This window comes from Electrona antarctica (genome assembly GCF_951216825.1).
Source record: "Electrona antarctica genome assembly, chromosome: 22".
Lineage (NCBI taxonomy): Eukaryota > Metazoa > Chordata > Actinopteri > Myctophiformes > Myctophidae > Electrona > Electrona antarctica.
In genome coordinates, this window is record NC_136805.1 from 36,591,606 (window position 1) to 36,663,694 (window position 72,089).

Sequence of the window (72,089 nt, forward strand, 5' to 3'; positions counted from 1 at the left end):
GAGGGAGCGTGCATTTCCCAAGGCTGATATGCTGCATATTACTGCTGAGAAATGCTGAGGTTGTTAGTTCAAACCTTAGCTGTAGTGAGCTATAAATATAAGTGTACATTTTGACAAAAAAAGTGTTTATATAAGCTCCAGTGGCGCAATCGGTTAGCGCGCGGTACTTATATGACAGTAACCTGCAGCTAGGCAATGCCGAGGTTGTGAGTTCGAGCCTCACCTGGAGCAGAGATGTTATGCCCAATCAAGTTGTCCTCAAAAGCAAGCACCTGGTCGTTGTAATTGGCTGAAATGCACAGAGGGAGCGTGTGTTTCCCAAGGCTGCCTGTTATGCTACATTTTACTGCTGAGGTTGTCAGTTCAAACCTCAGCTGTACAGAGCTAAAGTGTGTATGTAAGCTCCAGTGGCGCAATCGGTTAGCGCGCGTTACTTATGTGACAGTTACCTGCAACTAGGCAATGCCGAGGTTGTGAGTTCGAGCCTCACCTAGAGCAGAGATCTTATGCCCAATCAAGTTGTCCTCAAAAGCACAGATGAAATGCAGAGGGAGCGTGCATTTCCCAAGGTTGATATGCTGCATTTTACTGCTGAGAAATGCTGAGGTTGTTAGTTCAAACCTCAGCTCGTGAGCTATAAATATAAGTGTAAATATTGTCTATTATGGTAGTAAAGTGTATATCTAAGCTCCAGTGGCGCAATCGGTTAGCGCGCGGTAAGTATATGACAGTAACCTGCTAAGCAATGCCGAGGTTGTGAGTTCGAGCCTCACCTGGAACAGAGATCTTATGCACAATCAAGTTGTTCTCAAAAACATGCACCTTGTCGTTGTAATTGGCTGAAATGCACAGAGGGAGCGTGCGTTTCCCGAGGCTGCCTGTTATGCTACAATTTATTGCTGAGCAATGCTGAGGTTGTTAGTTCAAACCTCAGCTGTAGTGAGCTATAAATATAAGTGTAAATATTGACAATAGAAAGTTTGTATATAAGCTCCAGTGGCGCAATCGGTTAGCGCGCGGTACTTATATGACAGTAACCTGCCGCCAGGCAATGCCGAGGTTGTGAGTTCAAGCCTCACCTGGAGCAGAGATCCTATGCCCAATCAAGTTGTCCTCAAAATTACAGACGAAATGCACAGAGGGAGCGTGCGTTTCCCAAGGCTGCCTGTTATGCTACAATTTATTGCTGAGCAATGCTGAGGTTGTTAGTACAAACCTCAGCTGTAGTGAGCTATAAATATAAGTGTAAATATTGACAATAGAAAGTGTGTATATAAGCTCCAGTGGCGCAATCGGTTAGCGCGCGGTACTTATATGACAGTAACCTGCAGCTAGGCAATGCCGAGGTTGTTAGTTCGAGCCTCACCTGGAGCAGAGATCTTATGCCCAATCAAGTTGTCCTCAAAAGCACAGACGAAATGCACAGAGGGTACGTGCGTTTCCCAAGGCTGATATGCTGCATTTTACTGCTGAGATATGCTGAGGTTGTTAGTTCAAACCTCAGCTGTAGTGAGCTTTAAATATAAGTGTAAATTTTGACAATAGAAAGTGTTTATATAAGCTCCAGTGGCGCAATCGGTTAGCGCGCGGTACTTATATGACAGTAACCTGCAGCTAGGCAATGCCGAGGTTGTGAGTTCAAGCCTCACCTGGAGAAGTGATCTTATGCCCAATCAAGTTGTCCTCAAAAGCACAGATGAAATGCACAGAGGGAGCGTGCATTTCCCAAGGCTGATATGCTTCATTTTACTGCTGAGAAATGCTGAGGTTGTTAGTTCAAACCTCACTTGTAGTGAGCTATAACTATAAGTGTAAATTGTGTTTATTATGGTAGAAAAGTGTATATCTAAGCTCCAGTGGCGCAATCGGTTAGCGCTCGGTACTTATATGACAGTAACCTGCTAAGCAATGCCGAGGTTGTGAGTTCGAGCCTCACCTGGAGCAGAGATCTTATGCACAATCAAGTTGTTCTCAAAAACATGCACCTTGTCGTTGTAATTGGCTGAAATGCACAGAGGGAGCGTGCGTTTCCCAATGCTGATATGCTGCATTTTACTGCTGAGAAATGCTGAGGTTGTTAGTTCCAACCTCAGCTGTAGTTATAAATATAAGTGTAAATATTGTCTATTATGGTAGAAAAGTGTATATCTAAGCTCCAGTAGCGCAATCGGTTAGCGCGCGGTGCTTATATGACAGTAACCTGGTAAGCAATGCCGAGGTTGTGAGTTCGAGCCTCACCTGGAGCAGAGATCATATGCACACTCAAGTTGTTCTCAAAAACATGCACCTTGTCGTTGTAATTGGCTGAAATGCACAGAGGGAGCGTGCGTTTCCCAAGGCTGCCTGTTATGCTACAATTTATTGCTGAGCAATGCTGAGGTTGTTAGTTCAAACCTCAGCTGTAGTGAGCTATAAATATAAGTGTAAATATTGACAATAGAAAGTGTCTATATAAGCTCCAGTGGCGCAATCGGTTAGCGCGCGGTACTTATATGACAGTAACCTGCAGCTAGTCAATGCCGAGGTTGTGAGTTCGAGCCTCACCTGGAGCAGAGATCTTATGCCCAATCAAGTTGTCCTCAAAAGCACAGATGAAATGCACAGAGGGAGCTTGCATTTCCCAAGGCTGATATGCTGCATTTTACTGCTGAGAAATGCTGAGGTTTAGTTCAAACCTCAGCTGTAGTGAGCTATAAATATAAGTGTAAATATTGACAATAGAAAGTGTGTATATAAGCTCCAGTGGCGCAATCGGTTAGCACGCGGTACTTATAAGTCAGTAACCTGCAGCTAGGCAATGCTGCGGTTGTGAGTTCAAGCCTCACCTGGAGAAGAGATCTTATGCCCAATCAAGTTGTCCTCAAAAGCACAGATGAAATGCACAGAGGGAGCGTGCATTTCCCAAGGCTGATATGCTTCATTTTACTGCTGAGAAATGCTGAGGTTGTTAGTTCAAACCTCACTTGTAGTGAGCTATAACTATAAGTGTAAAATGTGTCTATTATGGTAGAAAAGTGTATATCTAAGCTCCAGTGGCGCAATCGTTTAGCGCGCGGTACTTATATGACAGTAGCCTGCTAAGCAATGCCGAGGTTGTGAGTTCGAGCCTCACCTGGAGAAGTGATCTAATGCCCAATCAAGTTGTCCTCAAAAGCACAGATGAAATGCACAGAGCGAGCGTGCATTTCCCAAGGCTGATATGCTTCATTTTACTGCTGAGAAATGCTGAGGTTGTTAGTTCAAACCTCACTTGTAGTGAGCTATAACTATAAGTGTAAATTTTGTCTATTATGGTAGAAAAGTGTATATCTAAGCTCCAGTGGCGCAATCGGTTAGCGCTCGGTACTTATATGACAGTAACCTGCTAAGCAATGCCGAGGTTGTGAGTCCGAGCCTCACCTGGAGCAGAGATCTTATGCACAATCAAGTTGTTCTCAAAAACATGCACCTTGTCGTTGTAATTGGCTGAAATGCACAGAGGGAGCGTGCGTTTCCCAAGGCTGCCTGTTATGCTACAATTTATTGCTGAGCAATGCTGAGGTTGTTAGTTCAAACCTCAGCTGTAGTGAGCTATAAATATAAGTGTAAATATTGACAATAGAAAGTGTGTATATAAGCTCCAGTGGCGCAATCGGTTAGCGCGCGGTACTTATATGACAGTAACCTGCAGCTAGGCCATGCCAAGGTTGTGAGTTCGAGCCTCACCTGGAGCAGAGATCTTATGCCCAATCAAGTTGTCCTCAAAAGCACAGATGAAATGCACAGAGGGAGCGTGCATTTCCCAAGGCTGATATGCTGCATTTTACTGCTGAGGTTTAGTTCAAACCTCAGCTGTAGTGAGCTATACATATAAGTGTAAATATTGACAATAGAAAGTGTGTATATAAGCTCCAGTGGCGCAATCGGTTAGCATGCGGTACTTATAAGTCAGTAACCTGCAGCTAGGCAATGCCGAGGTTGTGAGTTCGAGCCTCACCTGGAGCAGAGATCTTATGCCCAATCAAGTTGTCCTCAAAAGCACAGACGAAATGCACAGAGGGTACATGCGTTTCCCAAGGCTGATATGCTGCATTTTACTGCTGAGATATGCTGAGGTTGTTAGTTCAAACCTCAGCTGTAGTGAGCTTTAAATATAAGTGTACATTTTGACAATAGAAAGTGTTTATATAAGCTCCAGTGGCGCAATCGGTTATCGCGCGGTACTTATATGACAGTAACCTGCAGCTAGGCAATGCCGAGGTTGTGAGTTCAAGCCTCACCTAGAGAAGTGATCTTATGCCCAATCAAGTTGTCCTCAAAAGCACAGATGAAATGCACAGAGGGAGCGTGCATTTCCCAAGGCTGATATGCTTCATTTTACTGCTGAGAAATGCTGAGGTTGTTAGTTCAAACCTCACTTGTAGTGAGCTATTACTATAAGTGTAAATTGTGTTTATTATGGTAGAAAAGTGTATATCTAAGCTCCAGTGGCGCAATCGGTTAGCGCTCGGTACTTATATGACAGTAACCTGCTAAGCAATGCCGAGGTTGTGAGTTCGAGCCTCACCTGGAGCAGAGATCATATGCACACTCAAGTTGTTCTCAAAAACATGCACCTTGTCGTTGTAATTGGCTGAAATGCACAGAGGGAGCGTGCGTTTCCCAAGGCTGCCTGTTATGCTACAATTTATTGCTGAGCAATGCTGAGGTTGTTAGTTCAAACCTCAGCTGTAGTGAGCTATAAATATAAGTGTAAATATTGACAATAGAAAGTTTCTATATAAGCTCCCGTGGCGCAATCGGCTAGCGCGTGGTACTTATATGACAGTAACCTGCAGGTAGGCAATGCCGAGGTTGTGAGTTCGAGCCTCACCTGGAGCAGAGATCTTATGCCCAATCAAGTTGTCCTCAAAAGCACAGATGAAATGCACAGAGGGAGCTTGCATTTCCCAAGGCTGATATGCTGCATTTTACTGCTGAGAAATGCTGAGGTTTAGTTCAAACCTCAGCTGTAGTGAGCTATAAATATAAGTGTAAATATTGACAATAGAAAGTGTGTATATAAGCTCCAGTGGCGCAATCGGTTAGCACGCGGTACTTATAAGTCAGTAACCTGCAGCTAGGCAATGCTGCGGTTGTGAGTTCAAGCCTCACCTGGAGAAGAGATCTTATGCCCAATCAAGTTGTCCTCAAAAGCACAGATGAAATGCACAGAGGGAGCGTGCATTTCCCAAGGCTGATATGCTTCATTTTACTGCTGAGAAATGCTGAGGTTGTTAGTTCAAACCTCACTTGTAGTGAGCTATAACTATAAGTGTAAAATTTGTCTATTATGGTAGAAAAGTTCCCATCCCGTATCTCCTTGGATGGCCAGGGTTGGCGTGAATTTGTGTACCCCCAGGAAATATCGCATTGCTCTATTATGCACGGTCTCACTTTTGGGGTATTGTTTGAATCCCCACACTCCTGCTACATAATCCAGCACTGGACATACACAAGCCTGGTATAGTTTGGAGTAGGTAGAGAAACCAATATCCCTCAGGTTCTTGGTTTTAGCTATGACCCCCCCCTAGTGCTCTATTTGCTGATTCCATCAATACAGTTGTTCCTTTTATGAAATGCATATGCTCATCTAAATAAAAGCCCAAGTATTTATAGCATTGTGTATAATTTAACTTTGAGGCTCCAAAATGGAATTGAAAGTCACTAGTGTGCATGGCTGGAGCTTTAAAATGCATGATTTCAGTTTTTTTTTTCATTTATCAAAAGTCTCCATTTTATACACCAGTTGCTTGCACATGTCAGCATTCTTTGTAGGTCAGATTCTGTCTCTGCTATTAAAATAATATCATCTGCATACAATAGAATGCTGACCTGTTCGCTTCCACATTTGACACCACAATTAAGTGGTTTGATTTGATTGGCCAAATCATTAATAAATACAGCAAACAGGGTAGGGGACAAAGCGTCCCCCTGCTTCACCCCTGACGGAGTGGGAAACCAGTTGGTACAAGCATCATTTACCTTTACACAAGCTTGTGGTGCGCTGTACAATGACATAACTGCCTGATAAAACTTTCCATCCACCCCAGTTTTAATCAGTCTATAGGCAAGCAGATCTCTATTAACAAAATCAAAAGCTTTCTGGAAATCAATAAAACATGCATATGTTGATTTGTTTACCTTCAATCTATTTCTTACTATGGTACATACTGTGTAAATGTGATCTATACAAGCCCTGGCTTTACGGAAGCCATTCTGCACCTCTACTAGAAGATGTTCTTTCTCTAGGAATTCCATCAATCTCTCATTAAGTAAAGATGAGTACAGTTTATAAACTTTATAAACTGTTCCTAATATATGTTAACGACATGACTTCAGCTTGTGACTGCAACTTGTTCCTGTTCGCAGATGACTCGGCACTGCTGGTCTCGGACAGGGACAAACTGCAGGTTGAAAATGCCCTCAGCTCTGAACTCGGTAGAATCTGCACCTGGCTCGCTGATAACAAACTATCTTTACACCTGGGAAAAACTGAATCCATTCTCTTTGGATCTAATAGTAATCTCAGCAAGGCAAATGGCTTCTTGGTTAGAGTGGGTGACAATGTTATCACACGTAAAGATGAAATTACCTACCTAGGTTCCATCCTGGAGGCTAATCTTTCCGGTGATAAAATGGCCACCAACGTAATCAAAAAAGTCAACCAAAGAACAAGATTCCTTTACAGGATCTCCTCACTGGTCTACAAAAACACCTTGAAGACCTTAACAGGAGCCCTTGTACAAGGCTTCTTTGACTATGCATGCACCTCCTGGTACCACAGCACCTCAAAGGCCCTTAAAACTAGGCTCCAGACCTCCCAAAACAAACTGGTCAGGCTCCTACTTGGCCTCACCCCCCGAACCCACCTCACCCCTGCCCACTTTGACAGACTGGCATGGCTTAGGGTCGGCGACAGAGTACAGCATCTTGCAATGGGTCTGGTCCACAAGATTCGATACTCCACCAAGATACCCATGTACCTGTGTAGATACTTCCTTAATGTTAACGAAGTCCACACCCACAACACCAGAGGGAGTGCAACGAATCATGTTCAACCCAGATTCGGCACAAACAAGGGACTAAATTCTTTTCGCTCCTATGCCACCAAAATGTGGAACGCCCTACCAACAGTCATTAAGACATGCGAATCCCTTGACTCCTTCAAAACCGCTCTCAAAGGGCACCTACGGATGGCTGCAATTCGAAACTGGCCCCCGTAAAATCTGAATCCCCCCCCACCGCCCCCCCCTTTTTCCCCTCACTGTATATGTTTCTTTTCCCTTTTTACCTCCATTATGATGAATTCCTGTACTGTTCTTTGTCTATATAGAAATGTCTATTTGTACGTCTCTAAATGTTTTGATGAATTGAACATGGTGGACCCTGTTGTAAACAAGTGTAATGCTTAATTGGGTCGTCCACTCACAGTTAACAGCCTTTGTATTGAGTTTGTGCTTGAAATGTACTGTAATTCTGCAAACTGTTAATAAAATTTTCAATCAATCAAAAAACTTATATTTATAGCTCACTACAGCTGAGGTTTGAACTAACAACCTCAGCATTGCTCAGCAATAAATTGTAGCATAACAGGCAGCCTTGGGAAACGCACGCTCCCTCTGTGCATTTCAGCCAATAGGCCTATCTCACAGCCCGTTTTTCACGCCCACTTCCGGTAAATAGTGGTGACTTTAACATGGGCATTTACACGTTTTTTTCTCTGGAGAATCTAAGTACATTTTCTAATGTAAAAATGTGACAGACCAATATTATTATGAAGCAAACAAGATGGTAAATCAGGTCGAGCAGATAGAACAAACCTTACCTTGAGAAAACAAAAGTTGTAGACTTCTTAAATAACCTCTGTTAACATGTAGCGTCTATGGAGTGACGTCACGCTATCACCACTAACCCCGAAAGGGGGCGTATTTAGGGGGGCGGGGAAATTCTGTGAGATAGGCTTATTACAACGACCAGGTGCATGTTTTTGAGAACAACTTGAATGTGCATAAGATCTCTGCTCCAGGTGAGGCTCGAACTCACAACCTCGGCATTGCTTAGCAGGTTACTGTCATATAAGTACCGCGCGCTAACCGATTGCGCCACTGGAGCTTAGATATACGTCTCCGTGTGCTCCAAACAATTGAGAGAATAAAACGAAGATAAACAAAAACAAATCAAATTTACCTTTAAGTACTATCAAAAGTACTATCAACGCCAAGAGAAGCAAATATGAGTGAAGGAGGTGATAAGAAATCTCAACTCCGAAGTAGTAAAAAAGACGCGGCTCTAAACGAGATGTCGGTAATGGAGGAGCTGAAGAAACTCAATGAGAAAATGGATCAGACACGCTGCTCTCTGGAGAAGACATTTAAAATGGAACAAATGGGTTCCTCTCTGGAGAAACAGCTTGATGGTAAAATCAACGGTCTGCGTGACTATGGTTGAACTGGTAAAACAGAACCAAGCTGAGATGAGAGCAGAACTCCAGAGTAAGCAGCGTGAAATCCTAGCCAACGTGGATATGGAAATAGGGCACGTAACAGCGAGAATCGAACAAGTGGAAGCCAAGTTCAACAAGCAAGTTAAACGCGTTGAATTCGACCCCGATGTTTCCATCGTTATATCGGGTCTGCGGTTTGAAGAGGGAGAGGATCTCATGCTGAAAGTGAACATGCTGCTGCTTGACGGGATGAAGCTCGACCCGCTACCAGCGATTATGGCCGTAGAGCGGCTGACACCGAGAGGACGGGGCCCGGGCCTGATTAAGGTGGAACTGAACACAATTCAGGATAAAGTTGCCGTACTGAGAAAAAAAGGGGAGCTTAAGGACAACACGACGTATGGCAAGATCTACATTAGATCAGCCAAATCACACACTGATTGTCTGATCGATCTCAACTTCAGAACTCTGCTAGCGGAGATGCCAACGGGGAAGAACTTTTTCATTACTGGGAACGGCCGTGGTGAGACGAGACGTTGAACATGAACGTGAACATGCAGTACGCATCGGAGCCACAGACAGGGCCGTGACGTCAGAAGGAAATGTGGAGGAAACATGAGCCGTGTCTACGGCGACACAGAGTGATTCCAAAAATCTCTCTTTAATCCACTGGAATATAAACGGATGGACGGACAAGAACTGTGAGTTAAGAACTGTGATTTTAAACCACCTACAACCAGACATTATCTCATTAAATGAAACTCATCTAACGGGAGAGGCTTCTATTGTTTTGGACGGGTATGTCTGGTATTAGTAAGAGAAATCTATGAAAATCTGGGAACTAAATCGTTACCAAGAAATTTCTTCACCAATGTGTTTCTAAAGGTGTCTAATAACATGTACTAAAAGTTTGAAATTCAACTCCCGTGGGAAAGTTGAGTTATTAGCATAATATGTGACCATACCCATAACATCCTATATAAGGCAAAAAAGTCCAAATTTCATAATTCTTTAAGTAGCATGTGACATATGAAACTAGGGTGATTTCATGATTCTGAATCCATTCCAAGCATTAGTTTTGCACAAAAAACACTCCTTGGGCTAAATTAAGCCATATCCACTTGACCAAATGTGCTGACCTCATCACGTTTGTGTGGCCGTTTTCCTCCCAAGGAGTGTTTTTTGTGCAAAACTAATGCTTGGAATGGATTCAGAATCATGCAAACACCCTAGTTTCATATGTCACATGCTACTTAAAGAATGATGACATTTTGACTTTTTTGCCTTATATAGGATGTTATGGGTATGGTCACATATTATGCTAATAACTCAACTTTCCCACGGGAGTTGAATTTCAAACTTTTAGTACATGTTATTAGACACCTTTAGAAACACATTGGTGAAGACATTTCTTGGTAACGATTTAGTTCCCAGATTTTCATAGATTTCTCTTACTAATACCAGACATACCCGTCCAAAACAATAGAAGCCTCTCCCGTTAGATGAGTTTCATTTAATGAGATAATGTCTGGTTGTAGCCTGTAGGTGGTCACAGTTCTTAACTCACAGTTCTTGTCCGTCCATCCGTTTATATTCCAGTGGATTAAAGAGAGATTTTTGGAATCACTCTGTGTCGCCGTAGACACGGCTCATGTTTCCTCCTTCTGACGTCACGGCCCTGTCTGTGGCTCCGATGCGTACTGCATGTTCACGTTCATGTTCAACGTCTCGTCTCACCACTCGGCCGTTCCCAGTAATGAAAAAGTTCTTCCCCGTTGGCATCTCCGCTAGCAGAGTTCTGAAGTTGAGATCGATCAGACGTTCAGTGTGTGATTTGGCTGATCTAATGTAGATCTTGCCATACGTCGTGTTGTCCTTAAGCTCCCCTTTTTTTCTCAGTACGGCAACTTTATCCTGAATTGTGTTCAGTCCTCTCGGTGTCAGCCGCTCTACGGCCATAATCGCTGGTAGCGGGTCGAGCTTCATCCCGTCAAGCAGCAGCATGTTCACTTTCAGCATGAGATCCTCTCCCTCTTCAAACCGCAGACCCGATATAACGATGGAAACATCGGGGTCGAATTCAACGCTTCAATGCTTGTTGAACTTGGCTTCCACTTGTTCGATTCTCGCCGTTACGTGCCCTATTTCCATATCCACGTTGGCTAGGATTTCACGCTGCTTACTCTGGAGTTCTGCTCTCATCTCAGCTTGGTTCTGTTTTACCAGTTCAACCATAGTCACGCAGACCGTTGATTTTACCAGCTGTTTCTCCAGAGAGGAACCCATTTGTTCCATTTTAAATGTCTTCTCCAGAGAGCAGCGTGTCTGATCCATTTTCTCATTGAGTTTCTTCAGCTCCTCCATTACCGACATCTCGTTTAGAGCCGCGTCTTTTTTACTACTTCGGAGTTGAGATTTCTTATCACCTCCTTCACTCATATTTGCTTCTCTTGGCGTTGATAGTACTTTTGATAGTACTTAAAGGTCAATTTGATTTGTTTTTCTGTTTATCTTCGTTTTATTCTCTCAATTGTTTTGAGCACACGCAGACGTATATCTAAGCTCCAGTGGCGCAATCGGTTAGCGCGCGGTACTTATATGACAGTTACCTGCTAAGCAATGCCGAGGTTGTGAGTTCGAGCCTCACCTGGAGCAGAGATCTTATGCACATTCAAGTTGTTCTCAAAAACATGCACCTGGTCGTTGTAATTGGCTGAAATGCACAGAGGGAGCGTGCGTTTCCCAAGGCTGCCTGTTATGCTACAATTTATTGCTGAGCAATGCTGAGGTTGTTAGTTCAAACCTCAGCTGTAGTGAGCTATAAATATAAGTTTTTTGATTGATTGAAAATTTTATTAACAGTTTGCAGAATTACAGTACATTTCAAGCACAAACTCAATACAAAGGCTGTTAACTGTGAGTGGACGACGCAATTAAGCATTACACTTGTTTACAACAGGGTCCACCATGTTCAATTCATCAAAACATTTAGAGACGTACAAATAGACATTTCTATATAGACAAAGAACAGTACAGGAATTCATCATAATGGAGGTAAAAAGGGAAAAGAAACATATACAGTGAGGGGAAAAAGGGCGGTGGGGGGGGATTCAGTTTTTACGGGGGCCAGTTTCGAATTGCAGCCATCCGTAGGTGCCCTTTGAGAGCGGTTTTGAAGGAGTCAAGGGATTCGCATGTCTTAATGACTGTTGGTAGGGCGTTCCACATTTTGGTGGCATAGGAGCGAAAAGAATTTAGTCCCTTGTTTGTGCCGAATCTGGGTTGAACATGATTCGTTGCACTCCCTCTGGTGTTGTGGGTGTGGACTTCGTTAACATTAAGGAAGTATCTACACAGGTACATGGGTATCTTGGTGGAGTATCGAATCTTGTGGACCAGACCCATTGCAAGATGCTGTACTCTGTCGCCGACCCTAAGCCATGCCAGTCTGTCAAAGTGGGCAGGGGTGAGGTGGGTTCGGGGGGTGAGGCCAAGTAGGAGCCTGACCAGTTTGTTTTGGGAGGTCTGGAGCCTAGTTTTAAGGGCCTTTGAGGTGCTGTGGTACCAGGAGGTGCATGCATAGTCAAAGAAGCCTTGTACAAGGGCTCCTGTTAAGGTCTTCAAGGTGTTTTTGTCGACCAGTGAGGAGATCCTGTAAAGGAATCTTGTTCTTTGGTTGACTTTTTTGATTACGTTGGTGGCCATTTTATCACCGGAAAGATTAGCCTCCAGGATGGAACCTAGGTAGGTAATTTCATCTTTACGTGTGATAACATTGTCACCCACTCTAACCAAGAAGCCATTTGCCTTGCTGAGATTACTATTAGATCCAAAGAGAATGGATTCAGTTTTTCCCAGGTGTAAAGATAGTTTGTTATCAGCGAGCCAGGTGCAGATTCTACCGAGTTCAGAGCTGAGGGCATTTTCAACCTGCAGTTTGTCCCTGTCCGAGACCAGCAGTGCCGAGTCATCTGCGAACAGGAACAAGTTGCAGTCACAAGCTGAAGTCATGTCGTTAACATATATTAGGAACAGTAGAGTCCCTAGTATGCTTCCTTGTGGAACGACACAGCTCAATGGGTAAATATTGACAATAGAAAGTGTGTATATAAGCTCCAGTGGCGCAATCGGTTAGCGTGCGGTACTTATATGACATTAACCTGCAGCTAGGCAATGCCGAGGTTGTGAGTTCGAGCCTCACCTGGAGCAGAGATCTTATGCCCAATCAAGTTGTTCTCAAAAGCACAGATGAAATGCACAGAGGGAGCGTGCATTTCCCAAGGCTGATATGCTGCATTTTACTGCTGAGAAATGCTGAGGTTGTTAGTTCAAATCTCAGCTGTAGTGAGCTATAAATATAAGTGTAAATTTTGACAATAGAAAGTGTTTATATAAGCTCCTGTGGCGCAATCGGTTAGCGCGCCGTACTTATATGACAGTAACCTGCAGCTAGGCAATGCCGAGGTTGTGAGTTCAAGCCTCACCTGGAGCAGAGATCTTATGCCCAATCAAGTTGTCCTCAAAAGCACAGATGAAATGCACAGAGGGAGCGTGCATTTCCCAAGGCTGATATGCTGCATTTTACTGCTGAGAAATGCTGAGGTTGTTAGTTCAAACCTCACCTGTAGTGAGCTATAAATATAAGTGTAAATATTGACAATAGAGAGTGTGTATATAAGCTCCAGTGGCGCAATCGGTTAGCGAGCGGTACTTATATGACAGTAACCTGCAGCTAGGCAATGCCGAGATTGTGAGTTCGAGCCTCACCTGGAGCAGAGATCTTATGCCCAATCAAGTTGTCCTCAAAAGCACAGATGAAATGCACAGAGGGAGCATGCATTTCCCAAGGCTGATATGCTGCATTTTACTGCTGAGAAATGCTGAGGTTGTTAGTTCAAACCTCAGCTCTAGTGAGCTATAAATATAAGTGTAAATATTGACAATAGAAAGTTTGTATATAAGCTCCAGTGGCGCAATCGTTTAGCGAGCGGAACTTATATGACAGTAACCTGAAGCTAGGCAATGCCGAGGTTGTGAGTTCGAGCCTCACCTGGAGCAGAGATCTTATGCCCAATCAAGTTGTCCTCAAAAGCAATCACCTGGTCGTTGTAATTGGCTGAAATGCACAGAGGGAGCGTGTGTTTCCTAAGGCTGCCTGTTATGCTACATTTCACTGCTGAGAAATGCTGTACTGAGCTAAAGTGTGTATGTAAGCTCCAGTGGCGCAATCGGTTAGCGCGCGGTAATTATATAACAGTAACCTGCAGCTAGGCAATGCTGAGGTTGTGAGTTCGAGCCTCATCTGGAGCAGAGATCTTATGCCCAATCAAGTTGTCCTCGAAAGCACAGACGAAATGCACAGAGGGTACGTGCGTTTCCCAAGGCTGATATGCTGCATTTTACTGCTGAGAAATGCTGAGGTTGTTAGTTCAAACCTCAGCTGTAGTGAGCTATAACTATAAGTGTAAATTTTGTCTATTATGGTAGAACAGTGTATATCTAAGCTCAAGTGGCGCAATCGGTTAGCGCGCGGTACTTATATGACAGTAACCTGCTAAGCAATGCCGAGGTTGTGAGTTCGAGCCTCACCTGTAGCAGAGATCTTATGCACAATCAAGTTGTTCTCAAAAACATGCACCTTGTCGTTGTAATTGGCTGAAATGCGCAGAGGGAGCGTGCGTTTCCCAAGGCTGCCTGTTATGCTACAATTGAGGTTGTTAGTTCAAACCTCAGCTGTAGTGAGCTATAAATATAAGTGTAAATATTGACAATAGAAAGTGTGTATATAAGCTCCAGTGGCGCAATAGGTTAGCGTGCGCTACTTATATGACAGTAACCTGCAGCTAGGCAATGCCGAGGTTGTGAGTTCGAGCCTCACCTGGAGCAGAGATCTTATGCCCAATCAAGTTGTTCTCAAAAGCACAGATGAAATGCACAGAGGGAGCGTGCATTTCCCAAGGCTGATATGCTGCATTTTACTGCTGAGGTTGTTAGTTCAAATCTCAGCTGTAGTGAGCTATAAATATAAGTGTAAATTTTGACAATAGAAAGTGTTTATATAAGCTCCTGTGGCGCAATCGGTTAGCGCGCCGTACTTATATGACAGTAACCTGCAGCTAGGCAATGCCGAGGTTGTGAGTTCAAGCCTCACCTGGAGCAGAGATCTTATGCCCAATCAAGTTGTTCTCAAAAACAAGCACCTGGTCGTTGTAATTGGCTGAAATGCACAGAGGGAGCGTGCGTTTCCCAAGGCTACCTGGTATGCTACATTTTACTACTGAGAAGTGCTGAGGTTGTCAGTTCAAACCTCAGCTGTAGTGAGCTAAAGTGTGTATGAAAGCTCCAGTTGCGCAATCGGTTAGCGCGCGTTACTTATATGACAGTAACTGCAGCTAGGCAATGCCGAGGTTGTGAGTTCGAGCCTCACCTGGAGCAGAGATCTTATGCCCAATCAAGTTGTCCTCAAAAGCAAGCACCTGGTCGTTGTAATTGGCTGAAATGCACAGAGGGAGCGTGTGTTTCCCAAGGCCTCATTCACACGTATCAAACACCAATCAAGCAAATGTTTGGTTGTTTTTTTTGTTTTTTTGGGCCACCACAATGCTTTTCCAATGGGAGTCACATGGTTTGACCAAACATTTTTGTTTGATGAGGGGGGAGGGGCAGAACACCACCAGCAATCAGCAATCAAACACAAATGTTTAATCAAACCATGTGTCTCCCATTGGAAAAGCATTGTGGTGGACCAAAAAAACAAAAAAATCGACCAAACATTTGCTTGATTGGTGTTTGGTACGTGTGAATGAGGCCCAGGGCTGCCTGGTATGCTACATTTTACTGCTGAGAAGTGCTGAGGTTGTCAGTTCAAACCTCAGCTTTAGTGAGCTAAAGTGTGTATGTAAGCTCCAGTGGCGCAATCGGTTAGCGCGCGGTACTTATATGACAGTAACTTTTAGGCAATGCCGAGGTTGTGAGTTCGAGCCTCACCTGGAGCAGAGATCTTATGCCCAATCAAGTTGTCCTCAAAAGCACAGAGGGAGCGTGCATTTCCCAAGGCTGATATGCTGCATTTTACTGCTGAGAAATGCTGAGCTTGTTAGTTCAAACCTCAGCTGTAGTGAGCTATAACTATAAGTGTAAATATTGTCTATATAACTGTGTATGTAAGCTCCAGTGGCGCAATCGGTTAGCGCGCTGTACTTATATGACAGTAACCTGCTAAGCAATGCCGAGGTTGTGAGTTCGAGCCTCACCTGGAGCAGAGATCTTATGCACAATCAAGTTGTTCTCAAAAACATGCACCTGGTCGTTGTAATTGGCTGAAATGCACAGAGGGAGCATGCGTTTCCCAAGGCTGCCTGTTATGCTACAATTTATTGCTGAGCAATGCTGAGGTTGTTAGTTCAAACCTCAGCTGTAGTGAGCTATAAATATAAGTGTAAATATTGACAATAGAAAATGTGCATATAAGCTCCTGTGGCGCAATCGGTTAGCGCGAGGTACTTATATGACAGTAACCTGCAGCTAGGCAATGCCGAGGTTGTGAGTTTGAGCCTCACCTGGAGCAGAGATCTTATGCACAATCAAGTTGTTCTCAAAAACATGCACCTGGTCGTTGTAATTGGCTGAAATGCACAGAGGGAGCGTGCGTTTCCCAAGGCTGCCTGTTATGCTACAATTTATTGCTGAGCAATGCTGAGGTTGTTAGTTCAAACCTCAGCTGTAGTGAGCTATAAATAGAAGTGTAAATATTGACGATAGAAAATGTGCATATAAGCTCCAGTGGCACAATCGGTTAGCGCGAGGTACTTATATGACAGTAACCTGCAGCTAGGCAATGCCGAGGTTGTGAGTTCGAGCCTCACCTGGAGCAGAGATCTTATGCACAATCAAGTTGTTCTCAAAAACATGCACCTGGTCGTTGTAATTGGCTGAAATGCACAGAGGGAGCGTGCGTTTCCCAAGGCTGCCTGTTATGCTACAATTTATTGCTGAGCAATGCTGAGGTTGTTAGTTCAAACCTCAGCTGTAGTGAGCTATAAATATAAGTTTTTTGATTGATTGAAAATTTTATTAACAGTTTGCAGAATTACAGTACATTTCAAGCACAAACTCAATACAAAGGCTGTTAACTGTGAGTGGACGACGCAATTAAGCATTACACTTGTTTACAACAGGGTCCACCATGTTCAATTCATCAAAACATTTAGAGACGTACAAATAGACATTTCTATATAGACAAAGAACAGTACAGGAATTCATCATAATGGAGGTAAAAAGGGAAAAGAAACATATACAGTGAGGGGAAAAAGGGCGGTGGGGGGGGATTCAGTTTTTACGGGGGCCAGTTTCGAATTGCAGCCATCCGTAGGTGCCCTTTGAGAGCGGTTTTGAAGGAGTCAAGGGATTCGCATGTCTTAATGACTGTTGGTAGGGCGTTCCACATTTTGGTGGCATAGGAGCGAAAAGAATTTAGTCCCTTGTTTGTGCCGAATCTGGGTTGAACATGATTCGTTGCACTCCCTCTGGTGTTGTGGGTGTGGACTTCGTTAACATTAAGGAAGTATCTACACAGGTACATGGGTATCTTGGTGGAGTATCGAATCTTGTGGACCAGACCCATTGCAAGATGCTGTACTCTGTCGCCGACCCTAAGCCATGCCAGTCTGTCAAAGTGGGCAGGGGTGAGGTGGGTTCGGGGGGTGAGGCCAAGTAGGAGCCTGACCAGTTTGTTTTGGGAGGTCTGGAGCCTAGTTTTAAGGGCCTTTGAGGTGCTGTGGTACCAGGAGGTGCATGCATAGTCAAAGAAGCCTTGTACAAGGGCTCCTGTTAAGGTCTTCAAGGTGTTTTTGTCGACCAGTGAGGAGATCCTGTAAAGGAATCTTGTTCTTTGGTTGACTTTTTTGATTACGTTGGTGGCCATTTTATCACCGGAAAGATTAGCCTCCAGGATGGAACCTAGGTAGGTAATTTCATCTTTACGTGTGATAACATTGTCACCCACTCTAACCAAGAAGCCATTTGCCTTGCTGAGATTACTATTAGATCCAAAGAGAATGGATTCAGTTTTTCCCAGGTGTAAAGATAGTTTGTTATCAGCGAGCCAGGTGCAGATTCTACCGAGTTCAGAGCTGAGGGCATTTTCAACCTGCAGTTTGTCCCTGTCCGAGACCAGCAGTGCCGAGTCATCTGCGAACAGGAACAAGTTGCAGTCACAAGCTGAAGTCATGTCGTTAACATATATTAGGAACAGTAGAGTCCCTAGTATGCTTCCTTGTGGAACGACACAGCTCAATGGGTAAATATTGACAATAGAAAGTGTGTATATAAGCTCCAGTGGCGCAATCGGTTAGCGTGCGGTACTTATATGACATTAACCTGCAGCTAGGCAATGCCGAGGTTGTGAGTTCGAGCCTCACCTGGAGCAGAGATCTTATGCCCAATCAAGTTGTTCTCAAAAGCACAGATGAAATGCACAGAGGGAGCGTGCATTTCCCAAGGCTGATATGCTGCATTTTACTGCTGAGAAATGCTGAGGTTGTTAGTTCAAATCTCAGCTGTAGTGAGCTATAAATATAAGTGTAAATTTTGACAATAGAAAGTGTTTATATAAGCTCCTGTGGCGCAATCGGTTAGCGCGCCGTACTTATATGACAGTAACCTGCAGCTAGGCAATGCCGAGGTTGTGAGTTCAAGCCTCACCTGGAGCAGAGATCTTATGCCCAATCAAGTTGTCCTCAAAAGCACAGATGAAATGCACAGAGGGAGCGTGCATTTCCCAAGGCTGATATGCTGCATTTTACTGCTGAGAAATGCTGAGGTTGTTAGTTCAAACCTCACCTGTAGTGAGCTATAAATATAAGTGTAAATATTGACAATAGAGAGTGTGTATATAAGCTCCAGTGGCGCAATCGGTTAGCGAGCGGTACTTATATGACAGTAACCTGCAGCTAGGCAATGCCGAGATTGTGAGTTCGAGCCTCACCTGGAGCAGAGATCTTATGCCCAATCAAGTTGTCCTCAAAAGCACAGATGAAATGCACAGAGGGAGCATGCATTTCCCAAGGCTGATATGCTGCATTTTACTGCTGAGAAATGCTGAGGTTGTTAGTTCAAACCTCAGCTCTAGTGAGCTATAAATATAAGTGTAAATATTGACAATAGAAAGTTTGTATATAAGCTCCAGTGGCGCAATCGTTTAGCGAGCGGAACTTATATGACAGTAACCTGAAGCTAGGCAATGCCGAGGTTGTGAGTTCGAGCCTCACCTGGAGCAGAGATCTTATGCCCAATCAAGTTGTCCTCAAAAGCAATCACCTGGTCGTTGTAATTGGCTGAAATGCACAGAGGGAGCGTGTGTTTCCCAAGGCTGCCTGTTATGCTACATTTCACTGCTGAGAAATGCTGTACTGAGCTAAAGTGTGTATGTAAGCTCCAGTGGCGCAATCGGTTAGCGCGCGGTAATTATATAACAGTAACCTGCAGCTAGGCAATGCTGAGGTTGTGAGTTCGAGCCTCATCTGGAGCAGAGATCTTATGCCCAATCAAGTTGTCCTCGAAAGCACAGACGAAATGCACAGAGGGTACGTGCGTTTCCCAAGGCTGATATGCTGCATTTTACTGCTGAGAAATGCTGAGGTTGTTAGTTCAAACCTCAGCTGTAGTGAGCTATAACTATAAGTGTAAATTTTGTCTATTATGGTAGAAAAGTGTATATCTAAGCTCAAGTGGCGCAATCGGTTAGCGCGCGGTACTTATATGACAGTAACCTGCTAAGCAATGCCGAGGTTGTGAGTTCGAGCCTCACCTGTAGCAGAGATCTTATGCACAATCAAGTTGTTCTCAAAAACATGCACCTTGTCGTTGTAATTGGCTGAAATGCGCAGAGGGAGCGTGCGTTTCCCAAGGCTGCCTGTTATGCTACAATTGAGGTTGTTAGTTCAAACCTCAGCTGTAGTGAGCTATAAATATAAGTGTAAATATTGACAATAGAAAGTGTGTATATAAGCTCCAGTGGCGCAATAGGTTAGCGTGCGCTACTTATATGACAGTAACCTGCAGCTAGGCAATGCCGAGGTTGTGAGTTCGAGCCTCACCTGGAGCAGAGATCTTATGCCCAATCAAGTTGTTCTCAAAAGCACAGATGAAATGCACAGAGGGAGCGTGCATTTCCCAAGGCTGATATGCTGCATTTTACTGCTGAGGTTGTTAGTTCAAATCTCAGCTGTAGTGAGCTATAAATATAAGTGTAAATTTTGACAATAGAAAGTGTTTATATAAGCTCCTGTGGCGCAATCGGTTAGCGCGCCGTACTTATATGACAGTAACCTGCAGCTAGGCAATGCCGAGGTTGTGAGTTCAAGCCTCACCTGGAGCAGAGATCTTATGCCCAATCAAGTTGTTCTCAAAAACAAGCACCTGGTCGTTGTAATTGGCTGAAATGCACAGAGGGAGCGTGCGTTTCCCAAGGCTACCTGGTATGCTACATTTTACTACTGAGAAGTGCTGAGGTTGTCAGTTCAAACCTCAGCTGTAGTGAGCTAAAGTGTGTATGAAAGCTCCAGTTGCGCAATCGGTTAGCGCGCGTTACTTATATGACAGTAACTGCAGCTAGGCAATGCCGAGGTTGTGAGTTCGAGCCTCACCTGGAGCAGAGATCTTATGCCCAATCAAGTTGTCCTCAAAAGCAAGCACCTGGTCGTTGTAATTGGCTGAAATGCACAGAGGGAGCGTGTGTTTCCCAAGGCCTCATTCACACGTATCAAACACCAATCAAGCAAATGTTTGGTTGTTTTTTTTGTTTTTTTGGGCCACCACAATGCTTTTCCAATGGGAGTCACATGGTTTGACCAAACATTTTTGTTTGATGAGGGGGGAGGGGCAGAACACCACCAGCAATCAGCAATCAAACACAAATGTTTAATCAAACCATGTGTCTCCCATTGGAAAAGCATTGTGGTGGACCAAAAAAACAAAAAAATCGACCAAACATTTGCTTGATTGGTGTTTGGTACGTGTGAATGAGGCCCAGGGCTGCCTGGTATGCTACATTTTACTGCTGAGAAGTGCTGAGGTTGTCAGTTCAAACCTCAGCTTTAGTGAGCTAAAGTGTGTATGTAAGCTCCAGTGGCGCAATCGGTTAGCGCGCGGTACTTATATGACAGTAACTTTTAGGCAATGCCGAGGTTGTGAGTTCGAGCCTCACCTGGAGCAGAGATCTTATGCCCAATCAAGTTGTCCTCAAAAGCACAGAGGGAGCGTGCATTTCCCAAGGCTGATATGCTGCATTTTACTGCTGAGAAATGCTGAGCTTGTTAGTTCAAACCTCAGCTGTAGTGAGCTATAACTATAAGTGTAAATATTGTCTATATAACTGTGTATGTAAGCTCCAGTGGCGCAATCGGTTAGCGCGCTGTACTTATATGACAGTAACCTGCTAAGCAATGCCGAGGTTGTGAGTTCGAGCCTCACCTGGAGCAGAGATCTTATGCACAATCAAGTTGTTCTCAAAAACATGCACCTGGTCGTTGTAATTGGCTGAAATGCACAGAGGGAGCATGCGTTTCCCAAGGCTGCCTGTTATGCTACAATTTATTGCTGAGCAATGCTGAGGTTGTTAGTTCAAACCTCAGCTGTAGTGAGCTATAAATATAAGTGTAAATATTGACAATAGAAAATGTGCATATAAGCTCCTGTGGCGCAATCGGTTAGCGCGAGGTACTTATATGACAGTAACCTGCAGCTAGGCAATGCCGAGGTTGTGAGTTTGAGCCTCACCTGGAGCAGAGATCTTATGCACAATCAAGTTGTTCTCAAAAACATGCACCTGGTCGTTGTAATTGGCTGAAATGCACAGAGGGAGCGTGCGTTTCCCAAGGCTGCCTGTTATGCTACAATTTATTGCTGAGCAATGCTGAGGTATTTAGTTCAAACCTCAGCTGTAGTGAGCTATAACTATAAGTGTAAATATTGACAATAGAAAGTGTGTGTATAAGCTCCAGTGGCGCTATCGGTTAGCGCACGGTATTTATATGACAGTAACCTGCAGCTAGGCAATGCCGAGGTTGTGAGTTCGAGCCTCACCTGGAGCAGAGATCTTATGCCCAATCAAGTTGTCCTCAAAAGCACAGAGGGAGCGTGCGTTTCCCAAGGCTGATATGCTGCATTTTACTGCTGAGAAATGCTAAGGTTGTTAGTTCAAACTCAGCTGTAGTGAGCTATAACTATAAGTGTAAATATTGTCTATATAACTGTGTATGTAAGCTCCAGTGGCGCAATCGGTTAGCGCGCGGTACTTATATGACAGTAACCTGCTAAGCAATGCCGAGGTTGTGAGTTCGAGCCTCACCTGGAGCAGAGATCTTATGCACAATCAAGTTGTTCTCAAAAACATGCACCTGGTCGTTGTAATTGGCTGAAATGCACAGAGGGAGCATGCGTTTCCCAAGGCTGCCTGTTATGCTACAATTTATTGCTGAGCAATGCTGAGGTTGTTAGTTCAAACCTCAGCTGTAGTGAGCTATAAATAGAAGTGTAAATATTGACGATAGAAAATGTGCATATAAGCTCCAGTGGCACAATCGGTTAGCGCGAGGTACTTATATGACAGTAACCTGCAGCTAGGCAATGCCGAGGTTGTGAGTTCGAGCCTCACCTGGAGCAGAGATCTTATGCACAATCAAGTTGTTCTCAAAAACATGCACCTGGTCGTTGTAATTGGCTGAAATGCACAGAGGGAGCGTGCGTTTCCCAAGGCTGCCTGTTATGCTACAATTTATTGCTGAGCAATGCTGAGGTTGTTAGTTCAAACCTCAGCTGTAGTGAGCTAAAGTGTGTATGTAAGCTCCAGTGGTGCAATCGGTTAGCGCGCGGTAGTTATATGACAGTAACCTGCAGCTAGGCAATGCCGAGGTTGTGAGTTCGAGCCTCACCTGGAGCAGAGATCTTATGCCCAATCAAGTTGTCCTCAAAAGCACAGATGAAATGCACAGAGGGAGCGTGCATTTCCCAAGGCTGATATGCTGCATTTTACTGCTGAGAAATGCTGAGGTTGTTAGTTCAAACCTCAGCTGTAGTGAGCTATAACTATAAGTGTAAATATTGACAATCGAAAGTGTGTATGTAAGCTCCAGTGGCGCAATCTGTTACTTATATGACAGTAACCTGCAGCTAGTCAATGCCGAGGTTGTGAGTTCGAGCCTCACCTGGAGCGGAGATCTTATGCTCAAAAGCACAGATGAAATGCACAGAGGGAGCGTGCGTTTCCCAAGGCTGATATGCTGCATTTTACTACTGAGAAATGCTGCGGTTATTTCAAACCTCACTTGTAGTGAGCTATAACTATAAGTGTAAATATTGTCTATTATTATAGAAAAGTGTATATCGAAGCTCCAGTGGAGCAATCGGTTAGCATGCCGTACATTTATGACAGTAACCTGCTAGGCAATGCTGAGGTAGTGAGATCGAGCTTCACCTGGAGCAGAGATTATATGCCCAATCAAGTTGTCCTCAATAACACACCAGGTCATTCTACCTTGCTGAAATGCAGAGGGAGCTTGCGTTTCCCTATGCTACATCTTACTGCTGAGCAATGCTGAGGTCATTAGTTCAAACCTCACTTGTAGTAAGCTTTAACTAACTATAAATATTGTCTAATATTATAAAAAGTTGTATATCTAAGCTCCAGTGGCGCAATCGGTTAGCATGCGGTACTTATATGACAATAACCTGCTAGGCAATGCTGAGGTTGAGTTTGAGCCTCACCTGGAGCAGAGTTCTTATGCCCAATCAAGTTCTTCTCAAAAGCAAGCACCACGTCATTCTAAATGGCAGAATTGCACAGAGGGAGCGTGCGTTTCCCAAGGCTCTTATACTACATTTTACTGCTGAGCAATGCTGAGGTTGTGAGTTCAAGCCTCACCTGGAGCAGAGTTGTTGCAGTGTATGTGATTCCCAAACCAATCATCCTTAAAAGCAAACATATTCCGTCCAGTGCGTTTACATACCGGTACTCTGATGCCGTGCTTGTTAATGTATTAGGCCATTGTTTGATTGCCATCGGCACTCACTTCAAGGGCGCCTCATGAGCCTCAGGCCTACTGATTGACTACTGGCTTTGGAGTCGCATAGTGTAGTGGTAGATTATCTGCCCTTTTTTTGGAGCAAGGTCATCAGTTCAAAGATCCAGGTGGGATCAAATGTTTTAGGTCAACAGCCTATGTGCAGATGCACTTGAAGGTGAAGGTTTAAAATGCGTGTTAAATAGCTCTAGGGCGAATATATTCAGGTAGCGCTCCTGGCTATAGAGCAGGGTAGGCAGCCTATAGGGTGCCAACATCGGCACAGGGGAGCGTGATCACTGGCACGCTGGCAAGTGTTAGACTAGAGAGAGGACTTTTGGTTTAAAATAAAACTATATATTTTGCTATGTAGTCAATTATATTACATCCCCTCACATCTGTATAGAAATGACATTCTGCACATAATTCTACATTCAAATCCTGACTCTGAATGGGGAGTTAAACTGTCTGGGAGATACAGTGGATTATTGCTCATCCTAATAATCATTACATCCTGATGTGAAAGAAAATATTTAAAAAAAAAATAGAAGAAATCAAGGTTTATGTAGGCCTACAGTGTATATTATGTAGAAAATATGTTGGAAATGTGGTGTCATAATTAAACTTGCACACTGACTATTAATACAATAAAAACATGGCTCTTCTTGTAAAAAAGGTCCCTGATATCGGGTGTGTCTGTATCTAGCCTACTGAGTCTACTGTGTAACAGGATCAGTCTCTTCATATAATATAGGTGTACATGTTTACAGTCAGTAATTAGGCTACCAGAGGTAGGCTACTGTACTGTATTGAAGGGGAATCCTGGAGGACTCTGATAGTACCATTTCTGCTTTTATCCTATTAGCAGTTTTTGTATTGATTGACCTGTACCTTCTTTGGACTGTACCCATGCAGTCAATCAATAAATCAATAAATCAATCAATCAATCAATCAATCAATCAATCAATCAATGGATAATGTTTTTTCTTTCTTTTTTTTTTACTTTCAATCAGTGACAGTGAAAGCCACAGTGTCACTCTTTTCAAAGTTACGCATCCAGTCCTGGTCCAATCCCGTTGTGCTCTCTCTGTACCAGATGATTCGTGACGGAGCCAGCCTGGCCTGCCTTTGCTCTCCTCTCTCTGTGAACTGAGCGTTTGTTTTGCCCCTGGTGTTCATTTGTCTCTCCGTCGCCGCCATTAAAACACGGAGGAAAAAGGGAAGAAAAAAAAAGAAGAAAAAAAAGAACACAACCATGGAGTGACTGTCTAGTCTGCGAGGGGGATTTATTTTAGCAACATGATATAGAAGGCAGACTGGTGGGGGCTTTACGCTGGCGTCGTCGTCGTGGGGATATGTTTAGTAGCAAGCTATTATTTGTTAAAAATGTAAACATGATGTGAGAGCCTTCGAGACAGCTAGGGAGTATAAATGCTATTTGAAATACGCTTGGATTCTTGGGAACGCTTGGTTAGCTCGAGGAGGACTGTTGTGGACTGACTGAGAGGGTTTGTTGTGGTTTTTCTACGGGACTACACTCCAGAAAAACAACAGCAGCGAACCGTGTGACACGTTACGGGTAAGAAGAGTTTGACATGTCGTCTTTTTTAGCCGTGTGTGTGTACTGTGTGTGTGTTACGCAATACGAGACCCTTTTCCTCGTCCCCGGGGGCTAGTTCATTTAACGGTTTATGTTAAATAGACAACATTTCCCAAGCTAACGTTAGCTGTTTGGCTAGTAGTTATTATCACAACAACAAGCAGCTAAAGAACCCTAGTCAGTCAGTGAGTGTGTGTGTGTAACATTATCACGAGCTACTGTAGCTAACGCTAACCCACAATAACAACATGTACCACTGTTAAAAATCCTGCCTGCCAACTGTGTGCTCGATAATGTCGAATGGCATTAGCTGGCTTGCATTTTATTATGTTATATAACTACACTGTCTAGTCTGTCTGTCTGTGAGGGGGAATGCTGCTGTCCCCGAAAGATGACCTGACCTGACGAGTCAGTCTAATATAGTTCGCATAATCCTGAACACATTGACATTTAGTGAAGTACATTTGTTGTTGACCCAGGCCAGGAGAGCACTGGTGGACTCTGACCCATGAAGTGCTTTAGGTTTCCATTTCCAGTGCATTTAGATCTGTAGTTTTTTTCAGGCCGTGACACCCCCGTAATATATACATATTTGAACTGGGGGGACCCACCAAAATGATCATATTTTCGAACTGGGGACCCACCAAAATCATATTTTTTTAACCGGGGACCCACCAAAATGATCATATTTTTTAACTGGGGACCCACCAAAATGATCATATTTTCGAACTGGGGACCCACCAAAATCATATTTTTTTAACCGGGGACCCACCAAAATGATAATATTTTTGAACTGGGGACCCACCAAAATGATCATATTTTTTTAACTGGGGACCCACCAAAATCATATTTTTTTTAACCGGGGACCCACCAAAATGATCATATTTTTGAACTGGGGACCCACCAAAATGATCATATTTTTGAACCGGGGACCCACCAAAATGATCATATTTTTTAACTGGAGACCCACCAAAATCATATTTTTGAACCGGGGACCCACCAAAATGATCACATTTGAACTGGGGATCCCTCATCCCACACCCTAACAAGGACTTGGAATCGTTTGGTTGAGAAATTACATTTAGTTTGACTCGGTTCCACAAATGCATATTGTGAAAATATAGTATAGGATTTGTTCATTACTTTTGATGCAGTAATGGTCCTTTTATATAAACAAGGTCTTAAAAGTCCTTTAATACATTGTCACTTCACTGTCATCTGGGACCCCCCCCCCCCCCCCCCCCCCAAAAAAAAAACTAAAAGAAATCATCTGGAGACTTTTGGCGGGTCCTGACCCGCAGGTTGAGAATCACTGTAATAGTGGACACAGCCAGACCGTGTGACTGCGTGCTGGCACACTTGCATGTGGTTTGTCTCTTATTGCTGTTTTATTATGTTTACAGGTTGACCAAAAACCAGAAGCTCCCATGATGACGGAGAACAAGACGAAATGGTCCTGTGACTATTGCACCTACGAAAACTGGCCCTCTACGGGAAAGTGCACCATGTGTCGTGCACAGAGGTCCAGAGGGCCCGCCATCATCACAGAGGAACCTTACAAGAGCAGCCCGAGTCGTGAACCCGGCTTGGAATGGGACCTGGTGCCAAGGACCGACAACAACGGCGGCGACAACAACGGCGGCAGCAACAACAGCCTCCTCATTTGCCCGGACTCCAGCGCCAGGCCCCGGGTCAAGCCGCCCAACACCGCCGAGGCCGCCAGCAAGTGGTCCTGCAACCTGTGCACCTACCTGAACTGGCCCCGGGCCATCCGCTGCACGCAGTGCCTGTCGCCACGCCAGAGGGCCCGCAGCCCCCCCACAGAGTCCCCCCAGACCTCCTCGACGGGGGGCTCCAACGCGGGGGGGCGACGCCCTTCCTCGGCACCGCCATCCCCCGTGGTGGTGGTGGACCCCGCCTGTGAGGAGTACAACGACAAGAACAGGCTCAACACCCGCCAGCAGCACTGGACGTGCGCGGGCTGCACGTACCAGAACCTGCCCAAGACCGGCAAGTGCGTGGTGTGTGACCACGCCAAGCCCAACAACAACAACAAAATCCAGGATGCCATAGAGCTGGCCGAGTCGCCGGAGCCCTCGCCCGTCATCAATGAGCAGGCCAGGGTAGGGCTGGGAAATCAATTATCATCAAATAATTAATATCGAAAACCAATAACTGACCTGTAACCGAATAGTCGAGAAGCAAGGCTTTTAAAAAAATATATATTACTTATTTTATATATCAACATTATATATCAACAGTCGATTTATGTTTATAATCTACTAAAACTATTATTCTGATTAACCACTTTAACATGTATTATACTTTGTTACACAAATAGGGAAAATAACCGATCTAGAAGCTCACAACGCTTTGCAGAGTGATGCGGTGTTAGCTTGCTATTTTCACTATAAAAAACAAAAAAGTAATCGTGACAAAAGCTTTAAATAATCTTGGTGATATTGATTTGAAGTCGTGTCGTCCAACCCCAGGACAGAGGCCGCTGGAGGGGCAGCGGCGGCAGCGGAGGAGGCCAGGGCCAGAGGAGATCCCCACCCACCTCCAAGAGGGAGACGGAGGGGAACATGGACTTCCAGAGGATAGAGCTGGCCGCCGGAGCCATGAGCAGCAGAGAGGAGCAAGAGATAGACTTCAAAAAGCTGAAGCAAATAAAAAATCGAATGAGGAAAACAGACTGGCTGTTCCTCAATGCTTGTGCTGGTAAGTTGTTTCTTAACCACTTAAAACCCCCAGATGCACTTCACTATTATCCCCAGGGGGTCTAATACTTGGGCCCCTTTTCCCCCCCATCTACACCAAATCTCTTTGGTGAAAATGGCCGCTCTACAGGCTGACGATGCATCACAACGCAATGTGTTCTGTGTCCTCATAGATCGGCTATATAGTACTGTGTATGTTTGACAGGCAAGGGATGCTACGGTGATGTGATTAATGGCTGACAACATCTTCAACAATATACACACATACACACGTGACACACACTCCCCACCCCCTCCCATTCAGCTTTGTCTTGATGTATTCTTGTGTAAGTGCATTCCTATAGTTGTATTTACATTCCGTGTATGATGAATGCATAGGCTGAGCTATTATTTAAGAACTGACTTCCCCGGTTACAAGGCTTCTATTGTGATGGCAGGCTATTACAGTAGTTTATGATGTCACACGCACACTGTGTGATAGCGCCGGAGAGAGTTACATACCAGCATGGATGGAGGTAATAACGTAGTTGTATTGTCTTGTCTGAGGTCAATGACAGGGAGTGGATTCAAGTTCCTCCATTTGCTACTGTACAGATGGTGACCTCAACCTCCTTAACCCATTAAAACCGGGAAAGCATCTGCCTGCCATCTGTGTCATTTTAGTTTTGAGCAAAAGAAACCATACGGTAATTGTTTTAGCTCATAGCGCTAATTTAGAAAAATCCTGAAAATGTGTGCAAATCTTTGAATATACAGGTGTTGTAAGCGTTGCCCACCTGCCCCTGGCAGGTAAATACAATAATCGGGCAGGTAGAGTTTGCTTTCACGTTGCCTGACGAGGCAAGGGATGCAATGCAACTGTCTATAAACGAGTCTTTACACAAGTCTTCTGCTCTGTAGAATTAAAAATATGAGCACTGTTTTCCTATAATATGCTGTTTTCACAGTTGCTACTTATAATTGTAAAATAAGTGTGAACCCATAGTCATATTCATAGCTAGTATGTAGGTATTTGGCATATAAATTGCATTGCAAACATACATTTTTTATCGCACACAGACCTAGAAAGAAAAAAAAAGTTTTAAATTGAACAGTAATTCAAATTTTACCTGTCATTTTTATAATGGACGATTTACTTTATGGGCAAGTGGTCATGACCTTTGGGCAAGTAGAACATGACCAACAGGAAATTGTCTCTGAGACCTTAGTGTCAACCCCTGAATATCCAGTATATTCTTTTAAAGTCAACATTTTTAACTCAAATCTTTGCTTCTGGGGGTCCCTGGAACAAAATATTCTGAGATGGGACAGCCAAGGCAAATACATATCATTCTGGGGGTCCTTGACATGAAAAAGGTTGAGAACTACTGACATTCGTAGAATCGGCCTCTCGTCTTTAATGGGTTAAGTCTAGGCTGTGTGTAGTTGTGTGTATATATACCGTTTGGTGTTTTGGTGACAGATTGCAACACTTTTGCTCTTGGCCTGCACACTCGTCTATTGTTTAGACATGAAACTGTAGAGTAGCGTAATGAATGACGGAGCGTATTGCGTATTTGTAACTTCAGCTGCGTGGCAAGGCCCGCCCTCACTGTAGTAGAACGTGAGAGGTTTCATTACACAGGCCGTGTTTGCTGGGATGAGATTATTTTTGTATCGTGGTCATCGGTGTGAATACGGTGCTAAATTTCAGCCCTATGAAAATGTTGCTGTGGAACCTGTTCCACTGGATCCAATGATGTAGTTGTTATTATTTACAGTCACAATCGCCTGTTTATACCTTTTTTAATGGTTCAATATTTATTTATAAAACCCACAGACAGACTTTGGCACCCCTATTTTGGGCATATCATCAGGAAAAAACCAACGTCCTTTACTAGTTTCAAGATGTTTTAAAAATATGTTTTCAAGGTCACAACACGCCACATCACGAATCGTGATGTATAGTGAGCTTGTAGATCTATTTCTTTCTACTTTTGCGCAACACCATGTCATACTGTAAATATATGAAATAATAATAAACCGCTGGGGTATATCGGCACTGTGAGCATCTTTTCAGGCAGTGTGAGAGTGTTTTCCTGGCTGCCCCGGTGGGGATGAATGGACCGTCTGGGTAGCAGAGAGAGAGAGAGAGAGGGAGTTAGAGAGCGAGAGAGAGTGGAGCCCCTGGATCCAAAGCTAGGCTCCCCCTGGCTGGCTCCCCGTCAACAGTCCTTGTAAACACTAGTGTCTATGTGCTGAGCCAAGCAAGCCAGCAGGCTAAAATAGCCTTGACAAGACATGAGCACCAGTCTCTCTCCCCCCCCCCCCCCCACCCCAAATTAAAAAAAAAGAAAAGACCAGTGCATGTGATCAGAGTCCTCCTGACCTTCACACGATTTCTCTCCCTCCTGCCTTTCTCTGCCTGTTTGGATTGTTTTGCTGCTGAGGAGTAGAAAATATTATTCCAGCCAGGGGGGACAGACAAGACAGATGTACCAGTGAGACAGTTCACCTATGGCCTATATGATCTGCCCTGACATAAGCCTTTTCATGGTTCATTAACTTGCCTTGCCTTCTGACTCGCTTGCTGAACAACCCCGGCCTCTTTTTTGCTTCTATCTGCTTCGGTTGTGCCATGGGATCTAATTGGTCTCGGTCATGTTGTACACGCATTCATTGCAGGCAAGTTCAAAGTGCGTCTGTGAGTGTGTGGTATTTGTTGATGGAGGAAGTGTCCGAGCCAGGCAGTCCATTATGGTCACGTCCAGCACTTCCTCTAGTCCCAGAACCTCGCCTCACGCTGCTCCGACCGCTCCCCGCAGTTCATGTTTGATGTTGTTTCAGTGCTGCCCCATCTGGGGCCAAAACTGGATGATCCCATCCATTCTGTTTTTCCTCACAAGGAAATGGACACTGTTTGTTTAATATTGTTCTTTTGTTTCGGCGAGCCAACTAAAGGCTGTAACTGAATACATTTTCCCCTTGTGGAGAAAATGAGTCTTTATTCAAAACATAAAAACATTATGCTGCTAACACTTTAGTGCTGCTGGAATACTGCAAGGAAATGTTATATAATTGGAATTCAATGAGTCCACCTCCCCACTCCCCCAACATTAGATTTGATAAAAGAGCTCCGTGGTTCATATTAGACTCAAAGTTAAAGGACCACTTTTCAACCTATCTTCAATTCTTCATATAATAGGTCCTCACTAATAATCATGAAAAAAATGGTGCATTTTCTTCTACTCGGTCTGTGTCTCATAGGAGGGCTGTGGGCAGTTCAGAAACCGTCTTCCAGTGACATCATCGATGGGGAATACAAGCTAATAGAAACTGCAGGCTTTCTAGTCCTGAAAAGTTATCGTTCTCACGATAATGAAAATCTAAACATTTTTGTAAAAAAAATCTTGTTTAAAAAAAAATCTGCCTAATGATGATGTCACTGGAAGACGGTTTCTAAACTGCCCACAGCCCTCCTATGAGACACAGACTAGAGTAGAAAGAAATCGTGCCATTTTATCATGATTATTAGTGAGGACCTATTATATGAAGATAGGTTGAAAAGTGGTGAAGTGGTTCTTTAATGTGTTGTTAACAGTGGTGGACATAGTACTCAACCCCAGTACTTTACTTGAGTCAAAGTGTATATACTCCTGGTCGTGGAGGAGCTTAGGGATATTGCACGCTAATTCGTCTAAAAGCGCCAAATATTGCACGGATGTAGCCCAGGGCCTGCTCTAATGATTTAGTTAGGGCTCCCGAGCCGGCGACCTTCGGGGTCGCTAGACTCGCCACAGCGGCCAAATCCATATGGCCACCATTAACAATCTGAACCTATATAAGGCAAACATATTTTTAGAAAAGTCTCCTGTGGACAGGTTGTGAAAATTAGCACTCGTGCTAACACACTGTAAGCAACGCACGCATCTACGAATTGTGCAATGTGCAATGTGATTGTGATGTCCGTATAATTTTTTTTTTCTAAATTTCATTATGCTTTAGATAGCATGTGACATGTCAAACTATGGTGTTTTCATGATTCTGAATCCATTCCAAGCATTAGCTTTGCACGAAAAACACTCCTTGGGCTAAAAACGGCCATAGAGTGTTTTTCTTGCTAAACTAATACTTGAAATGAAATTTAGATTTAGTTTTTGCCTTATATAGGATGTTAATGGTGGCCATTTGGATTTGACCCCCGAAGGTCGCCGGCTCGGGCATCCTAGCTAAATCATTACAGCATGCCCTGGGCTACATCTGTGCGAAATGTTGCGCTTTTAGACAAATTGGCTCGAAATATCCCTTATATCTCCCTAAGCTCCTCCACTACAGGCCTGATGGCTCTTCCCCACTAGTCCCTCCCTAACATTTTAGTCTGTTTTTTGTTTGTCTACAAAATTGTCAGCATATTTAGTAATAGTTTTAGACAGTCATCTTGTTTAGATCCTATTTTGTTTTTATTTAATTTTCGTCAGTGAAATAAGGGAGTTGACGAACATTTTTCGCCATAGTTTTAGTAACACTGTTCATGACGGAGACCAATCATGCTTAATGCCTTCAGCCGCTCTGCCCCTCTCCTCTGGAACTCCCTCCCCCGATATTAGAAACATGGACTCTTATCACCATTTTCCAAACTCACCTCAAAACCCACCTGTTTAGGCAGGCATATGGCTGACCTCTGTCTTCTGCTGCAGGCTGTGCCTTAGTTTTAACCTGTTGTACGGCGACCTTGAGTGCCCCGAAAGGCGCCTTATAAATAAAATGTATTATTAATATTATTAATGTCGTGTGTGTAGTCTAGTCAACCCCCCAAAGAAAGCTCTGTTCGGAGACAGGAAAACCCCCCGATCTTGTATGCTGAAATGTGTCACCCACTTACAGTATCCACCCACACACTGAGCACTGTAATCTTGCTCTGTCCTTCACCTTTTCATACAAGATCTCCAGGGTAGCATTTGGTTATATGTAGCCTAACCTTAAACCCTTTGTCAGGCAGCCCATGGAAATGTTTGCCAAATGTCACCTGGCATGGTTAAAGTCACAGGACATTCTTGACGTGTCCCAGCCCAGGTCCTATGAGGAAGGTAATGCATTAGAACACTCTCTACTGTCTTCCCTGCCAGAGAATGTACTCTCTCTGGGAATCTGTTTAAAATTAGCCATTCGCTTCCTGGTTCTCCTCTCCGCACTATAGCTAGCTACCTCCGCCTCTGGTTTCAGTCATAACAGATGCTGGGACTACAGATACAGGCCTGTCACAATCTTTACATAATCGTCTTATCACAATTATTTTGAGATGATCGCAATTATTTTGTCATAATAGTTTCCATGTTGAACATTTTTCATACATAAAAAAAGCTGAAATAGCAGATCTGCAAGCTTACAATGTATCACGGCGTGTCATCTGCTATTTCAATTATTTTCAATTTTTTGTATGAAAATAATGAGTCAGTAATTAGTGTGGTTGCCCTAAAAGGGCAACCAGACTATTGTAATTGTAACACACCTTATTTTACTAGAGTAAGACAACTTTGCCGCACTACTAGTCCCACAAATCAGGAACGGAATGTCCAATCCATCCCAAATTTGAATCACATGTTGCGGGTGGTTCATTCAACCAAGTTCCAAAAGCAATTCCATTTTCATCCATAGGGGGCGCCGCAAATGCGAAAAATGTAACCATTTGTCGCAAAAAACATGATTTTTGGGGGATTAAATACCCTCAGAATTACTTACGCATGATCACAGGGGTGACGTGACATTGTAATTGGCTGGCAATATTAGTGGGAGTAAGCGCCTGCGGCAACCACACTTTGCAATTTTGAAAAATTGCGACCTTTCTAGTTTGTTCTGTAATCATGACAGCCCTAACTACAGTCTCTGGAGAAGACGGAGGTGTGCAGTGAATGTGTACAAACTGTACACTAGGGATGGGAATTATCGATAAATTGATCATTTATACGTTTTGTTAACCTTATCGATCAACTAACTGGTTATGATAACGATAAGCAGAGTTTTTCTTTTTTATTATCTGAGAATCTTTATTTCCCTCAATGTCGAACATAAAAATCTACATTTCGCTCATATACAGAAAGAATACAAAAGGCATATGATATTCCTTAATCAAATATTTATTGACCATTTGAGATACAGGGCCAGGCAATGGCGTCTTTGTATGAGGAATAAAATGAAAAGTGCACTGTCTTGTCTGGCACATCACGTTCAAAAGCGGAGACATTTCTGTGGCTACCAAGGGGGGGGGGACGACTTTTTTTTAAACTGGCCCACATGTGTGAGTTCCTCGGCCACACGCACGCGTAGACGACATTACATTCACAGAAAACTGCCCCATGATGGAACCGCAGAAATTTGTATTCTTAACTGTTATGTTTCATTGAAGAATTCTGCCTTTTCTGCTTTGCAGGCCCATGCTAGGGTGATAACTAGTCACCCTGGGTCAGCTAGTAAATGCATGTTTGACCCAGAGAGGTCATGACTTGAGTTATGGTGGTTTGACGTCAGGCGCTAGTAGAGAACCCTGCTCCCTTCTCTGCGTGCTTGGTTTGGTGTACAATGTTCAGCTCCCTCTCTCTCTCTCTCTGTGCCTGCCGGTACATGGTTATGCAAATGCCGCTGCAGATTTTCATAGGCAAAATTCAGATTAATTGCCATCGACTAGGAGCGGTTTGATGTGGGTTTGCGGTTGATGGACGCCTCTGTAGTGCTTTTAATGAACATGACAAGCTGTCCATTATGCCCCGCTTTTCATTAACAGCAGGCACACACACTGCTGCAGCTGGAGCACGTCCAAATGCCAGACTAATCCATCCATCCCGAGCATTTCTGTCTAAAAAGAAAAATCATTAAGACAAAATTGCCTTGCAGATGCGTTTGAAAAGCACACAGAGGTATTTGAGGAAGCTTGCGAACCAAGCGGCCCGACATCTTGACGGCAGTGCTTGCCTGTTTTCACACTAGCACCAGAGAGAGCTGACAGGTGCTTAAGGTGAATCACTGTTTTCAGGGAATTACAGTGTTGTTCCTTGAGCACCAACCGCAAACACCATGGTCATGTGTTGCCCTCACATTCATCACATTTGACAGTCGGTTCAGTTGGCATGTTAGCAGCACTCTTCCGTCTACCCCCCCTCAAGGCCCCACGTCGGCCGCTTCTGCACTCCTTGACCTTTTCGACCTCTCTCTTTCTCGCAACTGTGCTACTACAGGCGTGGTTGAAGGCGACCTTACGGCCGTGGAAGCCTATAAATCCTCCGGTGGAGACATCGCCCGACAGCTCACCGCCGACGAAGTGCGCCTCCTCAGCCGGTCGTCGGCGTTCGACGTGGGCTTCACACTGGTCCACCTGGCCATCCGCTTCCAGAGGCAGGACATGCTGGCTATCCTTCTCACTGAGGTAAGCTTGCCTGAGGGAGGTAGAGAGGGAAGGGGGGAGTGGGCTTTGCTTTCACCACTGCACTAGGAAGGGATTAGCAACTAAAAAAATGCACAGTAGTACCCATATAGTATTTGATAAAGGCTTATTTATACTCTGTTGCACGCCATGCCGCACACACCGGAAATAGCAGACCTACAAACTCGCAAGGCGCCACAACGTTATGCTTTAGGAGCTTGTAGATCGGTGCACGACACGATCTGCCAGTGCCACCACGTATAACTCTGGCTTAATGCCACCTCCTTTGAGGAACTTAACCCATTCAGGCCTGACGTCGAAATTTAAAAAAAATGTTTTCTAAATCATGACAATTTTCTGAAAGATTTGAGGCACATTTTAACGATTTTTCAAAAATAGCAGACCTACAAGCTCATAGCGCGCCACTCGGGCGCGCTATGAGCTTGTAGATCTGCTATTTTTCAATAGCTAAATTATAACATAATGTTTAAAACACCAAAAGGGGTTCCCGGCTTCCCGCCCAGAATGGGTTAAGAGGCGTGAATATACTCTGAGACGATTTTAAAAAGCAGTCCGTTCACTCAACCACCCCCACACACACTTCCTGACGTACACGGGCTTAGCTAAAAACTCATATCAGCAGAATGCATAACGGCATATTAACATGCTAATTCCACATCCATTTGTGAGACACCAAACGAAAGGTGCAATGCTTGCACAGTGAAAAACACGACCTGTGATTTTTGTGAAACCTGTTGTTGGGGGATCATTTGATAATTTAAAGCCAAATTATATGCTTTGGTCATAGCGTGTCGAGGAAGACTGAACCACTATTGAATTTGTTAACACAAGGACCGTGTGGCCTCAAGTGGTAAATATCTTGCACGGGCTGGAATTGGGGAGCACTTCCGTTTTTCACCACTTGCAGACTGCCATTGTAAGAAACTTTCTCGAGAAACATTTATATTTTGATCGCGATGCGATGAAAAATCTGAAATCTGATCCGAACCTCGGATGTCTGATCAGTACAACGGACAGCGACGTAGTTTTCGAGAAAAGAGCCAGGGAAGATCCTAATTATAACAGTAGTCTACGCATGCGCGAGCACGTTCCATGCGTGCACCGTGCAGGGGTGAGCAAGGCGTTGCCTAGCAACCGGCTCAGGGCTAAAAGTTTCAGCGTGCCGTTTCAGATCCATATAAAGCGATTTAAAACTTATACAGTATATACCCACGTCATATACCCGTCATATACCCATTGACCCACGTCAATCGCAGACAACAGATGGCTATTAAAAAATGTATATATCCGTCAACAGCAGTACGCATCTCTTTTTACACCACCTATATTTGTTGAGGCCCAGCAGAGACAATATATAGCTGACCAGCTCAGTGGCCTTGTGGTTAGTGTCCGCCCTGAAACTGGGAGGTCGAGGTTCGATCCCCGGCCGGGTCATACCAGAGTAATCTAGTAAGAGAGTGGCGACGCGCTTTGATCTCGCCGCAAAGTGGGGTGCTATGGGCTATAGTTCGAAACATTGGAACTATCCCATTGAGATAGATTGAGCACTTCCGCATTCCATTGTTACAATGGGAGTCAACGCTAATGTCGCCACTCTCTTATATTACTAGATTACTCTGGGTCATACCAAAGACCAAAGAAAATGGCACCCAATGCCTCCCTGCTTGGCACTCGGCAACAAGGGTTGAATGGGGGTTAGATCAACTACAAATTACTCCCGAGTGCGGCACGGCTGCGGATCACCGCTACCAAAAGATGGGTCAAACGTGGAGAACAAATTTCGCATACACCAATGTTTCTGACAAATAGTAGGACTTTAACTATAATGGCTTGATGATTGCAGGGGAAGTGTACTTTGAGGATTAGGGCCAGGATTAGCCGAGCTGCAATCCTCCTGCCATTGGTTCTCAGTGGAGGTGACGATGCCACAGAGCTCATGTGGCATGATGCAGTGAGAGAGAGAGGGCAGGCGGTGATTAGGGATGACACGGAAGGCAAGCACACGCAAGTGACTGTGGCAGCAGGGCAGAGTTGAAAGCTTGCCTGTGCACTGTGACACTGTGTGTGTGTGTGTGTCGTAGAATAACTACTGGTGGTAGTCAGTGGTGGAAAAAGTACTCAAATGATTTACTTAAGTAAAAGTATCAATACTGCAATATATTATCAAAATGTACTTAACAGAAAAATGAGTTGACATCAGCCACCAGACAAATTCTGGTCAAATCATCCTGTTGCTTTCACATTAACCCATTTGGGCCGGAACCCCTTTTGGTGTTAGCATTATGTTATGCTTTAGCTATTGAAAAATAGCAGATCTACAAGCTCATAGCGCGCCTCCAAGTGGCGCGCTATGAGCTTGTAGCTCTGCTATTTTTGAAAAATCGAAGAACGACTGACATAGAAACATAGCTTTTTCAGAAAACTGTCAGGATGTAGAAGACATTTTTAGAATCTGATCTCAGGTCGAAATGGGTTAAAAACAACAACAAAAAACGTTGGCAACGATCGGGATTTGCGCTGCCATAAAGTTCAGGCATGTGCAGTCCATATATGGGCATATCTGAGTGCCCGCCACAGACAGACTTTATATTGTAGATGCATGGATTTAAAGTTCAGTCGCAATGACTGATTTCAGCCATTTGGATTCCATAGAAGCCAAGCATGTATTCTATGGAAGCATGTTGCACAGCGGAAATAGCCCATCTACAAGCTGTCGATAAGATTAGAGCATTTGAAGTCGTCCGGTCAAACTAGCAACTAGCACCTAGCACATCTTCCATGAAATCTTAACAGTCTCCGATATTTCACATAATATAAAGCCTCAATCTGTGATTTTTATTTATTCACCTGGTTGGCACGATACAATATTACTAAAACATCATTGCTAGTGTGTGGGGGACTCCTTTCATAATGTGTCACAAATTGCACATTGGCCTTTGACTTGGCCATACAACATTTTCAGACATGGGATGGGCGATTGCCCCTCCCATATCCAGCTTTTAGTATGTGTGCAAACACAAACTGTGTCCTAACACAAACATTAAATCCCATTGACAATTTTGAGTGTTTGTGTAAACACAAACATTGAAGACAAAGGTGAGGACGCAAATGCTGATTGGCCGTAATGCGATGATGTAGTACGATGATGTACGAGGATAAGAGCGCCTCTAATTTTTTGTATTATTCGCTTTAATGTTCCATCTCTCTCTAACCTCCCACCAGGTGAATCAGCAGGCAGCTAAGTGCATCCCCTCCATGGTGTGTCCTGATCTGACGGAGCAGATCCGCAGAGAGATTGCGGCCTCGCTGCACCAGCGCAAGGGCGACTTCGCCTGCTACTTCCTCTCTGACCTGGTGACCTTCACTCTGCCTGCAGGTGACTGACCACTCGCTCTCTCCACTAACCAGCCTGGCTGGCTGCCCGTAGCTAAATCACTCTGTCCACTGCCCAGCATGGCTGCCCGTAGCTAAATCACTCTGTCCACTGCCCAGCCTGGCTGCCCGTAGCTAATAAATCATGTCTGATTGCATGAAATAAAGCTCTAGTCCAGCGCTCTTCAGTGTTTCCCTGTCCCTTAGCTGAGTGAGATGAAGCAGGGCTCCCCACTTTAAATGTGTGTTTTCAGACATTTAACAACTTAAACCAACTTTGGCTCGGTACTTGGTCTGCTCTTTTTTTCCCCTGTACACCAAACCTCTTCGCCGATAATAGCCGATCTACAATCTCACAACGCGTTGCGGACACGTTGTGAGCTTGTAGATCTGCTATTTTTGGCTAATGTTCCCCACAGAATAGGGATGCAAGGGTTCAATTTGCTAATGTAATGAAAATAAAGTACCTATCACACACACATTTGGTGGCCCAGGCTTCCCTGCAGTATCTCTGAGGATACCCGTACCCCCTGTTGAAGACCCTTACTCTAGTTAAAGGAGTAAGTGTGGACTCTATGTGAATTTAGCTGCCATGACTCCAGTTACCACGGACAAAAGTAAAGTAAATATGTGCTCCTCATTAAGCATCCAAATCAGAAACAAAACAGCCAGCAGTTTTTAATAATGCAACACCGTCAGCCCGCTAGCATGGCTCATACTCTAACCATCTGTACTTTGTGTCCCTAAATGAGGATTGATGTTGAACATTACAAGTTGAAAAAGAGTTTCCCAGCGCAGAAAAACAATACGTTTCCTCATATTGCACTGGTAAAAATGAATTCCTTGTGGCCTTCAGGATTATATTCATGATTTAGTTTCACGCTCATCTGTAGAATTTCCCTCGGAATGGTATAAAGGTGCAACATTTCGGCATGTGATCTCACTCGAGTGATTTTTCTTGTGGTGTTTTTTTTACCGGGGCGTAGAAGGAATGCATGCAGGCTAGCCTCCCAGTCCAGCCTCTCTCTCTCTCTCTCTCTCTGGCATAATGTCTTCATTGAAAACATGCACACTCTGCCTCTTCAGAGCTGCTGGTTAGTGCTCTGTTAGCGAACATGCCGCCGCTGCTGCTAGGATGAAAGATTACACGGGGGTTCATCGGAAGATTTTGAGTGTTTCGCCGTCATTGCCAAGTATTTCTCTTTGCAGGCAGAACTTGGCCCTGGGCCATCTCCAGGGCTCTCTCGCTCTCTCTCTCTTTTCAACTGTGTGTGTGTGTGGTGTGTGTGTGTGTGTGTGTGTGTGTGTGACACACACACAAACAACGTGCTGCACAGCGCTGATGTTTACAGTCAGCCATTGACGAAATGTCAGCCGATGAATGGAATCACAAAAAAAAACACATTTCCCTCTTGTGTGTCATTAACCATGGTCGTTTTGTGTGGCCTCTGGTGCACACGCATACAGCCGGGTTCATGACCATGGAAATTCAATGCCTTTACTCATGTCTCTCTCTCTCTCTCTCTCTCTCTCTCTCTCTCTTTCTCGCTGCAGATATAGAGGACCTCCCCCCCGCTGTCCAGGAGAAACTGTTTGATGAGGTGCTGGATCGTGATGTACAGAAAGGTAATGGATATGTACTATCTGTGTTATCTATGTTTATTAATGGAATATGTTATTACCACCTGTCACTAACGTGCAACTTCAGCCGGTAATACGTGATGGTGTTGTTGTGGGTGTAGAGCCACCCCTCATTTATCGAGTATTGTGTATATAGCACTTCTCACAGAGTGCTTTACATACAGAGAATACAAAAAAAAAAAAAAAGAAGGAAATGAAAGCAGTTGGAACAAGGGATGACATTCGTAAGCAATTATGGGTCACGGCTAACCACTTTTGACCTGGCATCCCAAATTTGGGCATATCATTATATAGGCAAACGTTTAGCCAAGTTATTCCTTTCTTTTGTCTGTCTGTCTATCATCCTATCATCAATCTATATCATCCATCTATCTATCTCTAATTTCTTTCAAACTTGTCTCTTGTAAATAGGCTATTCTTGAAATGTTTTTTTTATGGGGCTTAACCCATTTTGGGCGGGAACCCCTTTTGGTGTTAGCATTATGTTATGCTTTAGCTATTGAAAAATATCAGATCTACAAGCTCATAGCGCGCCACCGAGTGGCGCGCTACGAGCTTGTAGGTCTGCTATTTTTGAAAAATCGAAAAGAAAAAAAAAGAACGACTGACATAGAAACATAGCTTTTTCATAAAACTGTCAGGATGTAGAAGACATTTTTAGAATCTGATCGCAGGTCAAAATGGGTTAAGGCCACCAAGATGTTTATCCTGAGCGCAGCGCATGTTTTTAATTGTTTGTAAGGGGATCGCTGTGTTTCTGTAAACGCCAGCAGCTTGGCATTGCCCTGGCCATTTACCTTGCACTCGTGCATGCGAGGCGCTTTACTCTACCTCCTGCTGAGGGCTCAAATATTTCCAACCCTGGTGCATGGGCGTGTTGCCTGGCAAGCACCCAGGCCGTTTCAGCCGAGGAAAAAAGCTCCAGTGGACACTGGGACACTGTTAAAGTGGTTAACACAATTTTTGTGTTAACCACTATATAAAAAAAAAACCAATGTATTATTATTATTTTTTTGGTTGGCCTCTCCTTCTGCAATGCACTCCTTGTGTGGGTGTGTGGTGCGTAGTCAGAGCCATCAGATATGGCGCTAGAGGAAGAGACCCTCTGCTGGGAGCCACAGTCTGCTGGAGCTGTTCTTCCATCGTCAAGCTATACTATACTGTACTGTACTACCTGCCTTGCTCTCCTGCTCCCACGCTAATTAGACTAATTGAGCCTTCTCATTTTCCCCTCCCACATAGCTGTGTGTGTGTGTGTGTGTGTGTGTGTGTGTGTGTGTGTGTGTGTGTGTGTGTGTGTGTGTGTGTGTGTGTGTGTGTGTGTGTGTGTGTGTGTGTGTCCTCACATCTAGTCGTCGTAGGTCTCAGAGGTGTCTTATGACCCATTTACGTAAGGCTCTGCATCAAATTGGGTTCCAAGGGAAAGGTGCCCCACATTGTTCTGAGAAGTGCTGAGGAACGACTAACAGAATTATTGCTGACCACCACGACGCCATTTGTCTCTCTTCTACCGACCATCTGCCTCTCTCTCTCTCTCTCTCCAGCTCACCAGTGGTCCAAGGACCACTGGTTGTGCGTGGCATAATTTACAGGTGGTCCATGGGAAAATGGACAGTCTCTAGCTTTAAGGGTTTGATGCGGTGAGGTGTTGGGCACTGATAATTGCCGATTCACCGACTTGTGTGGGGGAATTAGCAGACAACACCCTCTCTCTCTCTCTCTCTCTTTCTCTCTCTCTCTCTCTCCTGCCCCTTCCCCTATTGGTACCCTAAACATAGGGACATAGGGAGGGACGGACATTGCTGTTCCTTGGAGTGGCTGCACCACTCAAAAATAATTAAACAGAAATTACTGTTGTGCGTTCCGTATACACAGTATAACTACTTGTACAACTGTACAATACTGTATATGTACTGTGTGTGTGCGTGTATATGTGTGTGTACTGCAAGCACACACATACTGTATTATCAGAATGTTGTGGGGTGGTCATTGAGACGTGTTTGAAATATGCTTGTGGTCCAGAGCTCTAAAAAGAAAAGGTGGAGAACCACTGCTCTCACTAAACCCTGTTCCTCCTGTGTTCCTCTTTCTCTCGTCGTCCTCTGCACAGAGCTGGAAGAGGAGTCTCCCGTCATCAACTGGTCCCTGGAGCTGGGCACACGCCTAGACAGCCGGCTGTACGCCCTGTGGAACCGCACGGCGGGCGACTGCCTGCTGGACTCTGTGCTGCAGGCCACCTGGGGCATCTACGACAAGGACTCTGTCCTCCGCAAGACCCTCCACGACAGCCTGCACGACTGCTCGCACTGGTGAGACACGCTCGGCTGCACCAGCGTTGATTTTGACAGCACATTTTGATTTAGTTTAGTCTTCTTTTTTTTCTTTTTCTTTTCTTTTGAGTGGTGCTAGTCACTCCTATACGCAGCTATGTGTGTCCCTATGTCTGTCTGAGCACGAACAGCTGAAACACCTCACTAATGCCACTGGATGGCACTGTTGAGCAGCGACACACACACACACACACACTGAGGCCAGGGAGTAGGGCTTGTACAGTACAGTACAGTACTACAGCACGAGTACAGTACAGCCCCATTCACTTCAGACTGGTCTGACTTTTTTTTCTCTGGTCGTCGGGATCGGGAGTCGAACCTGCAAGCGACACGCTGGATTACCAGTCTAGGTGCCCAGACCGCTAGGCCGGACCTTAGTTTAGTCTTTTTAAAAAAATAAATAAAATTCCATTTAGTTTTTGTCATATTTTAGTCATCTGAGATGTTTTAGTGTTAGTCTAGTTTTAGTCGACTAAATATCAGAAGATTTTAGTCGACTAGAACTAAAATGTGGCCCGTGATGGCATTGAAATGCCCGATTCATACTCTGCTGTGTGACGAAAATGGCAGATGTACATGCTCACATACGTATGTACTGTGTAATCACGTCGCGACACGTTGTGAGCTTCTGTGAGCTGGCGATCTCGCAGATCGGCTATTTTCGTTTAGTGACACCTGCACACAACCAAACATGAAACGTTTCAATGTCACTGGGCTGCACCTCGGCAAGGCCCCCCCGTCGTCAGGATAAGCATGGATTTGTAGAAGCAGAGGAGCCGTTTAACCCACTTAAGCCCTGTATGCTTAACGCCGAACGGCGAAGGAAAGCGGTGATCTCTATACAAGCTCGCAACGGATCGGCTTTCGAATTTTTGCTGTTTTTAGAAAATGTTGAAACCTTTTTGACATTTGGGGTTTTGTTTTATTTTTATTTTATTTTTTTATTTACGCAAATGTAATGCCCAAAATTCGGGACGGCAGGTTGAAAGTGTTTAACCGATTCTGGGCGGGAACCCCTTAGCATCATGTTATGCTTTAGCTATTGAAAAATAGCAGATCTACAAGCTCATAGCGCGCCACCGAGTGGCGCGCTACGAGCTTGTAGGTCTGCTATTTTTGAAAAATCGAAGAACGACTGACATAGAAACATAGCTTTTTCAGAAAACTGTCAGGATGTAGAAGACATTTTTAGAATCTGATCTCAGGTCAAAATGGGTTAAAGAACACAGCTACAGTTTAAAAACACAACATGGGGTGCAGACACTGCATCTACCTACTAATCTTGTTCTGCATCTGTGAGTTTTCCTGATATTCTTACCTTGACATTGTTCACCCAAAATGTTAATAATGTCTGCGGGGCAGCTTACTAATCATTCATGCCAAGTTTAATCTGTTCACACCAGTCATTTTGTTAACAGACACATGGAGAGACAGACCCAAGTGATTACTACAAAGTCAGTATTCAGCAAGCTTGTATTTGTCACTCACACAGGCATCTTGTAGCCTGGCTAATAAGCCAGACTCAAATCACACTGTCGTGTGGTATTTGAGTCTGGAGATGATGTGTATGGATCTTGTTTCCCGGGGGGGCGGGTTCAAACATTTTCCCTTTGACGCAATTGGTCAGAGCTACTGTCAGTCAAAGGTCTCAAGCATTGAACGTCACTGTACCAAAGCCCGCCCATATTGCATACCGTGTCCCGATTGGCCACACCAGTTCTCTGGTGTAGGAAATGGGCGTACAATTGAGCCTCTCCAGACCGTAATCCGTCGGCAGGCAATTCTTTTTTTTTTGCCAACGGCTGATTCGGTCTGGCTTATTAGCCAGGCTAGGCATCTTGTGCCTGTGCCTGCCTCAGCTGTCTCGCACACACGCATGCAGGCAGGGTAATAAGACATACAGTTGGGTGCCACCGATATTGTCCCTTATCATTTAACCCATTTAGGCCTGACCTCAAAATTTTAAAAAATCCTTCTAAATCCTTCTAAATCCTTCTAAATTTAGCTTTTCAAAAATAGCAGACCTACAAGCTCGTAGCGCGCCACTCGGTGGCGCGCTATGAGCTTGTAGATCTGCTATTTTTCAATAGCTAAATTATAACAATGTTTAAAACACCAAAAGGGGTTCCTGCCCAAAATGGGTTAACTGTCCTTTTGCGCAGATCACACAAACCTCAGCAAAAGGAAAATATCGATGGCCTCCAACTGTATTCAGAACGTTTTTGATCAATCCTGGCATGCAATGTGTGATGTGCTACGACCTGCCTTCTGTTTTGTTTGAACATTTTAGACAGTGCAGTGTGTAGAAACAGCTGAGCTGATCAATTGGCATCCTAATGGACAAAATGTGCAAACATGTATATTTGTGACCAGATTTGACTGAGAGCCTGCCATCGCGCACATTCCAGCTTTTCACCAGAGGAGAAAGATAGGGATGGATGATATTGATTTTTTGCAACCGATACCGATATCGATAACTTATTGCTTCTCAAGACCGATACCGATACTAATAACCGATAATAAGAAATATAGACAGACGTAAAAAAGACATGCTAGTGATTAACGTAATGTAACACAGCTTTGACCTATGACATGCAGGGTGCTTTGTCAGCAGATACAATCGGCAAAACAAATAATCATTTAGCGGAACTGCAAGCATATGTAAATATATAAAATAAAGAATATATTATCGGGCCGATAATATAATGTTATCTGGCCGATAATGATGATGTCATAGTTCCTGGTATCGGGCCGATAATTTGGTCACATTTGTACAACTTAATGGACAAATCGCACTATAATTGTATTCAAATGATGAAATTCAATAAAGTTCAAGAGCTTATTTCCACCTTTAGCAAAACAATTGAATGTGTAGGGAATTTGTGATGGACATAATGTAGTTGTGTTCATTGTGCATTTATTTACTACTTTACGGGTTCAGTGTTTTGACACACACACACACGCACGTCACACGCACGCACGCGCAAACACACACACACACACACACACACACACACACACACACACACACACCTGCATAAGCTATATATAGACATCCAGAGAGAGTGATATGTCAAGGCGTTGTGATACAGTGAGTGCTCTACTTGTTCTATAGATATGAGTTTACAAATGACTACTGTGTATAAATAAGTCGTGCCACCAATGCCATGCTGTTTGTTGTCATGCTGTAACGTTTAGAACATTTGCTTGCAGGTCCAATCCCCATGCATTTGCATGCGTGCCATGCACACGCAGTCAAATACAGTAGATCCAGGTACTCTGTAAACGAGGGCTAATCTTCGTGTGTACATGTAATGGCTTTCTGGGGCATTTTATTTTGAAGTTTTACTTTGAAGTTTCACTCTGAAACGGACGGTTTCTGAACTATTAACTAATCAGAGCGTCGTATCCCTCAAGCTATGGGACATAGCTCTGCTACATGCACGACACATGGAGTTTGTTTGTTTACAAGTCACAGACAGACGGGCAGAAAAGCTTGTGGCTTATTTCTATCCCTATAATGTTTTCAGATACATATTTTAGCCTGCTGATTAAGATTAAAACGAGTAATACACTGTCTGGGATGTCATCTTGAATTATTATGATAAAAACATTTCTGTAATCAAAATCAGCTGTGTTTGAAGGACACACAGCGATGGGAATAAACCAGGTGAATGAAATCAAGACACATTTTTATTCATGCAGGCCTCGACACGTTTTCGTTCAAAGGAAGTAATTAAAATTGTCTTTTTATGGACTTTTGATATAAAAATACACAAAAATGGAAATGTTCCCATTGTTTTGGCATAGATTGTTAGGTATGCCCACATGATGACCACGGATATGCTCTAAAAGTGTGAAAAACCCTACGTCTTTAAGTATACATTTATTTATAGTTATTTGTCATATCTACCCAGTGCACCTTTTTGTTTACGAAGCCATACAGAAAAGTACATTTTATTCATAATGTTCCAAAGTTCTGACGACATAACAGACATAACGCGACATAACAGAGACGGCCAATGAAATGATCAATCGCAATCATTTGAGTGACAATTAATGGTCGAGTGAAATGTGTGTTCCCTGTAGGTTCTACACGCGCTGGAAGGAGTGGGAGTCGTGGTACTCGCAGAGCTTCGGCCTGCACTTCTCCCTGAGAGAGGAGCAGTGGCAGGAGGACTGGACCTTCATCCTCTCCCTGGCCAGCCAGGTAACCATGGAGCTCTCTTCCAATACGTTGTTCTGAAAGAATATATATTCAAAGATTTATGACGCATTTTTACGATTTTTCAAAAATAGCAGACCTACAAGCTCGTAGCGCGCCACTCGGTGGCGCGCTATGAGCTTGTAGATCTGCTATTTTTCAATAGTTCCAGGAAAGGGACAATGTGTCGGTGGTGGGGGTGAGTGTGATCTTCTCGCCCCGGGGCTTGTGAGGGCGATGATGGGAACATAATGGGGACTTGGATCTCTGAGGAAATTATGCAATTATTGTAGGTGGAACACTGGAAATCCCTGTGGGAGCCATTCAAGCCGTCATACAGGGAAAGCATCTGTGTCATTTTAAATTGTAGCTCTATGTCTATATATCGCAACATACGTTTTTCAGAACACTTAAGATTTAGAAGGCATTTCGTTGATGTCGGGCAGAAACCTCTTCTCTCCATATTTCAACTTTTGGTGTTTTTTCGTAAATGAACAATGCCCTACTACTTGATCGTACTACGGTGTCACGCAAAAGTATCACAATTAGCAGATCCACAAGCTCGAAACGACGTGTTTTGTCCGCTGGCAAATAATTGTTCAGTTGGGGGTCCTTGTCGTGAAAAGGTTTGGTAACCACTGTTCCCGGAGGAGAGGACAGAAGTGATCATCAAGCTAGATCCTCTTAAGATGTAGAGCTGCAGCCTGACGGCTCGTCTGGCCTAGTGGCAAGGCCTGCTGATGCAGTGCTCCTTTCCCAGCATGTGACCCAGGGATTTACAGGCATTTAGATGGTGCAAAGCACTATAAGCAGTATAAACAAAACCCTACAAAGCTATGACAGCCCTCGGCTGCCAAGGAGAGATGTGATCCCGGGGACGGGATGGCCGATCCAACCCCTTCATGTTCCTCGCGTACGCCGGCGACTTTGAAGTCCCTCAAAGAATTATTTATGTTTATCTTGAGCTGTGCAGTACGCTTGAAAGGTTATTCTGTTCCAGCATTTGTTGCTTTATGTGGCATGGCACAGTTGAGAGAACCCGGAAAATTGAGGTGGCGGGTGAACACATAATGTAGTGTAGACAGACACCTCCATTCAACATTTTTCAAAAAAGGGGATGGCTACGGTGTTGTAAGACTAGTGAAGACTATACTGCCTCCCCCTGGCCAGCCGGGGCACCTGATGGAGGGGAAAGGAACTGGTTGGAATAACGTGTTCCTTCCGCACGCTACGTCCATCCGGGAAAACTTGTGTTGAAAAGGTGAAAAGAAGCGGCTAATTGCAGTTATTGCACTCATGCATAGAAGGAAACATGGGGTCAGTCCGTTGCTCTCCCCAGATTGGCTGAAGAGAGTGTAGCGCCTAGGATTACATTAGATAATTGACACTGTGATGAAATAAATCGTGGGATAAAAATTGTACAAAAAATAAAGAAAAAATAAAAGATTAGTGAAGACAAAGGCGTAGAAGATGCTCTTTGATCCAAAAGGAGGAAAGCACCTATAATGAAACTCTTCAAAAGGTTAAAACCGCTAGATCATAATTGAACAGGTAAAACATGCCAACATGTTTAGGTCTCAAGTGGACTCTTCAGGGCATCAGGTCAAAGCTTGGCATAAGAGGGGTTAGCGCCCCTCAAAACCTATACCATCAATTGTGTTCACCCATTAAATCTGGGAAAGCATCTGTGTTTAGATTTTAACCAAAATTCTTTGGCAGGGCTATTCAAAAAAAGCAGATTTACAAGCTCACGTTGTGTATTGCGTTACTACTGTGAGCTTGTAGATCTGTTATTTTGGGGAGGTTTTTCGGGGTCCTTGAAAGGTTTGAGCACCACTGAAACAGAAAACTGTTCAGACTCTGAATCGGACTCTGTTAACAATCCAACCATCCTGTTTGGGATGGGGTTTTTTTCCCCACAGCCCGGGGCCAGCCTGGAGCAGACCCACATCTTCGTCCTTGCACACATCCTTCGCAGACCCATCATAGTCTACGGAGTGAAATACTACAAGAGTTTCCGCGGGGAAACGCTAGGCTACACTCGTTTTCAAGGTGAGCCGCCGATGTCTGGCTTCACTTGTGATGGAAGAAGCATTCAGGTTTATTTATTTTATTCAAAGGACCACCCATATTTAACCTTATGTATGTACGTATATGTATACTTTGCGTTAACAAACTACCTATGCAAAGTAACTAGTAACTAAAGCTGTCAAATAATAATGTTAGTGTAGTAAAAGGGGTGTTTTTTCTTTATTTTATTCTTTATTTTTTTGTTATAGTCTGTGAAAGGTACTCTCTAAATTGACTTACTTACTTTGAGATGCAGTGGAGTAGAAGTATAAAGTATCAGTAGTAAATTGAAATACTCGGGTAAAGTAATAGTACAGTACTTGAGTAAATGTACTTTGTGACTCTCAACCACTGGTCATTTAACATGCACAAGAGCCGTTTAGCTTGCAGTTATGTATTTGAGAACGATGTTTGACAACCATAAGCAACTCTGCAGACCTGGGAAAAGCATTAACTCTATTATTGAATTTCTAAATGGGGTTTTAACTGGATCCACCTGGACCCGTAGCATGAACGAGGCCCTCGATCATATCAGATGTGGTCTGCGGTGTATTTTTATTTTTTGTGCTGAACAGTGATTCCTGCCAATAGCCTGTAGTATATCTGTCTCTGGAGATGCAGAATAATCCCACGGAGAAGTCGTAACCTATATTAATCTACAAAACTACACGGTAAAATCTTCTGTGTTCGTTTAACTCTGAGGCCCCTTTTCCACCAAAAGAATGGTTCCGTTGTAGATTCTTGGAACCTTGATGCTTTCACGGAACCGGCAGCCATTCTTTGGTTCCAGTTCCGAACCAACTTTTAGAGTTCTGAACCAATTATCCCATTTAGGCCTGACCGAAATTTAAAAAATATCTTCTAAATCCTCCAGTTTTCTGAAATAAATATTTTCACGCTATGAGCTTGTAGATCTGCTATTTTTCAATAGCTAAATTATAACATAATGTTTAAAACACCAAAAGGGGTTCCCGCCCAAAATGGGTTAATTTTCAGTGGAAACACAGTGGAACCGAACCGGTTCGACCCCGGTGGAAAAGGGAGCCCGAGAGGGAGCAAACGGACGCAAACGGACCGTGCATGTGCGCCTTCTCAGAGTTACAAATATGCAAAAGAATATGTAAGAATTTAAACTGTGTGTATAATTGTTATCCATTCTATCACATTCACTAAAACCCAAGTTTGATGAAGCATTCTCACAGATTAACTCATTTACACAACAGCGTTCAAGTCAACGGCAGACTGCAATACAGGCCATAAAGCAGCAAGCCGTAATGACGACCAGACTGTGTGTGAGTGTGTGCGTGTGCCACAGAGTTGGAGTTGTTGGCTCCAGTCTGCATTGCAGGCTAATTGGCCAGTGGTTTGTCTGGTGACTGACTAGCAGCCCTGCAGCAGGAAGGCTGGGCTTGGTGCTGGCATCCATACATGGATAGACATGTGAACCAACATCCAACGTAGATGCCTCGTTTGTAGTGGTGGAAAAAGTACTCTGCGTTTCTTACTTTGACCAGAGATCAGATTCTAAAAATGTCTTCTACATCCTGACAGTTTTCTGTCGTTCTTCGATTTTTTTAAAATAGCAGACCTACAAGCTCATAGCGCGCCACTCGGTGGCGCGCTATGAGCTTGTAGATCTGCTATTTTTCAATAGCTAAAGCATAACATAATGCTAACACCAAAAGGGGTTCCCGCCCAAAATGGGTTAAGTAAAAGTATCATTACTGCAATGTAGAAATTCAAATTCAAAATATACTTAGTGAAAGTACAAAAGTATTGGCATCACAATGTAGTGAAAGTACCAAGTAAAAGTGCTCATTGTGTTTTCACATGCACAGTATAAAAAATCTTTTGAACATGGCAGATCTACAAGCTGACAATGAGTCACATTGTGTGCTTGTAGATCGGCCGATTTTCAATTGGCCGAATTGTATATAGGGTTGAAGTGGTTAATGTATGTTTTGTAATAATAATCCAAATGTACAGGGCAACGAGTAACTAAAGTTTAAGAGATGTAGTGGAGTAGAAATAAAGGTTGCAATGTTGCGATACGGCCAGGCATAATTCTTTATTATTGTGGAGTTATGGTCAGATTCCCCTGCCAAATATGGCGGCGACATTGACGTATGAAATGAATCCACCGGCCAGTGCAGTGTCGTCTAAGACGTACATTTAACCAATTCTGGGCGGGAACCCCTTTTGGTGTTTTAAGCATTATGTTATACTTTAGCTATTGAAAAATAGCAGATCTACAAGCTCATAGCGCGCCACCGAGTGGCGCGCTACGAGCCTGTAGGTCTGCTATTTTTGAAATATCGTGAAAATGAGGCACAAATCTTTGAATATATATTCTTTCAGAAGACTTTTTTTATTTCGACGTCAGGCCTAAATGGCTTAAGTCTCTATGCCGGCAATGGCCAAGTTGACTAGAGGAGGAGAAGATGGGGGGGTTGGGGGTAGTGATGAAAAAAGCAGGGCACTAGGCTGCACCGGGGAGCACAGAGGCTGCTCTCTCTCTCACTCCTCAGAGCTCACAATGGGCCAGTTGTTCTGGGCCCGGGCCTGGAGAGCAGCCACTGTTGGTGCCCAGTCCAATACTAAGACGGAGCTTCGCCCCGAGCAGAACTCACACGCTGTGTTGTAATCTGACTCTGGAACAGCAGGGCCACAGAGCAGAACTCACACGCTGTGTTGTAATCTGACTCTGGAACAGCAGGGCCACATTTCCCTATGGGGGAGCGCTTGAGTGTCAAGAGACTCAGGCTTTTGTTGCAATGGTCCCCAGCTGGACGTGTGTGTGTGTGTGTGTGTGTGTGTGTGTGTGTGTGTGTGTGTGTGTGTGTGTGTGTGTGTGTGTGTGTGTGTGTGTGTGTGTGTGTGTGTGTGTGTGTGTGTGTGTGTGTGTGTGTGTGTGTGTGTGTGTGTGTGTGTGTGTGTGTGTGTGTGGTCACGACTACCTTGTATGACAGACGAAACCTAAGATATGACGACTAAGACTAAATATAATGACCATTTCATCAACAAATAAAAACTAGACTAAAATGTCAGGGAGGGACTAGTGGATATCCAACTAAAAGTAATTTTACGTTTGGTTGCGATCCGGTGTTGCGCTGAATATAGTCAACATGTGTGTGTGTTTCTAGGTGTGTACCTGCCTCTGTTATGGGAGCAGAGTTTCTGCTGGAAGAGCCCCATCGCCCTGGGCTACACGCGGGGCCACTTCTCGGCCCTGGTCGCCATGGAGAACGACGGCTACGACAATCGCGGCGCGGGCGCCAACCTCAACACGGACGACGACGTCACGGTCACCTTCCTGCCGCTGGTGGACAGCGAGAGGAAGCTGCTGCACGTCCACTTCCTGTCCGCGCAAGAGGTAAGGGGAACAGTAGAGCTTGATCGACGTCAAGCCCCTTAAAGCCACGTCTACGCCGACCACGGAAAACATCAGGAATGGAAACCACTGGTGTTGTAGTCGAGTCCACCGTCCTAAAGGGAGTCCATGTCAAGAGCAGGGGGGGGGGGGGGGGTTGAGTCCCGGTCAAGGTCAAGGCCAAGGCCAAGTGTGGGAGGGGTATAGTCAGAGTCGAGACCGAGTCGAAACTGAGACCAGATTTTATTTCCCCTCATTTGATAGTTACAGAAAACACTACTATGTTAATGGAAATGTGCATGTGCATAATACAGAATACTAGGATTGTCCTGATCGGATCGGGAGCCAAAAAACGTGATCGGGACATCCCTAGCATCTTATTATATCCATATCATGATTAGACTGGATATTGTCTGTGATTTGGGATATTGTACTATTGTGTGTGTGGTTTTCATAAACGTAAGCAAAATAAACATGAGTAACCGCAGTGGTATATGATCTGTTTTAGAGTAGACCATACCGCTGGCCTCCTAAAAATCATAGATGACCTGCTTCAATGCAGTCCCCTCTCAATTTCCCCAGAAAATTGGGAATGAGCCTGTGGGACCTACCTTGCACGCCGCCTTACCCCTTATTTTAAAAAGCATTTTAAAATGCTTGAAATAACCGATCTACAAGCACACCACGTGTCGATGTAGATCAGCTTATTTTCACTATTGTAAAAAATGGCAAATAAGTTTTGGGGTAAGGGGTAGCCCTTTGTCACTCTGCTTCCAGTGCAGTCCATATCATTTGTGGGAAAGTATTGAAAGCAGATAAAGTACCTGTCAGCTCCACATGCAGTGATGCCGTTGAAGAGTTCAGGGAAGAGTCATTTAGGACCTGAGGCCCGATTCTAAATGCTAAGTGTCTTCTAAATGCTAATACTTTTCTGAAAAAATATTGTGTTGCTATATCGGTGGTGCTAAAAAAAAAAATCATTATTGTGTGGATATCCAATCTCAGGTCGAATTGACTGTACGATTAAGATGTCACATTGAATGGATTAGGAAAACCTGGCTGCAAATGACGCAATCGTTCTGCATGCTGTAGTAACAAACATGTCCTACTAACCACAATGGGCGAAACACCGGCTTTTGGTTGTCCGTGTCCATATGTATGTAAACCTTGCATCACAATTGTGGAAACACAATACCTATGGAAAGCCTGGTTTCTATTGTTTGTTTAGTGCTCAGAGCGGTCTAGACTCTCTATTAACTTTCTCACACACACACATGCACACACACACACACACAGACCATTTGCATTTTGCACTAGAACGGATCTGAAACTTCTACATCACGTCATGCAGAACATCCTACTCTAAAGTAGGGATGGGTCCGATTAATCGATTATCGTTAATAGGACCCGAAATCGATTATGAAAATGAATAATCGGGGAAAAAATGAAAATCTGTTGGAAAGGCAATATTGTCATCCTAACAGGACAGGGCTATAGGCCTACCAAAGTGTGCCAGGGATGTGTCTGTGTAGCTGCATGCGGAGTGTGAGTGGAGATTGATTCCAATCAAGATACATGTTTGGAGGATTTAGCAGGTGTTGGGAATTTACCTAATCAGGCCTAGGCTGGGGTTGCTATGGTGATCAATTGATATTGAATTATGCTAATAAATTTTCATTTTTGACACATTTACACATCCCTACTCTAAAGTCTATAAAACAACCGATGTTGAGTAGAGTATGCTACATTGCTTGACAAAAGTATCGTATTTTCACGTTTGAAGACAGTACAGGTATAGTACTGTCAAAGGTTATGCTAAAAAGATAACACAGTACTCTCTGAATCAGTAATGCACATAATATTGGAATCTAACTCGGTGGCATCATACGGTGTATTTACAGAGAAAGGTGGGGTGGGGAGGGCAGAGGATTCTACTACCAAGGTGTTAAGTTCAGCCAATATTTTAGGTTAGTGTTGAGTTTGTTTACGGAGTCGAAGAACCTTAAATCAATGTTCTTCTAATGTGTGACTCAGATGGGGAACGAGGAGCAGCAGGAGAAGCTACTAAGGGAATGGCTGGACTGCTGCGTGACGGACGGAGGCATGCTGGCCGCCATGCAGAAGAGCTCGCGTCGCCGCAACCACCCCCTGGTCACCCAGATGGTGGAGAAGTGGCTGGACGGGTACCGGCAGATCCGCCCCTGCACCTCCCTCTCCGACGGCGAGGAAGAGGAGGACGATGAAGACGAGTGAGCGAGCGAGGAGGGCGGGCGGTGAGGGGAAAAGAGTTGGTAGCTCCGGAAACTGTGCCCATGGACACTGGAGGGTCGTTTATGCTCTGTCGTACGTTGTATCACTTGCTGAAAATGGTGGTCTGCAAGCTCACAACGAGCTCACTAAATGCCACGAGTGAGCTTGTAGATTGCCGTCTTCAGTACGTGACACTAGCGGCACAACAAAGTGCAAGTCGGGCGTGAGAGACCGAGACCAGGCCTGATGCGCGGGGCGCTCCTCTCAAACACCTCCACCTCCTCCGACAGACTCTGCCGACTGACTGGTGTCTCAGACACAAAGCACTGAAGACCGAGGAGGAGCGGCACGTGATGTGAAGGAGCTCTCTGGTTCCTCCCAAAGTCAGAACAACTACAAAAACTTCACACGGACATGGAAGAAACTCCTTGATCTTGAAGTATACTACAGAAAGAAAGTACCGTGTTTACTAGGGGTGTAAGGATATAGTAACTGCTTCGAAATATTTGAATTTCATACGATATGTTGCCGTTTACAACTCGATAAACTTCGATTCTTGAAATTAGATTTTTCGATGCAGTTGCTATATCGTTACACCCCTAGTATAAAATGATTCTAAGCTGATTTATCCTTTGATAAGGTTTTTGTTTTCCCCTTTTTTCCCTTTCAAATTGTAGATCTCAAACCTGTAATGACGCATGTGTCCTGTAAGAAAAAAAAAAGATTGTGTATACCAGCATCATGGAAAAGAAACTGATACTTTCACCCCTACCCCCCCCTCTTTTGAAGTGGTCATCTTGCAATACTCGACCAGAGAAAAGTACTAGTCTATAGGAAATTATATTTAAGAAACCCGAAACTGCACTAAAAATGTATTTAGACAGTTGCCTGAGAATTCTTTGCTTAAAGCCAAGAGAGCATTAATCCCTCATGTCTATCGGGGTTTAAAGAGCATCTATTTTCCTGATTGTAAATCCCCCTTTTTGTTTTGGAAGCCCCTCTGCGCAAACAAACTTGTTGTGGTTGCATCATATTTATTGGTTTAGGAGAGTTGATGTGCAGAAGCATCCACCTTATATTCTGCCCCTTTCCCCCCCCCCCCTTTTATTGTGTTCTTGTTTGATTCAATCTCGAAGATTCTTTATTGTCATTGCTGCAAAGATACTCAAATGAGGAAGAAGAACTGTACTGTACAAGTTTACTGACCTATTTTTGTGTGATTTAGTTACCTCATTTGGGTGTTTTGAAGCTTTATTTATACTTCGTGAGATGAACCGTGAGCTTGTAGATCTGTTATTTTGGGTGCGCGCCACGGTCGAAGTATAAATGAAGCGTGAGTGGGTTATGAAGGTGGTTTGAAGGGCACCAAACACTCATCCCCTCAATGGAGTGCATTAACATTAAAATTGACTCACTCTAGGTCCCCCTTGTGTGCGTTGCATTTATTTCTCTGGTGCTGTTTGCAATGGATTTGTCTGTCATTGTGCAATGATGTATTGTAAATGTAATGTACTGCGGGGCTGCCATGAACAACAGATTTTTGCGTGAAAATATAAATCGTCTCACTCTGTCTGGGTTTTAGACCGTGTTAAACCGTCTATTACCATTGATTTAGTCGTTCATTGAAGACGCAGCCTGTCTTGCAGTAGATGGGATGACCGGAACAGTGGGCACCTGACTTGTCACCCTTTAAAAATATATATATTGTTTTGTATTTTACATTTTATGTTACAATTTACATTTATTTTATAAGTGAGGGGCCAAATACATACTGTATAATATTGAAGCCTAACATTTCTACAAAACCTGTTATATCCAGTCATTTTGGAAAAACAAGAAATCGAAGGGTCAATTATATTAAGGGTAGGTGCCAATCACCATTTTCTTTTTTTTTTAATTATCTTTGGCATGATCCAACCTGCAGGGATCAAAGCCTGACCTCCCAGTCTTAGGGCGGACACTCTAACCACAAAGACACTGAGCTGGTCTCAAATCTTATATTGTTTTTTTAACATTTAGGAGAAAGAAACTGTTCATTTAACATTGAGGTGCCCACTGAACCTGTATCCCTTGAGTGTGGCCGATGGGTTGCAGGTGTGTTCCTTGATCACCTCCAGAGTGGCTTGTCACATACAGCTGTGGAGAATGCGACGCCATGGCTGCTGTCTCCTCACCTTTTCTCTTATTAAACTGCTTCTGACCTTCCCATGGATGGATGTCCATCATGTCCTGCTCAGGTCAATCAGCAGGACCACACACACCAGGTTTAATATATTAATATGAATTACTTTTGACATGGCAAATTGCCCACATTGTTGTTTTACATCTATGAATTGATTAGAATTTTAAACCTGGTAATACATTTGATTTATTATAATGTTTATACTCGTCAGATCGTCTTGGTACAGAGCGCCCCCTTGTGGCTGTAGAGTGTAGATGTTAATCTCGGGGATAAAATAATGAAAGAATGCATTTCTTAAGCTATGGTTCACATGACGCTCGTACTTCACGAGTTGACAGTCATGTTTCAGGGCTAGCATTTCTTATACCACTCACTCACTTGACTGTACCAGGGCAGGGCAGGGCTGGCAGAATGGTAAAGTATTACATGTATTAGACGTGGCTGTCGTTATATTTTCATATAAATGTTTATTTACATTTGACTTTTCTTTCACTTACACTTATTTTAACTAAAGAAAATCACTTATCCTACCTTTAAACCCATAGGCTATTACTATCTTTATTATTGTCATCTGTTTAATTGTATCAGTACTATCAAATAAAGATATTTAGTTGTAATTTATTGATTATATTCATTCTCTGACTGAGGAATACTAATTTTTATAAAATCACCTGCAGTCTATCGTGATTCACTACGTCTGTGTTCCGGGCCGAACACAAACCTAGTATTGAATCACGCTTGACTGCTTTTGTCAACATTTTAATAGTAAGAGATTTCCTCAGTCAGAGAATGATTGGTTGTTTCAGGTAAACAATATGGCATCCCAGGGCCGGCTGCAGGATGAAATGACTGAGGGGTCAATTGAGATTTTTGAGGGGGCAAATATCATATTGCGTTAAATCAAGCAGGCAGTGCCAGTTGTAGGACTCAGGTGGTCCTATGCAAGATTAGAATGATAGCGCTGCCCCACCAGGGGGTGTCCGGGGGGGCTCCAGATTTTCTTTTTAAATTTGCGATGAAAATGTTTCAATCTGGTGCACTTTGAGATAAAAATGAAGAGGCTAGATCTATAAACAAAGAACTACACACATTATTAATAATAATAATATTAATAATTATTATTATCATCTTTACTGTGCTATTATTGCCATTTGCCAACATCAGCAGTAGGCTACAAAACAAAACATTGGATAGGGCAGGGGTGGGCAACTTTGATGATGGAGAGGGCCACTATATTTCAAACTCACTCCAGAGGGCCACAATGCATATAGTCAAACAATAGCTGATCTACAAGCTCAAAACGTGTCGCAGTGCGATGCATTTTGAGCTTGTAGATCTGCTTTTTTGCTATTTTTTTAATTGGAATCCTGAATTATTTTCACCTATTTTTGAATTGGAATCCTGAAAAGTAATATTTTTTATTTAATTTCAAATACATTTATATGTTACACTGTGTGTGTGTGTGTGTGTGTGTGTGTGTGTGTGTGTGTGTGTGTGTGTGTGTGTGTGTGTGTGTGTGTGTGTGTGTGTGTGTGTGTGTGTGTGTGTGTTCAACACACACACAAACAACGTGCTGCACAGCGTTGATGTTTACAGTCAGCCATTGACGAAATGTCAGCCGATGAATGGAATCACACAAAAAAAACACGACTTGAACCTGCCAACTGTCTGTAGCAGAGGCAACCGATCAAGCGCACCACACCATTGAGCCAAGGCACCTTTGGGCATTCAGCAGACGTCTCCTGGTGCTTTTGAGTTTTTATTATTTTATTCGAGCCTTGAAAAGTTCAAGTTACTGCAGCATTGAATGAGACTTGAACACAGAAAGCCTGTACTGAAAGACTCATCATTAGACCACTGCGCCATCAGTCAGACGCTCTCAGCCAAAGTCTCCTGGTACTTTTGAAGTGATCTTTTGAGTGTTAGGCTTCAGTTAGTAAAGTGAAGATAACACAGAATCATATTAATCAGATGTTTCTTAGCGCTGTTGAGGTCTTCTTTTGCATGTTAGTGTAACAGCCGGGAATCGAACCCAGGTCCCCCGCACGGAAGGCCAACATCCTAACCACTAAACCAAAGCAGTTGCCTATGGCGCAGGGGAGATATGTGAGGTCATCAGGCTGGGGCTGTGAGCCCCTGCTACAATAGGCTTCAGTTAATACAGCTCTACATGTTCAAATCCCTGTTCGCCTATAGTTTAATGCTGGAGTGTTTCAACTTTACTAACTGAAGGCCAACAAACACAATTACCAGGAGACTTTGGCTGAGGGTGTCTGACTGATGGTGCAATGGTCTAATGATCAGTCTCTCTGTACGGACATTCCATGTTCAAGTCCCATTGCTGCTATATAGCACAATGCTCTAGTACTTTGAACTTTTCAAGGCTCGAATACAAAATAAAAACTCAAAAGCACCAGGAGACATCTGCTGAATGCCCCAAGGTGCCTTGGCTCAATGGCATGGTTTGCTTGATATTGGTTGATTCGGTTCCCTCTGCTACAGACAGTTGGCAGGTTCAAGTCCCATGTCATCAAGGTGCTCGGACGGACCATCGGGAGACGGTGCTCTCTCCCCCTGTTTCCTGATAAGTAACCGTTGGGGCTTATGTCTGAAAGAACCCTGTCCACCTAACATTTTACAGATAAGAATTAGGTCAAACGTTTAAAAATAAAATAGCAATGCATTTTGGCCCATCATCTGACAGAATAGTCTGTGTATTTCATCTGACAGAATAGTCAGTGTATTTGCATACTGGGCCCCGATTATAATCGTCGACAATGGCAATATCATTTTTCTTGACTTTTGACGATGAAAAAACTACACACTATAGTATATTTGTTTAATCATTTTCATCTTTTTTTGTAATCGTCGCAAAAACCATGAACTATACATGAACTATAGTTCATGGTTTTCGCAACGATTTAAAAAACAAATATGAAAATGATGAAAAAACGACATACTATAGTTCATGGTTTTGGCCCATCATCTGACAGAATAGTCTGTGTATTTGCATACTGGGCCCTGATTGGTGGCCCAAAACTTGGTGGGAAAGTCCCTCTTTTATGTCTGGATTCCAGGCCAGTTGGAAAAGGGCACACTGAGAGCTGGTAAGAGTATGTTAAATTGGACATTTTCATGGTAGAAGTTTAGCTGGACAGGGTTCTTTCAGACATAAGCCCCAACCGTTACATCTCAGGAAACAGGGGGAGAGAGCACCGTCTCCCGATGGTCCTCCAGCACCTTGATGACATGGGACTTGAACCTGCCAACTGTCTGTAGCAGAGGCAACCGATCAAGCGCACCACACCATTGAGCCAAGGCACCTTTGGGCATTCAGCAGACGTCTCCTGGTGCTTTTGAGTTTTTATTTTTTTATTCAAGCCTTGAAAAGTTCAAGTTACTGCAGCATTGAATGAGACTTGAACACAGAAAGCCTGTACTGAAAGACTCATCATCAGACCACTGCGCCATCAGTCAGACACTCTCAGCCAAAGTCTCCTGGTACTTTTGAAGTGATCTTTTGTGTGTTAGGCTTCAGTTAGTAAAGTGAAGATAACACAGAATCATATTAATCAGATGTTTCTTAGCGCTGTTGAGGTCTTCTTTTGCATGTTAGTGTAACAGCCGGGAATCGAACCCAGGTCCCCCGCACGGAAGGCCAACATCCTAACCACTAAACCAAAGCAGTTGCCTATGGCGCAGGGGAGATATGTGAGGTCATCAGGCTGGGGCTGTGAGCCCCTGCTACAATAGGCTTCAGTTAATACAGCTCTACATGTTCAAATCCCTGTTCGCCTATAGTTTAATGCTGGAGTGTTTCAACTTTACTAACTGAAGGCCAACAAACACAATTACCAGGAGACTTTGGCTGAGGGTGTCTGACTGATGGTGCAATGGTCTAATGATCAGTCTCTCTGTACGGACATTCCATGTTCAAGTCCCATTGCTGCTATATAGCACAATGCTCTAGTACTTTGAACTTTTCAAGGCTCGAATACAAAATAAAAACTCAAAAGCACCAGGAGACATCTGCTGAATGCCCCAAGGTGCCTTGGCTCAATGGCATGGTTTGCTTGATATTGGTTGATTCGGTTCCCTCTGCTACAGACAGTTGGCAGGTTCAAGTCCCATGTCATCAAGGTGCTCGGACGGACCATCGGGAGACGGTGCTCTCTCCCCCTGTTTCCTGATAAGTAACCGTTGGGGCTTATGTCTGAAAGAACCCTGTCCACCTAACATTTTACAGATAAGAATTAGGTCAAACGTTTAAAAATAAAATAGCAATGCATTTTGGCCCATCATCTGACAGAATAGTCTGTGTATTTCATCTGACAGAATAGTCAGTGTATTTGCATACTGGGCCCCGATTATAATCGTCGACAATGGCAATGTCATTTTTCTTGACTTTTGACGATGAAAAAACTACACACTATAGTATATTTGTTTAATCATTTTCATCTTTTTTTGTAATCGTCGCAAAAACCATGAACTATACATGAACTATAGTTCATGGTTTTCGCAACGATTTAAAAAACAAATATGAAAATGATGAAAAAACGACATACTATAGTTCATGGTTTTGGCCCATCATCTGACAGAATAGTCTGTGTATTTGCATACTGGGCCCTGATTGGTGGCCCAAAACTTGGTGGGAAAGTCCCTCTTTTATGTCTGGATTCCAGGCCAGTTGGAAAAGGGCACACTGAGAGCTGGTAAGAGTATGTTAAATTGGACATTTTCATGGTAGAAGTTTAGCTGGACAGGGTTCTTTCAGACATAAGCCCCAACCGTTACATCTCAGGAAACAGGGGGAGAGAGCACCGTCTCCCGATGGTCCTCCAGCACCTTGATGACATGGGACTTGAACCTGCCAACTGTCTGTAGCAGAGGCAACCGATCAAGCGCACCACACCATTGAGCCAAGGCACCTTTGGGCATTCAGCAGACGTCTCCTGGTGCTTTTGAGTTTTTATTTTTTTATTCAAGCCTTGAAAAGTTCAAGTTACTGCAGCATTGAATGAGACTTGAACATAGAAAGCCTGTACTGAAAGACTCATCATCAGACCACTGCGCCATCAGTCAGACACTCTCAGCCAAAGTCTCCTGGTACTTTTGAAGTGATCTTTTGTGTGTTAGGCTTCAGTTAGTAAAGTGAAGATAACACAGAATCATATTAATCAGATGTTTCTTAGCGCTGTTGAGGTCTTCTTTTGCATGTTAGTGTAACAGCCGGGAATCGAACCCAGGTCCCCCGCACGGAAGGCCAACATCCTAACCACTAAACCAAAGCAGTTGCCTATGGCGCAGGGGAGATATGAGAGGTCATCAGGCTGGGGCTGTGAGCCCCTGCTACAATAGGCTTCAGTTAATACAGCTCTACATGTTCAAATCCCTGTTCGCCTATAGTTTAATGCTGGAGTGTTTCAACTTTACTAACTGAAGGCCAACAAACACAATTACCAGGAGACTTTGGCTGAGGGTGTCTGACTGATGGTGCAATGGTCTAATGATCAGTCTCTCTGTACGGACATTCCATGTTCAAGTCCCATTGCTGCTATATAGCACAATGCTCTAGTACTTTGAACTTTTCAAGGCTCGAATACAAAATAAAAACTCAAAAGCACCAGGAGACATCTGGGGAATGCCCCAAGGTGCCTTGGCTCAATGGCATGGTGTGCTTGATATTGGTTGATTCGGTTCCCTCTGCTACAGACAGTTGGCAGGTTCAAGTCCCATGTCATCAAGGTGCTCGGACGGACCATCGGGAGACGGTGCTCTCTCCCCCTGTTTCCTGATAAGTAACCGTTGGGGCTTATGTCTGAAAGAACCCTGTCCACCTAACATTTTACAGATAAGAATTAGGTCAAACGTTTAAAAATAAAATAGCAATGCATTTTGGCCCATCATCTGACAGAATAGTCTGTGTATTTCATCTGACAGAATAGTCAGTGTATTTGCATACTGGGCCCCGATTATAATCGTCGACAATGGCAATATCATTTTTCTTGACTTTTGACGATGAAAAAACTACACACTATAGTATATTTGTTTAATCATTTTCATCTTTTTTTGTAATCGTCGCAAAAACCATGAACTATACATGAACTATAGTTCATGGTTTTCAACGATTTAAAAAACAAATATGAAAATGATGAAAAAACGACATACTATAGTTCATGGTTTTGGCCCATCATCTGACAGAATAGTCTGTGTATTTGCATACTGGGCCCTGATTGGTGGCCCAAAACTTGGTGGGAAAGTCCCTCTTTTATGTCTGGCTTCCAGGCCAGTTGGAAAAGGGCACACTGAGAGCTGGTAAGAGTATGTTAAATTGGACATTTTCATGGTAAAAGTATAGCTGGACAGGGTTCTTTCAGACATAAGCCCCAACCGGTACATCTCAGGAAACAGGGGGAGAGAGCACCGTCTCCCGATGGTCCTCCAGCACCTTGATGACATGGGACTTGAACCTGCCAACTGTCTGTAGCAGAGGCAACCGATCAAGCGCACCACACCATTGAGCCAAGGCACCTTTGGGAATTCAGCAGACGTCTCCTGGTGCTTTTGAGTTTTTCTTTTTTTATTCGAGCCTTGAAAAGTTCAAATTTCTGCAGCATTGAATGAGACTTGAACACAGATAGTCTGTACTGAAAGACTCATCATTAGACCACTGCGCCATCAGTCAGACACTCTCAGCCAAAGTCTCCTGGTAATTTTGAAGTGATCTTTACTAACTTTTCAGTTAGTAAAGTTAAAATAACACAGAATCATATTAAACAGATGTTTCATAGCGCTGTTGAGGTCTTCTTTTGCATGTTAGTGTAATAGCCGGGAATCGAACCCTGGTCTCCCACGTGGAAAGCCAACATCCTGACCACTGAGACAAGTCAAAGGCAAATGCCTATGACTCAGGGGAGATATTAGAGTTTTGAGGTCATCAGGCTGAGGCTGTGAGCCACTGCTAGAATAGTCTTTAGTTAATAAAGCTGAATAACTCTAGCATTAGACTTTAGGGAGACTGGGATTTGAACATGAACTCTCTGTGCTGAGAGTCTGTCTGATCATCTCTCCATCAGCCCCTACTACACCATCACTCAGTAACAACTGCCTCTTCGTACTGTTGAAGCGATCTTTTGTATGTTAGCCTTCAGTTAGTAAAGTTGAAAGAATTGAGTCCTGAACACAGAATCACATTCATCAAATGCTTTGAGCGCTGTTTTGTTCATTAGTGTAACACACTAGAATCGAACCCAGGTCCCCCACATGGAAGGCCAACATCTTAACCACTAAACCAAAGCAGTTGCCTATGGTGCAGGGGAGACTTTTGAAGTCATCAGGCTGGGGCTGTGAGCCACTGCTACAATAGGCTTCAGTTAATACAGCTCTACATGTTCAAATCCCAGTTCGCCGATAGTTTAATGCTGGAGTGTTTCAACTGTACTAAGTGAAGGCCAACAAACACAATTACCAGGAGACTTTGGCTGAGGGTGTCTGACTGATGGCGCAGTGGTCTAATGATCAGTCTTTCAGTACAGACAATCCATGTTCAAGTCCCATTCCTCCTGCAGCTCAATGCTGCAGTAATTTGAACTTTCCAAGGAATGAAAAATAAAAACTCAAAAGCACCAGGAGACATCTGCTGAGTGCCCAAAGGTGCCTTGGCTCAATGGTGTGGTGCACTTGATCGGTTGCCTCTGCTACAGACAGTTGGCAGGTTCAAGTCCCATGTCACAAGGTACATGGAGGACCATTGGGAGGGACCCTCTCTCCCCCTGTTTCCTGAGAACTAACAGTTGGGGCTTATGTCTGAATGCTTTCAAATTTGAGACATTTATAATGGGGCACGTTCAAAAATCACTTTCACCTAGAAACTCCATTCACACTTTTTATAATTCAGCTTACTGTGGAGACACATGCTGGAACTTTTTACTTTGAAATGTTTTGTAGTTTCTGAGTTAAACGCCCAATGCATTCTCAATGGCAATAGCACAAACGTTGGCATGCTACTAGTCCTACATACTTACACCTAGAAACCTCATTCAACCCTATTTAGGTTCATCTTACGGTGGACATGTTTGCCTGAAAAGGAATCTTTGAAATGTTTCATAGTTTTAGAAATATAGCGCTGTCAAATTTGAGAAATTCATAATGGGGCTCAATGGCAGCTATTGGCATGTCAAAAAATCACTTTCACCTAGAAACTCCATTCACACTTTTTATAATTCAGCTTACTGTGGAGACATGCTGGAACTTTTTAATTTGAAATGTTTTGTAGTTTCTGAGTTATTTAACTTAAACGCCCAATGCATTCTCAATGGCAATAGCGCAAACTTTGGCATGCTACTAGTCCTACATACTTACACCTAGAAACCCCATTCAGACCTATTTAGGTTAATCTTACGGTGGACATGTTTGCCTGAAAAGGAATCTTTGAAATGTTTCATAGTTTTCGAAATATAGTGCTTTCAAATTTGAGAAATTCATAATGGGGCTCAATGGCAGGTTATGGCACGTCAAAAAAGCACTTTCACCTAGAAAACACTTTTTATAATTCAGCTTACTGTGCATTCTCAATGTCAACGTTGGCATGCTATGATGCTACTAGTCCTACATACTTACACCTAGAAACCCCATTCAAATTTGAATAGGTGCATCTTATGGTGGACATGTTTGCCTCATAGTTTTAGAAATATAGTGCTTACAAATTTGAGAAATTTATAATGGGTGTAAAGCAATCACTTTCACCTAGAAACTTTCATAATTCAGCTTACTGTGGACACACATGCTGGAACTTTTTTAATATTTTGCAGTTTTTGAGTTACTAGAGCGGTGCCAGTGGGGACTCTAAAGCGGTGGCCGTTGGGCACTGGCCTACTTGGAACGATGCAAGTTGGAAATGCATGCCCCACCCAGACATTGTGCGTTGGAGTCTCTACAGCGGTGCCCGTTGAGCACTGGCCTACAATATTTGGTAGTGAAATGTAGTGGAGTAGAAGTAAAAGTATTGCAAATTGGAAATACGTACAAATAAGTACAAATACCTCAAAAGTGTACAGTACTCAATTAAATGTACTTATTAACTTTACACCACTGGTATGACACAACTCTCATGAGAAATAGACACAGTCCTCTACTGTGTGCCAGACACCACAACTACTACAACACAATGAACTAGAGCAGAACGCTCCACAGCGTGCATCTCTCCACCAGGCTGGGTTGCCTAGCCAGGACTGTGTGGTTGCAGCCATCAGGACCCAAGGAAACTGCAGGGGGAGAACATGCATTTCTACGACATACTTTGAGTGCTACTTTGTGCACTTGTGGCGCCCATAGGTAGAAGTAAGTGCTTTTATTATTGTCACAAATATAAAAGGACACTGCACTTTGAAAACCACATAAGTAGTCAAGCAAGCAAGCAGTCAGTACAGACAGTTGGTTCTCAGAATTGTATCTTTTATTTGAACTGCACTGAATGCTAAATGTTCACCTTGTACAAGAAACAAATACAAATACTCACACTAAAAACAAAACATACTGCTGGCTGCCTTTCTGCTATCGTTGGGACACTAAGGGCTAATTTGCACCTCGTCGCACGGCAGCGTCGCTCGGCTGAAGAAACAAAAAACGGGAATCCCGTTGTTTTTGCCGGGTGGCACCGTCGTGTGACAATAAAGCGCAAAATGGAGTTTTGCTATTGCTCTTACAGAGTACAGGATATGCCCCAAAGAACCTGGCCTTAGATAGAACAAAGAAAATATAAGTAGGAGAGAAATAGAGAGGGAGAGAGAAAGAGAGAGAGAGAGGGTGGATCACATAGGACTATGGTTATAGGAACATTTAACTAGGCAATACAAATCTAACAGGACTTTTCAAAACTTTGTTTTAAACACCAAAAACATGGGATGGTCTTGTATATAAAAATACCACAATGGAGTAGATGAGGGAAGAGAGAAAGTATCCAGACTACTACCCAGATTAGTAATTTCTTTTTTCCTTTTTTTTTTCTTTTCTTTTCTTTTTTCCTCGAGACAAAATTTTGGGAATAAACAATAATCTGCAAAAAGGGTGTTTTCCTGAGTCATTAAGGAATGAAGTCTGCTTTAACCCTTTCCTGTTCGTGAAGTTACGCGGCGCACGCCGCCGCTCAAGGGAGGAGGGAGTCGCAATCTGGCTGATCAATATATGGGAAAGTCAGAAACGTTGTCCTGCTGTCGTCGGCAGAAATGTTCCGTCAGCGCGCGGATATAGGAAAGAACGATGCGGTGTCCTCTTGCGACGAGGGGAGTGCTGGCGGCACGCTTTGACCCTCCTCATTTTTTTTCTTTGTGACATTTCACAAAAAAAACATATACATTTCTTAATATAATATTGTAGTGAATTATTATTATTCTTCTTCTTATTATTAGACAGTTCTGTCACCTCATCTCTCAGAGCGATTACCTCCCCTTCTAACTTCACACGAAACCCAAACGTCAGGTAACAACTACAATCAAATACACATACAGAGCGAGTGTTTGTGAGGGCTCAGCGATACTGGTTTCATTTCAGTACACAATGGTGCTTCTATGGAGATTTTCTCGGCTAAGCATTGCAACAACAATGTTCCGTGATCTCAGTGACCCCCCCCCCCCCCCTCCCCCCCAAGACACAGCATGACAGCGCCCTCTGTGGGTATCTTTCTGTAAAATCCCCATCCATGTAAACACCATATTACGGAGGAACCGACATCGCCAGGAAAGGGTTAAAACTCACTCTTTAGATTACGGTGAGCAATCTTTGTCCTTTTCCTTTTTTTCACGGTGTGTCCGATGAGTGATAAATACATGACAAGTCGACAGACGCCTTTGCCTTATCTCCGCGTCGTACATACTGAAGATTGAGAGGGGGAAAAATATTCTCTTCTGAGGCGTTAATACAGAATGGACTGATCAGAGCTAAATTTACAAACATCGGTTACATGAGGAGGGGTCTCAAAGTGGGGGTGGCTGGGGGCCTGGGGGGGGGGGGGGGGGGGATAAAGGTCAGGTGATGGGGGCGTTGGGGGGAGGGCGGTATAAGGTCCAGTAGCACATGATGTCAAAGTTTTTTTTTTCTTCTCTCTTGTTCTCCCATTGGTGTGGCGAGGGTTGGGCTTACCTTTTTTTTATTTCCTGTGAGCTCTGCTGGGGGTGTGTGTGTGTGTGTGTGTGTGTGTGTGTGTGTGTGTGTGTGTGTGTGTGTGTGTGTGTGTGTGTGAGAGTGTGTGTGTGTATGTGTGTGTGTGTGTGTGGTTGGGAGGGGGGTGCAGGCCAGAGTCTCATTGCGCGGCTGGCAAGTCGACCCCTCTCCCCCTCGAAAGCCACTCAAAACACTATAGACTCTGGACAGACATGTTCAGACATGTTCCAGGGGGGACAGACAAGTTCCAGGGGGAAAACAAAAAGAAACATCATAATCATCATCATGAGAGTGAAGTTGGTACTGAACCCAAAAATAGACAGAGAGAATAAAAACGAAAACGGTAAAGAGTTTAAATTCCGCCGCGTGGGGGGGAGGGAACACTTCCGCTCTGTCCGCGCCATGTTTTTGCTGAGTGAGTGAGTTGACAGGGCAGCCCGCCTTTTTGTGTATTCACGGTCTCTTGGTCCCAGTTGCGGTGGGGTTGGTGTGTGTGTTTTTTTATTGGGGTGTGGGTTTGTGTGTGTGTGTGGACGCCGGTGGGGTTGCCTTCGCTTGGTCTGTCAGTGGGTGTAGTTTTCCTTTGGGGGGGTGGATGTGAGGGACGTCGTTGCAGGGGCGGTTTTACGGGATCCTCCTTGTCTGCTTGCTATTGCTCGGTGAGGTGCTCTCTGGTCTCGCCGTGTTTGGAGGGCTGGTTGGGCGACGGGGCCTGGGACGGGTGCGTGCCAGATGGCAGGGTGTGGGCGATGGGCACGCCCCCTGGCACCATCATGCCCTCCGGCGCTCCTGGCATGCCGCCAGGCGCCAATCCCACCAAGCCGGGAGGGTACCTGGAGGAGGATGGACGGACAGGGGGGTTAGTTAGTCCAACCGTCGGCTCTGTGGGCTCCCTTTAGTAAGAGAATCCAAAGGGAAGCACGCACGTCTCAGAAATATTCTACAGGTGCTGAATAAAATATACGTATGGTGTAAAAGGAAGGCAGTTACTCCGCACACTGATCCTGAGCTCCCAGGCACGTTATTTGCAGATAAGAAATACAACGTTTTGACCCTTGTGGGTCTTCGTAAATACCTGACGAAGACCCACACGGGTCGAAATATTGGATTTCTACTCTGCAAATAAAGTGCATGGGAGCTCAAGATCTGTGTAGGATTATTATTGTGATATAATTGTATATATCTATTTTGGGTTAAAAAAAAAAAGGAACAACAACAACTTCACCCCCCCAAAAAAATAAGTATTTTCTATGAATTACACACCCCATGAAGCATTGGATTCATGGAGATTTTTTGTTTTTGTTTTTTGTTGCATTCCTAAGCCAATAATTTGTGTCTGCCAGTAATCAAATTATTGGCTTAGGACAAGACTTAAGCACTTGAAACCTGGACGCTATACAAACTGCAACCCGAGTTGTCCATCTATGTACAAGCTTGGCCAAAAGGTCCCCCCAGAAGAGGAGATGCTGGAGTACAAGTGGTTAAGTCATTTCCATGATATCCTGATATCCAAAAATCCCAGACGATATATCTAGTCACAGTCATATCACAATATCAATATGATAGCCCCAGTTCAGACACCAGCAGCACCAGAGGAAGGAGAAAGGCAGCTTGTGGCCGACGTCAGTTATTAACCCATTTAAACCAACTGTTTTAGATTTCTTTAATTTGGCTACTCAAAAATAGCAAGATATACAAGCTCATAGCATGTCACTTTGTGCCATGCTATGAGCTTGTAGATGAAAAATTGTGAAAATCTTTTCAAATAATTGAATACTGTATGTATAACTCAAATCTTTGCTTCTCTGCGTCCCTGGAACTACATTTTTTTTAGATGGTTGGTCGTGGTTGGCGGCCAAATACATATCATTTTGGAGAACATGAAAAAGAACCACTGACATAGCAACATACGTTTTTCATAAAACTCTTTGGACTCGGGTCTCAATGGGTTAACTTAATGACGTCTACAGCCAAATTCATACTTCGTGGTATGACAGTGTCGCTCGCCAAAAAGGAGCCAGTTCCTCTTGGCAAGCGACGCCATCGTGCGACGGAGTATACCGTAAATGCAGCTTAACCCACATCCCCTTCACCACGAGAGACTGGACTCTCTCCACACACAAACACTACATCACAGTGTCTCTAAAACACACACACAATGTTCCGGGAGTGTAACTATAATACACAGCGTTCAAACAAAAAGAAGAAGAGGGGAAAAAGCAAAAGGGTGCCAAATATTGCGTGGTTTTTAACCCAACAGCTCGCGCCCCCATTCAACCGCGACGAGGGAAAACCCAAAGAGAGGCCATGACTCCATCCGAGTGAATGGACCCAGAAGACTGAACGTCACCACACCATGCTTATGCAACACTCCAAACCCACACTGGGCCTATCTCTAGTATAGTTGGCTAAATGAGAAGTGTGTCAGGGGTTGCGTAAGGGTGCACAGAGAGGGGGTAGGGGTGGGGGAGGGTATTAGGGGGTGGGAGACAGAATTGACACACAGCAGACCAGGGGGTGAAGAAGGGGTCTATGGATCCAGGTCCTGGATTGGTCGTATTTACCTGCTTTTCTGATCTAGGCATTAATTTGGCCCTGGGGGACACCGGTTGTTAGGGCTGGTAGAGTTTGATGTTGAACTTGGCTGTGTGTGAGAAGAAGCACATGCTGAGATCAGGAAGCGCTCACAGAGGCACATCGCGGTGGGCTAGCCAAGCGCTCGCCCTAGCGGCTAGCGCTCTATGCAGAGGCACGTCGCGGTGGGCTAGCCTAGCGCTCGCCCTAGCGGTTATCGCTCTACACAGAGGCACATCGCGGTGGGCTAGCGCTCGCCCTAGCGGCTAGCGCTCTACACAGAGGCACATCACGGTAGGCTAGCGCTCGCCCTAGCGGCTAGCGCTCTACACAGAGGCACATCGCGGTGGGCTAACGCTCGCCCTAGCGGCTACACAGAGGCACCCGGTGGGCTAGCACCAGCCCTATATCGTTTAGTGCTCTACATAGTGGAATCATTGGGTCAAGTCAAACCCTAGACTAGAGCCCTAGTTTCCCAAACGGACCACATTTTATGGGTCGCGAGACACAAGTAAATATCTCCGTGTTTCCGTTTCCTACATTAAAAATAAATAAAAACTAAAAATGTGTATGTACATATATATATATATTATATATATATATATAATCTCAAATCTCATTAATAAAAAATGTACACAGAAAAATCACAACTTTCATCAACTAAGAACAATTCCAACATGTTTCATGAATAAAATGGAAATAATCAAATACTTTCCATAACTAAGTAAATACAACGTCTAAGAAGTAGTGGAATAGCAGATCTACAAGCTCATAACGCTGCGCTGTGAAGCGACACGTTGTTGTAGATGTGCTATTTTCACCAGTTTGGGTCCCGTTTGGGCAAACCGTCTCATTTCTCTTTTGAGCCTTGAGCTACAAGGTTTGGAAAGCACTGCTCTGGAGTCTTCAAAGCCGCCGAACACTGATATCCTTTTAGTTAGTTTGTTTTAACTGAGGATATTATTGAGCGAAGTGGAATGGAGAATAGGCTTTATAAACCAAATGTAAATGAACACAAGAGATTAGTATGGAATGAAGAGAGCGTTTGTTAGGCATGTGGATGAGAGGAACGGCACATCCATTTTAAAGAGGCTACATCTATAGAGGTTTATTCTAACAGTGAGCCTTTGTGAATTATACTGTATGAAAATAAAACGTGGAACATGACTACACCGATGTGCGAGTCATTGTCATTGTGACAGCACGTTTTGGGCAGGCATTATAATCAAAATAATCAAAAATAGCAGATCTACAAGCTCATAGTGCGGCACCGAGTGCCGTGCTATGAACTTGTAGGTCTGCTATTTTAGAAAAATCGTGAAAATGTGCCTCAAATCTTTGAATATATGTTCTTTCAGAGTTTCAGTTTTTAACTAAAATCTTTGCTTCTAGGGGCAGTCCCTGGAACAACATATTTTCAGATGGGGGTCGGCGGCCAATTACGTATATACTTTTTGAGGTCCTTGACATGAGATATTGAGAACCACTGATCTAGAAACATGAGGTTTATCAGAAATGTCGACGTCAGGCCTACTGTCACTGTGACATTGTGACAAACAGTGGACCTATAGCGACCCGCTTGGGGGACGACGCGTTCACTTGATCTAGTTCGGGGAGTTTCACAAAACCCTGAACTATTCAGACTCCTCCAGGACATAAGGAGACATCTCACAAGAAATCGG

General features: G+C 43.9%; 2 protein-coding genes across 2 annotated transcripts in view; one reads left to right on the forward strand and one right to left on the reverse strand.

Moving 5' to 3' along the window:
* Nucleotides 1-24,579: 24,579 nt before the first annotated feature.
* On the forward strand, nt 24,580-55,917 carry zranb1a (zinc finger, RAN-binding domain containing 1a). Its single transcript, XM_079493189.1, has 11 exons — nt 24,580-25,102; nt 26,527-27,246; nt 27,616-27,844; nt 35,052-35,239; nt 38,480-38,633; nt 40,184-40,255; nt 42,381-42,579; nt 46,690-46,810; nt 48,727-48,856; nt 52,018-52,247; nt 54,279-55,917. The coding sequence occupies exons 2-11, from the start codon at nt 26,551-26,553 to the stop codon at nt 54,495-54,497; spliced, it is 2,238 nt and encodes a 745-aa protein (XP_079349315.1). The 5' UTR covers nt 24,580-25,102; nt 26,527-26,550; the 3' UTR covers nt 54,498-55,917.
* A 10,191-nt stretch (nt 55,918-66,108) lies between these two features.
* The window catches only part of LOC306915128 (C-terminal-binding protein 2-like), a gene marked incomplete at its 5' end in the record, with an annotated part of 13,860 nt that continues 7,879 nt past the window's right edge, over nt 66,109-72,089 (reverse strand). Inside the window, one exon of the mRNA XM_079492377.1 lies at nt 66,109-68,666. Coding sequence (XP_079348503.1) covers nt 68,483-68,666 — 184 coding nt within the window. The 3' untranslated portion in view covers nt 66,109-68,482. The remainder of the gene's footprint in view (nt 68,667-72,089) is intronic.

Coding starts and splice junctions, on each gene's coding strand:
- zranb1a (XM_079493189.1), top strand. CDS start 26,551: ATGATGACGGAGAACAAGACGAAATGGTCCTGTGACTATTGCACCTAC. Junction 40,256..42,380: donor GGATCGTGATGTACAGAAAG/GTAATGGATATG, acceptor TCCTCTGCACAG/AGCTGGAAGAGGAGTCTCCC. Junction 48,857..52,017: donor AGGCTACACTCGTTTTCAAG/GTGAGCCGCCGA, acceptor GTGTGTTTCTAG/GTGTGTACCTGCCTCTGTTA.